This window comes from Pomacea canaliculata, linkage group LG8 (genome assembly GCF_003073045.1).
Source record: "Pomacea canaliculata isolate SZHN2017 linkage group LG8, ASM307304v1, whole genome shotgun sequence".
NCBI lineage: Eukaryota > Metazoa > Mollusca > Gastropoda > Architaenioglossa > Ampullariidae > Pomacea > Pomacea canaliculata.
In genome coordinates, this window is record NC_037597.1 from 2,167,288 (window position 1) to 2,239,376 (window position 72,089).

General features: G+C 45.7%; 2 protein-coding genes across 6 annotated transcripts in view; both read left to right on the plus strand.

The window, feature by feature from the left end:
• Nucleotides 1–2,919, plus strand: part of LOC112570953 (tyrosyl-DNA phosphodiesterase 1-like) — an 11,091-nt gene extending 8,172 nt beyond the window's left edge. For all 5 annotated transcript variants that reach the window (XM_025249707.1, XM_025249705.1, XM_025249706.1 and 2 more), the window contains exons 13-16: nucleotides 401–508; nucleotides 772–874; nucleotides 1,755–1,866; nucleotides 2,469–2,919. In XM_025249707.1, the coding sequence (XP_025105492.1) occupies nucleotides 401–508; nucleotides 772–874; nucleotides 1,755–1,866; nucleotides 2,469–2,545 (400 nt within the window). In that variant the 3' untranslated portion in view covers nucleotides 2,546–2,919. The remainder of the gene's footprint in view (nucleotides 1–400; nucleotides 509–771; nucleotides 875–1,754; nucleotides 1,867–2,468) is intronic.
• Nucleotides 2,920–23,912: 20,993 nt separating this feature from the next.
• Nucleotides 23,913–44,901, plus strand: LOC112571019 (paired box protein Pax-1-like). The gene is made up of 3 exons (XM_025249798.1): nucleotides 23,913–25,546; nucleotides 42,007–42,400; nucleotides 42,481–44,901. The coding sequence occupies exons 1-3, from the start codon at nucleotides 25,543–25,545 to the stop codon at nucleotides 42,989–42,991; spliced, it is 909 nt and encodes a 302-aa protein (XP_025105583.1). The 5' UTR covers nucleotides 23,913–25,542; the 3' UTR covers nucleotides 42,992–44,901.
• Nucleotides 44,902–72,089: the final 27,188 nt, after the last annotated feature.

A 72,089-nucleotide genomic window follows, 5' to 3' on the forward strand; every position in this document is an offset into this window, starting at 1 on the left:
GAATGTTTTGGAGTAACTGCCCGATAAGTCTTTATGAATTTCTCCCTGTGCAAAGCAATTAAGTTTCAAAGTAGTACTAGTTTAATCCCATAATACACTTTTTGTTGTAATTGGAGTATTGTGTCAGATAAAAGCCTCGTTATGACTGTAATTTTATGCAGACTGAGCAAACAATGATTTCACTGTTATCATTATAATATTGTGCACATTGAGCAAACAGTGTTGCAATAATTATAAAACTATATATATAGAGAGAGAGCAGATAGTCGTTTTATTATGACTGTAATATTAGTTTTGTTCATTGAGAAGACAATGGCTTTATTGTGATGATTAAAATATTATGTACACTGAGCATAAATATGGGCATATGTATGATTGTAATATTGTATACATTGAGCAGACAATGGCGGGCAGAGGGTCGAGGACGAACAGAAGCTATTCCTCATATTAAGACATACACTCGTGTATCACCAGACTGGACCCAGGCTGCATGGTTTCTTGTGACCAGGTATGTTTGTCATGACCATGTAGGATTTTATTCAGCACTGTAATGGAAGTTATACCAAAGCAACTTTGAATTGTTTGTATCTTTGAAGTCGCAGAATATGATATCCTGTTACTGGTGTTCACATGTCAGTATGACAAATAAAATAATGAAATATAATTATGACTTTTGTAATTGTGGTCATCAGCATAGTAATCCATAATGTACTTGGTGTGTAGTATGTTACGCTTACACTCTTATGATGTTAGGAATACTACTGTTTTCAGTGCAAATTTATCCAAGGCAGCATGGGGATCCATGGAGAAACAGAATTCCCAGTTGATGATCCGCTCCTATGAGATTGGCATCCTCTTTCTCCCCAAATATTTTGTATGTATTCACTTTCTCTTTTATTGGTGTCTGTCACTTACAGCTTTACAGCTATGCATGCTAGATTAAAACACACACAAAAATTTGAATTAAAAAAATTGAATAATATTGGGAAAAAAGTAATCAACAACCGAATGCTTAATTAACTATGCATGAAATGTGCAACAGCAAATCCCCCCTCTCCGCAGTAAAAGTCTTTGATTAAAAGTTCACTTATGACACATCTGCTTTTGAAGACTCCACTATCGGGTCTGGAGTTCCAACAAAGAACCACAATACAAAGTCTCTTCACAGTTGCTGCCCCTCAGGAATTTCAGTTAGATCCAGTGCATTAGCCAGTGATGAACACAGGAAGATAACAGAATAAAAGAGAGAAAAAAAATGGACAGTAAAGTAAATTAATTAAAAATATAATCCAAATACGTACATATAAAAATTCAAAAGTAAAACTGAGGCAGACTCACCTCAACAGGTTTTACATGATCAGTCTGGTCAGGACTTAAAGAAAGCAAAGTACTGAAGAAAACGGTCAGGTTTTCCCTTTGTCACAGTCAAGGACAAACATCAGACAACAAAAATTGCTCCCCTTTCTCTCAATCTTCAACATTTATACAAGTGGAGCCCCTCAGTGCCACCATTACATCAAAGATAAAGTAGCCCTCATAAAATTTGGTAACTACTTTTTAGAAAGGGACAGGATTATTTAGGTCAGCCTACCAGATTTTACTTGTACAGTAATTAATAACCAAAAAATAGCTATTTTCAAAGTTTATTAATAGCAGTGGAAACATGAATAATAATTATAAAATCAATCTGTATTTGATGCATGGTTTGATGTTGAATTTAGTCAAAGTGTGCTGTTTTTTGTATTCTTTACCAGGGCTCTTTAGACAGCTTTCCTGTAGGCAGAACTGCAGAAGATGTGAGCACTAGTGACCATGTGGTCCTGCCTTTCCCTTATGATCTTCCCCCACCTGTTTACGAAAAAGGAGGTGAGAACTAAATATGGTTTTCTTTGTTTTGGATCCTCTATCAGTTTTTTCTAAACCCACACATCTAGATAACAGTAGTATGTTTGTATCTCGATCAGCCATTTATTATATCTATATTATTTATATTTATATTTATTATATCCCTCTCGACCAAGGAGTCTGATAGTATTGCATCTTTCAAGAAAAATCTTAAGACTCACTTGTTTAAACTTATTTGAAGTTTTCATTTGACCTGCAGTTTGGTGGCTGCTGGGATCACCGCGCATTGAGCGCATCTTTGTGATGCGGATACTAGCGCGTTATAAAACTACATCATCATCATCATCTACATACAAATAAATTATAAAATATGCCTGTATAAAAATTAAGCTGACTCTACCATGATGGCCATCTGCTTTTCTATATTATTATGGTTGCACAGTGTAATATGTAGGGGTGAAGTCTCCACAGGTGGTTAGACAAGAATAATGTCTAATCTAGAATTATGTAATTTCATATCCAAAGTTGTTAGTTTGAGCTATTTGAAATATATGTATGTGTGTGTGTGTCTGTTTGCTTTGATGTGTATTTGTGCATGCCCTTATATCTTGACTGATCTGTAGATCGTATCTGGATGTGGGACGTTCCCTGTGTGGATAAGCCTGATCGCCATGGAAACAAGTACTGCCCAAGGCTTTGACAAGATTGTGCATGAATCGACTTGATTGGTCATCTTTGTTTTAGTCTCTGCAAGTGTCAAAAGTGACTTGTAGACTGTAAAACAACAGTTTAGTATATGAAGAGTTAGACCATGGTCATTTGTAGATTACATTGCTCTAAGAAAAGTCCTTTTTGATATATATTTAATACTTTAACAGTAACCAACTACATATTTCATCATTACCATCTTTGAATGCAACAGACTTTTTGTGTATGGAAAATGGGAGGTGTAGTGAATGAGATCTGACAACTTTATTTAATTATAAAAATATATTTATAAAGCAATCACTTGTTTATGGATTTTCTTTTTGTTATTGACATTTTACACATAAAGAAGTCATTGGCACAACTCAAGTGTGGTCTCCATTGTGGAGCATTGTGTAAATGAATTGTTCGTGGAACATATAGAAATGAATGTTTTAGGCTTTAATACAGTCAAATCTCCCTACTATGCCACCTACCGGGACCGAGCAAAAGTGGCATAGTAGCGAGAGTGGCATAGTAGAGAGGGTTCGTAAAAAAGGCTGCATTTGTTCAAGTTACCCGTCAGTCCAAAGCAGGGGTGGGCAATTAATTTTCCCAAGGGGCCGCATGAGAAATTGGGATGGTTTTAGAGGGCCGGACTAATATAGTTACCTCAGTTTTACCTAATACTGTATGTATAGTATATATACTGGCGGGCGGGCCGGTCAGAGACAGGAGGCCTTTGCCCAGGTCTGGTCCAAAGCTCTCAAGAATCGTCGGCTTCGCTAGCTGTCTCCTCTCATTCTCCCCCTTACCTCTTCATCCTCCACCCCTCCCAACCACATCCGCGCACCTGCATCCTGTCGCTAGTCGACCCCCTCACACCTTCCCTCTGTCACGTTGCTGTCACCCGGCCAGCGACCACCACCACCCACATTGCTAGCCTCCACCCTCCCTGTGTGCGTGCTATGTTCCATCCACCTAACTGCCATGTCCCACACTACCATACAGTATAGCAATCAAGCACTGCGCGGAATTTCACAACTTGTGTCTTTTAACAGTCACAAAAAAGTGGCATAGTAGGGAGAGTCTGGGTGGCATAGTAAATTTTTTTTTACATTGAATTTATAGTCGGGACCGAGCAAAAGTGGCATAATACCGAGAGTGGCATAGTAGAGGGGTGGCATAGTAGGGAGATTTGACTGTATCTCAAAATCTGCTCGTCTCCTTCTCCTCTTATTTCATGATGTGTGAAAAAAATCTCTAAGCATTAATGTCATAACTGTTTAGGATGCAGATATATGTAATAACTGGAGCTGATTACAATGTATTGGTCTGACAAAGGAATATTGAGCAAAGAGAATGTAGCTGAGGATGTTACTTAAGAATATATTTATAAATGATAAAGTTGCAATCACTTGTGCATGGACATTTTTTAACGGACATTTTTACACATAAAGAAGTCATTGGCACAACTCAGGATTGGTCTCCATTGTGGAGCATACATTAAGCACAAGCCTTCCCATAAAATGCCTTTGGTAAGTCTAGCTGTAAATAATACTTACATATGTTTATCCAAAAGCTAAGATTGTCAGATTTATGAACTATGATTTCAAGCAAATGAATACATTAGTACAAACACCCAATGCGCCATTATTTGACGATTGAAAAAATCACACGCAAACAAGACAAAAATAGCATAGTGTGAAATTTCATGGGAAGTAACCATAGTTGTACCGTCGTCCTTCAGGGTGGGAGTGAGTTACCTCCCATGGAGTGCTTGGCCAGATGGTATTCTTTAAAGCAGGGCGTGCTGGTCTTACTTTTACATGTCCTTTTTTCACAATTAGATTACACAGTTATAGCGTTAAAAACTCACCTAATTAAAGATTTTTTTTTCCATTTAATCTTGATATGTTCAACCTGTTCCAGCCATTTCCAAAATATATAACTGTCCTCTATTCCAGCTTCTACTCAAGATTAGGCATGGAAAATATCCCTACAGAGTCCAACGGGTTTTTCAACTGGCACACAGATTTCATTATCATAAAGACTTGGAAAAGGGCTTATATTTGTATTCAATGACGGGAGATAGTTAGCAATTTTGGAAAATTTCTTTTCCCCAAAACTGTTGTCTAGCACCTTTTTTTTTTTTTTTAAAAAAAAAAAAAAAAAAAAAAAAGTTACCAGGACTAGCTGGAGACCAAGAGTTCAATCAGCTAAGTTTGGTTCTTCCAACTGCAGAATGGCTGCCTGGGTACAAATTCTAAACACCGCGGCAAAGGTTGTCCGAACGAAATATTCATACTTTTCATAAAAGTACCTCTAAAACATTTGTCACAGGAATTTTGTGGACACATGTAAAGAATGTTGAAGAAAATCCTTTACAACCAAGCTTTGTTATTTAAGATGTAACTTTGGCTGGTTGCTGTGTTCATGCCGATTTAGCATCCAAAAGCCATGACGCAACTACTGTGAACACTGGACAGCACTAGAGAGGCGTGTTATGAACAATGGACAGAGCCGAAGACTGAGTATATATATGGACAGAGAGCAGCAGGCAGCGTTTCACTACCAACGACAGCCGAGGGGTTGGAGCGCTGACGTTAAGTAATGAGAAACGCGCTGGTTCGATATCCGAGTAGCGCAGAAAACTTGTCCCGGTCAACCTAGTTGGCGGGAATGGGTACCTGACTACTAGGAGGGTTGGGGAAGGTAAGACTGGTAAGAGCGAGGGAGAGGAGATGGCCACCGCCCTCACTTAAAACTTTATGTGAACTTTATGTGAAGCATGTCATGGTGAATTTCTTTACGTGTTTTGTACGTGACGGGTTACAGTTGCTTGTGTTATTAATAGAATATGACACTGGCTGGATATAATCCACAGTTTCTGCGTCTGATTCCGTAACATGGAGTACGAACTACGTGACTGGATTGTTCCGCTGTTGAGGGGGCTTCTTCCCCTCCCTCCAATCCCCCAACGACATGAAACTTCTCCAGATACCCGCTCCTGCTGAGTAGCTCGCGCCCAAGATATTGATAGTCCAAGCCCAGGAGTACATAAATCAGTTTCAGACATCCCATTTTTTATTTTCAACCGCTCTCTCATTTACTTTCTTTCAGTTCCACTCCGTGTAGATTCCCGATCGGCGTTTTTGAGGTGCCGGCGGCAAAGCGCGCGCGCAGAGGCGTGACGTGGCGATTGTCAGCGCCAGTGCGCACGTCACTCACGCCCACCTGTCGTCGGCTTCACGTCAGTCATGGCGCGAGCTGATGCCCAAAACACGCGCGCCCCTTTGTCCCAAAAGCAACATTGTGTCGAAGAAAAATTCCGTGTATTTCTTTGCCAGCGGAAAGTGTTATGTCAATCCAGCTTCACGTAAGTCACAGCTTTCACACTTCACACCAACACCCGCACCCCGCAGACAGTATGGCGGAGCAATTAGCAATCCAACCCGCCCCGCCCATCAACCGCCATTAAAAAAAAAAACAACAACAACAAAACAATCCCATCTCGCTAAAAGAAAACAAAGTTTCATTTACATCTGTAAAAGGTAATAGTTTACTGTGAACGAAAATGGAGATGATAACAGAATGAGGGAGGTAGGCGGGGTGGTAAGTGAGTGGAACGATGATATAGACTATAGAGAGAGGTGCTTGAAGATAATCCAACAAATGAAAGATGATTAGTCGAATCAGAATGTACCTGTTGGTCACTTACGACGTCTACGTTTAACAAAGCTTTAAACTACTTGGAGTCATGAGTAAAAATAGACACCTATATATATAAACAAGTTTACTTTGAACCACACTGACATATTAATACCTCATTTAATTTTCGCTACATAAAACAAAGTTACCTTCGAACTACTTTGGGTGGCGACTACAGACACCCTACACTTAACAAAGTTAGCTTTGAACTGCTTTCAGTGGCGACATCTACACCTACCACGCTGGGGTTAGGGTTGACATGATTTAAAAATAATCTGCAGGTCAGGAGCATTGAAAAGTTATTTTGGAAAAAAACGCGGTTGGTCTCTGATATCCCTATGAACATTCCTGTGAACATCTCCATGGAACTACGCTTCACCAGTGATCTTCTCCATCCCCTGTCCTCTCCTTCACGAGGTTGTCGCCAAAGCGGCGATGACTAAACAGACGAGAGTGAAGGACTTGATGAGGTTCTAAAAAAAAATTCAATTCCATCTCAACACAGCACGTGATCCGTTAGCTTTGGGAGATTGAATTTCTTTTTTTTTCTTTCAACTTCACGCTTTACTACTTCTACATTCCCTTCATTCAGCAGGCGTGAGGAGGAGGAGGAGGAGGGGGAGGCAAAAACCTCGAGAAGCCCGGAGTTCCTCTCACAACCTCACAGGACACGTCACACAAAGGCAGCACAATCCACAAGATGTCAACCGCACGAGACACGTCACAACCCACAAATTACATAACAAGAGACAAAACGTCACTAGACCAAAAACAAAAAAGCAACAAACCCACAAAACTAAATAACGGGCATACCAGCCATGGGGAGGGTAGCGACCGGACACACGAGAGGGCGAGAAGTGCTGAATAATGGACTCACCCGCCATTAAGAACACGGCGACCGGACGTCAGATTTGAACTGCAGCTTGAGTTCAGCCAAGTGAAGCCGAGCGGAAAACGCACAGGGCCGGCGCTAGGCTGTGTTGCGCCCTAGGCGAAAGAAAAATTCTGCGCCCCCCCCCCCCCCACAAAAAGTGAACCATGTTATATCATTTGTTTTGCAATTTATTTAGTCCTGGTCATGAAATTGATGCTTAAAACCTCACTTTCCTTGTTTTTTGTTGTGCAAAACGAGTTATCAGTTCCTTCAGATTGAGTGCATTTGCCAAGTCATGCTCAATAGATATGGTGGTCAGCCTAGTCAGTCTTGAGTCTCTCTTGCAACATTGTTGATCTCATATAGTTTTTAATTAATTTTAATTTTGGGAAACTCCGTTCTGCACTGGCAACAGAAATTGGAAGGGTCAATAAAATTCTGAGAGACACTACAACATTCGGCACAATATCAAATAGCTTATGTAGGATTATGAATATTAAGACTTCTTTGGGGTTCATTTTAGGCTTGGGAAGTCTTCTATCCACAACCTGTAATTCAGAACAGAGTTCCTCCGCTTCAATGTCTTTGCTGTCTCTGTGCATTAGTGCCTTTGCCAAGACCTCGCAAGATAGTAGAATGTCCTTCCTTGGTTTTTCAGAAATGCTTTGGATATCATAAAGAAATCCAAATAATGCACTGTGCTCCTGAATCTGTTTAAATCTGTCTTCAATGGACGCAGTTCAAACAAGAAAGCTAGACTGAAATATCAACAGGAATGGTTGCGGCGGTCTGTCTCAGAACTCAACACGACTGTGATGTGATAAAGACCACCAGACTGTCACGGACCCGTTTGTGCAATGAACAGTTTTGCAAAAAGTTACACCTGCGCTATCGCAACCCGTTGCATCCACACAATCAAAATAAGCACTATAAGAAATAAGGAAATGAAATTAATGTAAAGAAAGACATAAATCGTGTTAATAAAATATATACAGCTATGTCACAGTGTATAAAATTCATGCGAACTTATCTTTACAAACTCTCATGAAGTGGCTGTAGACAGTAGCACTGTTCAGTCTGGCACGGCTAAATGCAGTTCACAACCTTTACTGACTCAGCTGTGGAAGGATGATAGCTCCAAGCACCCGAACAGACGATTACAAAGCAAATTCAAACAGCAGCACGAGATGTCTGCAGCCGCTCAGAAAAGGTTTTCACATCGTCCTGTGGGTTTTAAGTTCAAAGTTACAACTACCTCTTCCCCAGTCTCTGGCTGTCCAGCCCTGGTAATGTGATCTGACTTTCTTTACAGTGGTAGAGATTTATCTCTACCCTTCTCCACCACCCCACTTAGGTCCTTTCAATCTTTCTCTCATCTCTCTTTCTTCTCTCACGGACAACTATCAAGTAACATCGCACCACCTTCTTTGTCCAGTCTTCTAGCCTGATCCGACTGGTCATTAACTGTGACAGATTTATCGCTACCTGTGGGCCTGTCCACCTACAGCACCTCCATCGGCAAGTCCTTTCAATCGTTCTCTTCTTTCTCATCTTACAAATGAACTAACAAGTAAAACCGAACTGTCTACATGTTTGCTGCTTAAAAATAGTAGAAAAGTGGTTTTCTGCAAGAACTCATTACGACCAGAGGCATTAGAACCCAGAAGTGTCAAAGAATGGCTTACTAAAATTAAATCTTTTTCGAGAATTTGCTGCAAATTTGATTAATAACTTATAAGTAAGAACTACTTTTTGTCAAGAAAAAGTACGTCTGTTTTTCAATTGCAGGCGTGCATCAAACACACATGGATGCTTGCATGCCTCCCAAATCAGACCTACACTTATGAGTAGGGGATTTCAAACACTCGTGTAAAAGGTTTTATGGAGTGCACACTGATGGAGACAAGAAATCTGTAGCACCTTGCTCTGGTCTTATTTTGCTGTGTGGTCTAAAACTCAAGCTATCACAGCTTCCAGCCTCTAGACCACCCTGATAGCAGCTACTTTGTTCCCATCCAAAGTCACACCACAGTCACACCTCACAGGTGGGCGGGGAGCAAGGTCTGTCAAGAGAGTCTTCTAGACGCTAACAATGTAAAGTTGTAAATCATGGTGTCAGGGCAGCTCCCCACACAGTCCAGTGATCAACACTGCGTGGTGTCCAGCATAGAGTTAGGTGAAAACAAGAGAAGTATATAGGCTGTAGGTCTTAGTACGCATTATCTCTTAATAACCAAGTTCAAATATTCTGTCAATGGAGCATAACAACAAGCTCTCCATTGAAACTGTAGACAAACAGATGCACTCTTAGATAATAAAAATAAACATTACAATTTGACAACTAAATTAAGCGTAATACACCAAACGAACAGAAATTTAATAATTAATAAGAAAGTTAAATATTCACGACCATGAGTCACAACAGTAAGTACAAGACTATAGGCCATCAGTGTCAGTAAATAGATATGCTATAAACTTCAAATGGCTCTACCTTGATGTTTGTCTGCGAAAGACTTTAATACTCTTATTAACTAAGAACGCGTTGGTGACATTAGGTAAGTTCCTTCGGGTTGAAAGTTCGTAAGTGTAAACAATATTGAGCATAAACCTGTTGTCATAACCACAGAGAAACTCGCGTCGCAAACTCAAGTCAGTGTTGTTGTCCCTGATCTCAGCTGCAGTGTTTTCAATGCATAAGTGTGGAACCTCTTCAATAGTAAGATAGAGGAAAGAAAGGTGAGCTTGGTATTAGTGGAATGCGGTCCACTCCATCGTAGGGGTCCACACTGACCAGGCCCCATCCACCAACCCGCCCCTCCGCTGTCTATTCTCCGCCCTCTTCTTCCCCGCTGGTTAGCTGGTCACTTTAAGTGCGCCCTGTAATAATGGGTTTTCCTGTACTACATCACTACATGAACTGAGAAACTTGGTGGTGAAGTCAACCTACAAGCTGAGGAAAAGGTGCCTTCCACCAACACCGCCCCTCTCAGCGCCCTTCCCCGCCCTCTACTTGCCTGCCGGTTAGCTGGTCACTGCAGGTGCGCCCTGGGATAATGCGATAGTGGGGTTTTCCTGTCATACATGTACTGAGAAACTAGCGTGGTGGTCAGTCTACAAGCAGAGGAAAAGTGTCCTGCTAATATCATTTTGTGAAAATGACATTTTTCCCTAAAATTATTCATTAAAAAAAAAACAGCAGGCCATTTTTTCCGCCCCCCTCGGTCGCTGCGCCCTAGGCGATTGCCTAGTTCGCCTAATAGGTAGAACCGGGCCTGAAAACGCATCGTTCAGTTCCTCTCTTATCTCCACGCGGGCACGACCGCCATCTTCTCAGCCCTCCTTCTTTTCTCAACAGGCAGACGATGCTCACAGACCGATTTTTTCTCTCTTCTTTTTTCCTCGCCTTTCTCCTCGCCGGCCATCCATGGCCAATTGCACGGGGATTATTTCTCGATGGGCAATCAGCGGCGCTGAAGGTGTAAGGCGTGCAGGAGGCGCATTAATATGTCTTTTGTTCTGCTTGGGTGTGTGGCACCGTCTGAGGGAGCAAGTAATTAAAGGTAGAGGGCTGCTGTGTAGACTTGTTGCAGATGACAGGGGGTGGGGAGGGTGCAATGATTTTAGCAATCAGGCCAGGATGAAACAGAGATCCACAACACAAGTTTAGTTTTTGCGACTTAAAAACCTACAGACTTACTCGGAAGTCGGCATGTGTGATAGTGTACTTAGTCCCTGATACTGTCTTTGCTTTACGGGTACCTGTGTGGTCGAGCCACAATAAGTGTAAGTGGTTAACTGGGTGTAGGTAACCATTTCCGCCGCTCGTTATCTCCATTTCTTTGACAAAAGAGGTATCTGTGTAGAAATGAGAAGGGGGTGGAGGGTATTTTCCGGTCAAATGACCGGGTGAGTCTCGAACAGCCGAGCATCTGCTATAACTCAGTCTGAGTTACTTTTGGCTGCTGTGGTTGGCTGGTCAACACGATGGCGATATTTCCAGTGCAGAACTCCAGGTCAGATTTTTTTTCTCAGATGTTTTAGGAGAGTGGGGCTGGTTGAGTATAGGTCACGTGATCTGTAGCTTATTCTTTTTCTAACTTCCCCTCCTTTTGTTCTGTAGATCATAAGGTATGTAGACAGTTGTGATTGGGTGAGCATGTTAGGGCAAGAGAAGGGTGGATGGATATTGTGAAAAGTTGATAGAGCGTTCACAAACCTCCCTGGAGCTGAATTTACTGGCCGGCCTGCTGCCAAAGAAAACCTTTTTTTTTTTTGTTGAGTGATCTCTCCCTCTCTCTATTCTTGTCCTTTTATTTTATGCTTTTATTTTATTTTTTTATTGTAGTTGTTTTGTGGTGTTAGGAAAAACTGAGAAAAAAAAGTTCCTTTTTTTCTGTTGCCTTCATAAATAAAGAAGTGTCATTGTCAGTCTCTCTTTCTCTCTCACACACACGAAGATTTCTCTCTTATTTATTTTGCTGTGGTTATCGCTTTAGGATACAAATACATTTTTCGTGTCAAAAATGATCCATTCAATTTTTTGCTGTACCCACAATTTTTTTGGTCATAAATATTTAGTTTTTGTTGCATTGCGTATAAATTTGTTTAACGGATGAGTCCTCCCTCCTTTCACAGACATTTTGTCGTTGATGAATCACTTCTTGTAGGGTTGTGCGCGTGTTGTCATCAATAATCCTGAGCTTTGTTGACAATGTCTTCTCTCAAGACAACTAAGATTTGTTTATGTGTACATTTATTGTTTATGTGTACATCTACTGGCTGATTGCTGAGGACCTATGCTCCTCCAGGAGTAACAACGAATAAACTCAACTACAGGCTGAAGTCGCCGGCTCCCTCTCAGGTTTTGTGTGTGAACATCATTGTAGCCACCCGCGGGTGCGTGTCCACGTCAAGAACAGTTCTCGCATGCGCACTCCCTACTTCCGCCACAGCTCCTCCCGTCCCTCCTTCATCGTGGGCAGATTAGTTAAGTAACTTTTGGAACTAACGAGTGCCTTGACTTTTGCCTCTGCAGTCAAGCAGCAAAGACTCACAGCACCCCGGATGGCAGACTTGTGAATACCCTGTTGCTGCTCTCCCTCGGCAGGTGAGGAATTCCCACCCCCTCCCGCTCCCTTAAAAACGATCGCCGATGAACTGGCGGATACAGGGTGCACCGAGGTACCCGACACGAAAGTCAACAACAATTTGACGGATGACATCTACCCGTTCACCGCACACCTGCCTGTGTTGCTGGCTACCCGCAACTGCAGTGCGGCTACTGGAAGGTCTGTGAGAAGACTTTGTTTGCTGAGTATTTTATCTCAAACACTCGGCAGCACTGGATATTCAGGCATGGCGTCTGGAGAGTGAAGGTTTTCTGACTGAGAGCACTGACGGGGATCAGGAAACTTTGTTTGCGTGTCCACAATCTCCCACCAGCCTTGTTCTTTTAGTTTTCTTTTCATATTAGCATTTCCATGCAGGTCTATTGAAATCAGTCGGGTATCCAGCAATGAAGTGCAAGTTGTTACAAATTATATTTACCTTTCTTTTTTCCTCGAACCAACTGTCATCAATAACTTCAAAACTATTGTTTTTTCATAACAATTTTATATTTCGCATGGCTCTAATTTTTATCGTAAACAATTAATTGTTGTCATAAGTAAGAAAAGAATGAACTGACATACCATGCGGGATTTACTTTCTGTTGTTGTGTTTCTCCAGTTTTCCCGCAGACTGACCAGTCTCGACAAACCAGTGACTAACAGTCGAGAGACGAATGAATTAATAAATAACTATCACTAAATTTATTATAAACCATTACCAGTCTCATTATAAATATTACTAATTTTTATTTTAAACCGTAAATAATTGCTGTTGTATTAATAAGTAGTTTTTAGTACAACTATTAACAGTAATTATTGAACTCTTAACAATTCAAATATTAAACTATTTTTAATTTCATATGATCAATGCACACTCCTTTGTCCTCAATGGCGCCTTCGAGTAAAAAATAAGTTTTCTGTCTGACGAATAGAATTGGATTTACAAGCACAGGAAGTAGTCGAGTGTAAACAACCGCTGTAAACAATAGTCTAAAGATGGTTATCACCAGGCATGTCTGCCGGCTGGTATGACAATAAATAGTTTGGTGATGTGGACATGTGTATTCTCACCGTCTACCTGTTTACACCTGAGTGATGCAAGTTGTGGTTGGAATGTGTGGTCTGTACAAGTGTGAGCTGCGACTTGTTAGCTGCTGGTTGATGGCGACCATGGTAGCACCTTCAGGCTGGCTGCCCCATGCACGGGCCCCAGGCTTGCAGCCAACATCATTAAGCTGTAAAATTCGCAGTTTCCAGGGAGACAGGCCGACGCCAAAAAGGAATTACCTACAAATGTTCTGGATCTCGACTATCATTTTTTTTCTCTCTCTCTGAATTTCCTGCTACCCAGAGCTAATCTCATCAACCCTGGCCTTGTTGCTTCTGATGTGAAAGTGGGTTTGGTGGGGAGAGGGGCAGAGGAGAGATGGGGGAGTGGGGCAGAAGTGCAAGATAGAGGGTTTGAGGACGGGAGGGTAAGAGAATACAGGAATAAAGGAAGGTAAGAAGAAAGTTCTCTAATCATAATTATAGATATTAATGTGCATTGTTTGTGTGGATGCACGCGTGTGTGTAAAAAATTGGGGAGGGAGCAGTCTGGAATAACTACACGTGCTACCTGTGTTCCGTTCTAGTTTGTTTAGTGCAGACTGAGTGGGTAACAGTTTGGTAGACAAAGGACTGACATGTCTACAGTTAGACCGTTGTCGATGGTGGACACTCCAGGTGGCAGAACAGGCCAAGCGGGTGGCACTGTCGGGTGGCTCATCTTCCTGCACTCGCTGACTTTGCACTTTTATGTAGAGGTGGGGAAAGTGAGCATCTGGTAGCACATTCATAAATATTTCTATTGCACGGCGGGAGGTCCCTGCATCTACCCTTCGTCACGGCAGCTAGTGTTCGGAACACCCGCTACCCACCCCTGGGTCTCCACTGGATCGATACTAGGGGGGTGGGGGTCGGGTGGGAAGCAGACGGCACGTGAGATGTTGCAAACAGTTCCTCAGTTCTGTGGAGCGCGCTGCACACCCGACTTTCATCTGGAGTCGAAATCAAAGAATGCAGTCGCTGGAGGCAGCAGGAATCCACCAGCACCGCCAATGTCATTTCAATCTACCTGAGTCACCCTGGCCAGGTATTCGTGCTCTCGTCGTGAGTGGCCGAGTTCCCCACATGACGTAGACGTACCACGTGACGCTGTGACACGACAGCCCCGCGAAGCAGGCGCACGGGCGGCCAGGGAAATGTCGGGTGCACGTGAGAACTGCGATTTAATGGTTTATGACGAGGCGAGTGTCGCGCCACGCAGACCTTCCCCATCCCTTGTAGCCACAGTCGCTGGCAGTACCCCGCTTCTCATTTTATTGCAAATACCCGAGACTTGCGATTGCTGCCAAAGCGAGGCAGAACTTCTTGGCACAGCGACTGGCATTTTCCAAGACAATGGCACCGCGCAATGTATTGAGTCAAGATCGGTGCACGCGGTCCCACCTCACGTGCTTTACGACTCCAGCGGACAAGCTCGCCACAGTTTCGCCCAGTGCACGCGGTGCGACGCTACATCAAACGAATGCCATGGCAACCGATGCTGGCGATAACGTCCGGCCACACGAGATGCTGGATGACACGGCGACGCCTGGCCCCGCCCCCCGCCTGTCCATCAAACGCTCTCTCCGTGGTGTGCGCATGCGCGCTGGGAGGAAAGATGGCGGCGGGCGGTGCAACGCTCGGAACGCGGAGTCCCTCGGGAAAACTTTGGCCCGGCGCAGGGTTCACCTCAGCTTCTGGCGGAGTCTGCCAGCTCCCGCGCTTTATTAGTGATAAATCAAAGACACGATAGGCAGATGAAAAGAAATATAGCCGGTCTCCACTAATTGAGCCCCTAGACGCCAGGCATGATGGGGAAAACAGCAGCGCCATCGCACGCCCGGAGTTGGCTCCCCTGTTTGTCTAGGGGCCGGGCCGGGGTACGGGGTGGGGATGTCTTGCCAGTGATTTTGTTTGTGCTGCTTCTCCTGGACTCTCGTCGCCCAGGATGAAAGATTTGGGCAACTAGGGGTGTCAGGTGTACCCGGGGTTTCCCTGCACTTGCTTGGGTGGATAATGGAGCGGAACAGGGGCCAAACATGGCCAGATCCCTTTACTCCGGTGTTCCCCAGTCCTCGTCGACCTGTCCGCTCGAGATGTTAGTAAGTGCACACCTTTCAACCAGTCATCGACATGTTGTGGCCACGTCAGCAAACTGTAATTACTCGCCACATCTTCTTGTCAACACTACTGGGATCAATAAACAGGACGAGCTGTGTCAGCACTTCTGTGATCAGTGTAATATATATACACGTATAATTATATACATACTTACCTACTGCATTACTAAAAGTGTGTATGTCTAACAACAACAATACTGCCGTCAATGTAAGATATATTTACCTACAATAAAACATATTATAGCAGCATACAACTGTGGTCAGCATAAATTTATTTACAAATATTAGTCCTGTCAACAAATACACATTCTTATCAACAATACGGATCAGTATAAGAAATGTTTACCAACAATATTCTGATCAGTAATTACAAACTCCTATCTATACTAGTGTGATCAGTGGATATGTTTGTTAACGTTGTTGTATCTGACTAATGACACATCTATCATCATTATCTGAACAGTGAGAAATTCCTCATTAACTCGTCTGTGAGTAATATAAACAACGATAATGTAAACAATAAACCAGTCTACAGGTGGCAGGGCGGCTGGACTCGCATGCTGTGGGGCGTGGCCTGGGTAATCTCTCGCTACATCCTTTACTTGTACAGCCACACATCAAACATCGTCCTCTACATGAACTGACCTCGACGACGACGACAACAACGACGTTTCAAATGTATAAACAGCATTCGCCTGGTTTCATCCGGGGCCAATGGCGTATCTTATCGAATTTTTCACAAGTGTGTGTGAGTGTGCGCGCGTGTGTGTATGATGGGATAGAAAAGAAGTAGCTCGATGTCTTCGTTATCGACTGCTATGTGGTGCCATCTCTAGAGAAAAGACTCAGCGGTCTGTGTCCCTCCCACATCGCCGTCGTCGCGGTCACACACTGCAGGCAAATGGTCGGCACGTGACACTAAGGTCACACACTGCAGGCAAAGGGTCGGCACGTGACATCCGGTGAAGCATGCTGTCACTTATTACTTATCTACCTATTTTTTTACTCCCACTGTAAACACAAACAGGAAAATAAAACAAAAGACCAACAGAAGATGAAGATGTCAATATTTGTGGGAGGACAACAACAGTGCTCTGAGTTGAAGACTGTGCGGGAGGAAAAGTCCAGTGAGTGGCCGAGTGACTGTGCACGGTGAGTGATGATACAGTCTCACATCGTCCTGTGGACGGCCTGTCGCTTTCTCCTCCTCTGTCACATCTACTGACGAGCTGCTCGCCACTCATGCTGCATCCGGGGAACTGAGACTGGACACGACTCCATGTCAAACGGCTGCGAGTAAGTGGCGGGGAGGTAGTTAGGAAAACGGTAGACTGATGTGTTTTTAACGATTCCTGCTGATACAAAATTACATTTTTGTAGAATGTTTCTTCTACACAGTGTGTAAGGAAACAAAAACATTATTGAACTTGTATTTAGTCCGAGACCAAACACTGTCAGTTTAATTCAGTTGACTTCATTTCTCTCAATTAATGCTGAGTAGTGTGTTACTTCTCTACTATGGCGAGTAGTATTTTGACACTTTTTCTCGTAATTAAAAGCATAAAAATCTGTGAAATATATTTCAGCTCTTCATATCGCATGTACAGGTTTAAAACTGGATGTGCAAAAAATCGTGTTTCAGATTTTAGTTGTTTTTTTCTTTCTTTCTTTCTATATATTTTTATGATATTCGCATGTACTGGGCTGAGATCACACAAAGGTTTTTTTTGTTAGTTTAGCGTTTGAGTTGTTTTTAGCAAAGCCTGTTTCTCGATAACGGGTCTCCCGTGTTCCCCTGAGGGGAAAAATGGTTGAGAAAGTTGTGAGCTAGACATCTTGCTCCCCAGTTGCCATCTGCTAATTAAATTGTGTGTATGTGTGTAGGTGTGTGTAGGTGTGTGTTTGTGTGTGTAGGTGTGAGTGTGTGTGTGTGGTGTGTGTGTGTAGTGTGTGTGTGTGTGTAGGTGTGTGTTGTGTGTGTGTGTGTGTTGTGTGTGTAGGTGTGTGTGTGTGTGTGTGTGTTTGTGTGTGTGTGTGTGTGTGTAGGTGTGTGTGTGTGTGTTTTGTGTGTGTGTGTGTGTGTGTGTGTGTGTGTGTGTGTGTGTGTGTGTGTGTGTGTGTGTGTGTGTGTGTGTGTGTGTGTGTGTGTGTGTAGGTGTGTGTGTGTGTGTGTGTGTGTGTGTGTGTGTGTGTGTGTGGTGTGTGTGTGTGTGTGTGTGTGTGTGTGTGTGTGTGTGTGTGTGTGTGTGTGTGTGTGTTGTGTGTGTGAGTGTGTAGGTGTGTGTGTGTGTGTTTGTGTGTGTTGTGTGTGTGTGTAAGTGTGTGAGTGTGTGTGTGTGTTGTGTGTGTGTGAGTGTGTGTTTGTGTGTGTAGTGTGTGTGTGTGTGTATGTGTGTGTTTGTGAGTGTGTTATCGTTCCATCGTCATCGCTATCGTCAGCCTGTAGTCATCAGGCCATACTTGTGGAGATGGCGGAGGACGGGTTTGGTTTTTTTTCGTGGCCCGGTGTGTAATTCTACTTACACGACCAACCTGAGAGCATCTTGTGATTGCAACAAAACTAAAATCGTGAAAGAAAAAAGTTTCGTGAGAGAACAGAAATAAAGGTGAAATAACACAGACCTAGGCACTAGGAATTCGTTTCAGTGTTGTTATTTTGGTTACTGTTGGAGTGGTTTTGATTTTTATTTTTTAATGTAATTGTTTTAGTTGTTTGAAAAAATGACAAAAGCTGCATAAGCGAAAGAATTGTCGTGTGAATAATAATAATAATAATAATAATAATAATAATAATAATAATAATAATAAATAATAAGAAGAAGCAATGCTGGTTGTTTCTCATTTGGTTCTGTTCTTTGTGTGTGCGCATGTTGAGCGCGCGCCTTGATTTTTACATTATTACATCATTGTTATTATTATTATTATAATCATCAGCATCATCATTACTACTAATTAATATCACTGGTCATGGAAAGAAGTCATGTCAACTGACTGTTGAGAAGTTTAATTTTTGGACAACTTGCTTTTCTGAGAACGTGTGAGTGAGAGCTGTGGGTGGTTATATGTGTGAATGTGATGGAATAGCTATGTGATTGTGTACTTATATTGGGGCTGTAGGTATGAGCTTATTCTGCACAAGCACACAAGCTCGCTTGTTCTGCGGATGAAGTAATTATCAGTGTGTAGATGGTGAGTGGGGATGAGCGGAGAACTATGGGAATCATATCGAAGATTAGCAACGTGGAGTAGCCATGGCAACCACACTGGATGCGGCCCAAGACCAGCGACCCGGGGCGACTGGCATCGGGGGTTCTGCAGGATGGCGGGGCGAGCATGGAAACTCCATCCGCCGACGGAGGGAGAAGAGATCACCACTTCGGGGACCAATCGAAAGGCAGGCTGGATGCACCCCATTTGCACCCGGATGCTGTCAGCAAATGGCTCGAATCGAGCTGTGTCGCACCCGACTCGTTAAACTGCCGTGCAGACGTGTGTATACCGGCATGTGTCGTATAGTAAACAAGGGCCGGAGCACAATAGTTCTCCCCTAAATCACACCGCCCTTTGCGGGCCCCCGGGGTACACTTCTTGTCTCGTGCGGGCCCCTGCTGCTGGCTTCTGGGAGTCGACTACGAGGCTTGGCTCCTCGCACCTCCAGCCTGTCAGGGTCGAAGGTGTGTGATCGATTCCCGGCAGCTGCTGTTACGCGAGCGAATTTTACGTGCAGCTGGAAAATCATGTTGAGAGATGATTTAGAATAGATTGCCGACACCCGGGCTACAATTACCCGCTTCACCAGCTTTGACCTCCCTCCTCCATCCTCCACTTCTCCTTCCTTCAATCTACATGCCAACACTTTTTTATTTATTTATTTTTTCACTCTGTGAACACGGGACACTGTCTTGTTCGGTTTCACAACACATAATACTCGAGGCTCCTCACTGATGTCCGGAGCCAAGCGTAGCTAACTCACACCAGAACAGACACCAACTCGGGTATCTGTCTAGAAAATTATTCACACAATGCTCCTGCAACGAGGCAGAACTGATCTGAAGGGAGGAGGAGGGGAGGGAAGCTATTTCAACAGAAGGTAACGGTCTTTATGTGTTGTTTTCTTTTTCTTTTAGTTCTCACGCTTCGTCACCAACAAAGCTGGTAATGGCGGGTCCTTTGCGTGCAAGCGGAATAACAAATGCAACATGATTAAAACCAAACTTTAAATATTCTTCTTCCATTTCAAGAGGGAATAATCTTGGGAAAAAACTGTCCCCAAGCTCTAGAGAGAGAGAGAGGGAATGGGAGAGGAAGGAAAAGAGAAAAAAAAATGCCCAAGAAATGTCTCTCGCGTGTGTGTGTGTTTTAAATGAAGAGAGTGAGGGAGGTGTGGGGCTGGTGCCAGACCTGTATCCTAGCAACACCTGATACTATCAGCAGGCACAGTAGACCACTGTCCATCTCACATTTCTTTATTTCCGCACGCATTTCGCTTCTCTCTCTTTTTTCACACACTATTATGATATTTTTTAAATGAATATGGTTTTGGCATGGTGTGAAAATATCAAAGTGTTGAAGATAATAAACTTTATTTTTTTACACAACTCCTAAACCAGAGACTGACAGACTGTCACCACCAGGAGTAGCAAGATGTTATTCAAAGCAGTTCAGATGTTGCCCATAAAATACAGTCAAGTCTCATTATCTTGTCAGGCTGAAATACAGAGGATTGAGGAAACTTTGATAAAAATGTGAATGGGTGTGACTGTACTTAAATACAATCATCAGCAATCTTGTGCAACTCACAATGTTTAACTGCCTCTTGTGTCCTGAAACACCTGCAACTGAACTTTCTCCTTGTGTCCCTGAGATACATGGACCTTGGTGAACATTTCTGTTTAAAAGATGAGAGGTCGCCGATAGAAACACGGAATGTGTAGATGTTAGAGATAGAATGAATAGGCAGTACCTTAAAATATCAACATCACCAAATCACTAGAATCAGGAAGAGAAGAGAACAAACTGTAAACACTACAAACACAATTATGTACTAAACAAAAGTCAGAACCAAGTATCAGACTTCACAGAACCAAACACAAGCAGAAGAAAAACAGAAAAAATATGACACAGCGAAAACTAATAAAATACAAGTAAATGTAACAATATAAATATTAGACGACACAGAAATACAACAAGGAGTAGATACAGCGAGATTTTAATACAAAAATACAACAACAAGACAGAGGCAACAGCATACAATACTTAATCAACCGGAAAAAATATAAAATGCCAGATATTAGAGAATTAAGATTAGAAAATACTATACAATACAGTATAACACAATACAGACACACACAAACAGTTCAAATGTCAGAAAATTATAAAATGTTAGACATTGCAGACATGAATCAAAACCTGTCAGAAGTAGAGAAATATCTAAATTTAGACAAAAGAACAAAATTACCTGGAGAAAATATTAGACAATTTTCATATGAAAAAATAAATAAATAAATTGGATGTTTAATATTAGAGGATACGGAGATGGATCTATTACTTCAGGACAAAGCGACAGTTAGAAATTTATTAGACAACAAATTAAACACGATGAACAGCCAGGAAAGATGAAGACGAAAGAAGCGAGTGTTGACGAACAACGAAGAGTTCACCGGAGGAAGAATAATGATACAGTAAAATGAAATGGAAGAGAAAAATAAAACAAAGGAAGAACTAGCGGCAGGACAGGCGAAGGAGGCGAGGCAGGGCGGAAAGGAGAGAAAGTATGGAATAAAGCAGGAACTGACGGCGCGTCACTCGTTGCGTGTTGTATTTAAAAAACAAAGTGACAGCAGCAATAACATCAAATACCAGCCCTCGGCGCTGAGCGGGTGGCAAAGATGTATGTCAGGCAGCTGCTGCAACCACTCGCCGACTTCGTCTCTCCCAGACCCTCCCAGCTAGTCCTCCCTCCCAACCCCACCCCACAGCCCCACCCGACCCCACCCATAGACCCCACCCGACCCACCCGGTCTCATTTTTGCGGGATCAGAATGTCGTTCCGTCACTTCATACAATATTCCTCCGCTGCTGTTTATTTTCTGTGAAAGAAATCCACCAAAGCAAAATGGTGGCCGGAGCGGGGGGACTGTAGCATGGTGACGATACCAGGAAAATAGTGACAAGAAAAAATACAGAAAATAAACATGATTTAACAGAGAAGAAACAAAATAAAAGATATCGTTCTGTGAAAAAAAATCAGATTTGCAGGGCGGGGCGAGGGTGAGGCGATAGGACGAAAGCGAAAAAACTGGATCAGCAAAAAATGATGATAATTATGTAGATGAAATAAAACTGATCATCTGAGGAAAATGACTGAAAAAAATTAAAAACGAATTTTTTTTTTGGTCAGAAAAAGGAATTTGAGGTCAGTCGGGAGCTGAATGGCCGGGACAACACGCTTTGCCTGACATTGGGAGGATATCGGGTGGGGGAGGCAGGTCAGCAAGAGGGACGGGTGGATGACTGGTTGTAAGGTGTTTGACAGTTGGCAGCGAACGAGTGTCGACGGCAGGCAAACGTTTTTCACTCGAATCACCTCCATACCCGAGTAACACAAATGTACGAGGGGCATGCAGGGTATGTCGGGTAGATCGCTGCCTTATACTAGTCACTGGGACATGCTGGAGAGAGAGAGGAGGGGGAGAAATAAAATGCATTATTTAAAAAAATATAAGGTTGACCCACCAACCCCTTATGTGTGTGTGCGTGTAATATAGGACGGATAGATGGACGAGCAGTTAGTTTGAAAGTGGAGTTTGAGAGGAGGGAGGCAGTTGAACAGCTGGATGGAGACCCAGTCAACGGATTTGATGACGTCAGCGGAGGGCAGTTTGTGTGACGACACAGTGAAAACGTTCCACAAAAGTGCTGGGGTGACTCCAGGCCACCCGGCCACTCCCACCCAGCCGGGGTCACGTCCAGGTCGAGTTTGTCTTGCACTCCAGCACAGACCACAGCTACTGTCCCAGATTAACCGAGTGTTTTCTACCCGACAAGCCGCCAAACCAAGCTGGTGGCCAGGATTAGGGGAATAACTCTTTTAGCACCTCCTCACCTGGAGTGGGCACGATGTCTGTTGACGGAGATGTTACCTGTCCCTACCCCTCCTCCCCTCCAGGACATCCACCCTCCCACAGAGACACGGTGCGTGTTTTGGATCGTGGGGACGAGAGGACAAGTCTCACCTTCCATCTTTCCTACTCGGCGTTTCCTGGGTGCATTTGATGTCCAGAATCTTTGAACTGAAGATATTGAGAGTGTGGGTAGGTGGAGGGGAAACGATCCTTTTCAAAAGTAAAAGTATTGCGGGTATTGGATGTATACGGGGTATTTCATCTTTCGCCGTCGTGGGTGTCGTTTCTGATGTCGGCGGTGTTTCCGGGTGCAGGGTGGATTGTTTTTTTGTTTTTTTTTTTAATCGAGGATGTATTTTAATTAAGTTTTGACTGCTGGACGGTCCTGTGACCAGAGAGTCTTGTTCGAAATCCAGTTATTGTGTCCGTCATTCTGAACACATTGAATCGTCTGCTTGTGCCTTCTTCCTTCCTTCCTTCCTTCCTTCCTTCCTTCCTTCCTTCCTTCCTTCCTTCCTTCCTTCCTTTCATGTTCTAATTTTTACTGCGCTTTTTTCTCTTCTTACAATCAGTCTCTCGTTTACTGGCCACACTGCAGGTGTCACGGAGGCAACCCGTCAAAACAAGTGTAGTGAACATTTGTACTTACTAACAACTCACACTCTCTCACTGACGGTCAGCGGAGGGTCAAGGTGTTCTGCCTGCAGGTGGCGCTGACTGACGTACACAGGACGTGACGTCACACGTGTCTAACTGCTTCATCTCCAGAAAGCATTGTCGGACACATTTCAACGATAATAAACGATGACAGCCTAGGTCAGGCAAAACTGAGATATCTATCTCTTCAAATAATCACTTGAGTCTGTTGAAGATATTTCTATAATACTTTTTTCCAAAAAAATAAATGATGAATTTCGGGCCTTATTTTTTAATCGCTAGTGTTAACTCGGTGTTAGCATGCATGTAGTCACGTGAGATATTTGTATAAATATATTTTATAGCGGCTCTGGGTAGTCTTATTTGTTTATCAGCAATGCTATACTAAATCAGTAGAACTAAGGAGAACCTATTTGCGAATTTTTATGAGGCACAGGCCACGCAGTTCACACTGCTACCTTTGTTGTGAAGTGCAGGCTCCTCTGATCATAAAAAACTGACAAAGCAGATAGGTGCGGGGATGATTACCTGTGTGTGTTGACAACAAAGATGGATGTCCTAAGATGAGCGAAACTCATAAATGAGCCATGTAAACAACTCATCCGTTAAAACACGCATGCAAAGCTCTGAAATAACAAAAGTCGAACAAACATTGTGTAAAAGAACTTTGTCTCAAATCGGAAAAACATTTATTTCCAAACGTCGAAGGCGTTGCAAAGATCTACTCGCGATCGGAATCTGCATGGGACCTCTACTCGCTTTTTTTTTTCTCGGATGAAAAACTATTTGAGGTTTTTAATTTGCGTTCCTGCTTGGAAAATTATAGAAATGTATCCTACCTGAAAAAGACATTTGAAAGAGCGAACATTCCGATGTGAAAATGGCGAGGAAAGCGCGGCAGACTCGAGGGTTGCACGAGCGAGGCGCTAAACTGCCGCAGCACGAGGCCAGATTGCAGATTGAGAGGTGCGTGACTTCACGAGCCATGGCGTTCTCTGCTGGATCATTCCTTCTGGTTCCACCTCACAGCCCACGGATCTCTTTCCAACAACTTTCCAGGTGCCGGCCGAACATTGGTTCCTTCTGGAACAAGCAGAGCGCCAGAGAGGGCGGAGCCAGCGGGGAGGTGACGGACGTCTGCGCCAATAGCAGCGCAGCAGGCTCATCACCGCGCGTGCAAGGAATGGCGGAGGGTCGGGTGGAGGGCCACTAAGCTGGCGTTACAAGAAAACAAAGGAGCAGGAATCGGAGAAAGATGAGAGAGCTGACCAGAGTGTCTGCCGCCAGATAGGTAGATGTCGTGAGTAGCGGGAGGGGGAGGAGTGGTGATGCTCCTCGGGTAGGACTGGAGGAACCTGCCCAGGATCCCTATAAGCGGGAGGGCGTCGCTTCGGGGCAAAACTGAAAACAAGTTCGGTTCTGGGTCTCCTCCCGTGCATCGATACGCACAGTCGCACTTCAGCGAGCGCGCACCCATTCGTCGCCTCAGCCCCCGGGTAGTCCACAGCCACAGTCTGGTTCCGGTGGTGGACTGGTGGACTGGCGTGTGAACTGTGAACTGTGAACTGCTGTAGCCGGTCACTTGTGTGTGAGGTGTGGACAGTCGGGTGCATAGTGTAAACACGGGTACTGCCTTACTTTGGATACCACGGTGCGCCGAGTGTGGAGCCGGTGATGCGACCAGGAGAGCCGCCAGGCTCGTGTTGCCAGACACAGGAGACGAGAGAATCAGTCGGAGCTTAATAGACAAGTAGATAAGACATACCAGGGAATCAAACAAACGATAGAAGAAAATAATATACAGGATACAAGAGAATCAGACACAGGATACAAGGGAATCAGACACAGGATACAAGTAACAATTTTGTTTTATTTGTCTTGTAATCAAGACACTACAGTGCTTACATTTGTTGTCCTAGGAATCCTCCTCCTGAATGACCAGTTGTTGACTGTTGACTGTCCTGTCTGTTGACCACTGGGGACAAGTCAGCGGAACAGACTGCGGTTACAACTAACACAGGAAGACAAGCCATCGAACACTGGAGTTGCCAACGAATTGTAAGAAAGTGTAACCAGGACACAAGTGAAGGATACCCGCCAGTAAGCACTGCTCACAAGGGTACTGAACTGTCACAACATCAAAGCGGGTATGTAACGGACACAACACCCGTAGTGAAGTCCTAACAACGCCCTCTGCTGGCAGCTACCACAGCTCCCTATTTTTTTATTTTCCCTGAGAACTGTGGGACTCGAACCTCATCACCCTGGAGCCTATCGCCACGGCCGCTTCCATCTTGCAGAACAACATCTCCCTGGAGTACGGCGCCTCACTCATGGGTGAGTACAAGGAGACTGATGTCTGTGTTTGCTTGTCTTCATTTTGTGTGATGTCCCCTCGCCACCAATGTACATCTGAACTCTCCCTCCACTCTCAAAGTCTGTCCTTCCTGTTCAAAGCTCGGTTTGGTAAATGTTTTTAGCGTCTGACTTGCCTCCGTCTAAAGACCTTCCCCAACTTGTCAGCTGTCTGAAAATCTGGGTAGTTTAGAGAAAATGTGCAGAAGTACATAATCTTGAAGGATAAAATCACTCACAAACGATACAAGGCCTCGTTTAGTAATTTTTTAATAATTGTTTTGTTAAGAATCAACGCATTTTCTTGAAATTTTAAAAAATGAAGAATATCTTCACTTTGTGTGCAGTTGCATGTTTCTGATTTCAAACTCAACAAGATTGTATTGTTGAAACAAATTTTAGTGAATTTTGTTTTAAGAGGTCTGCACTTGTTGAGTCAAAACTTCACAGGAATGCATGCATGATGAGTACAGAGTCCGGTGACTAGCGCCCACCTCCCACTGGATGTAAATATTTTTTGTGAAGTCCCCGCGGAAGATAATAAGGGTTCGGGTAACCTTTCTGATTAATTTAAATCAAATGTTGGAAAACCTTATATTAAACTTTTATTTTAAATGTTGTAAGTGTTCTTACCCGCTTCCGTTCCACTTGGAAACAATTTGGGAGAAATGACATTTTTACACATTTTCTGTGGTGAGAATGCGATGGACTCGTGAACTGAGTGGCACTTGAATCCAGGGATAACATGAGAAAATACTGGATGTCAGATGGGACCACATAGAAATAATTTCCAAGAGGTGAAATAGGACTGTATATACAGTAAATTTACAAGAAGTGAAAGAAGGACATAAAATACAGCGGATTACAAACTGAATCATTTATCACAGATTATATCTTAGAATAAAAGCAAACAGAATTTAACAGGCAATGTGACTGAGAGAACACGAGTCAGGACTTCAAAATACAACATGGTTGACAAGAAGTGTGGTGAGACTCCACATACAGTGTCATGTACAAGAAGTTAATTAAAATTTAATACACAATGTGGTTTACAGGATGTGAATAGGACTTAAAATGTAAAGTGATTTACAAGGAAGATAGGAAATAAGATTTAACTATTTGATATTTAAAAGTGAAGTAGGACTGTACATGCAATGTGATTTACAAGATGTGAAATGGGAATAAGCCTACAATAAGATTTACTGATGTGAAACAGAACTTTAGGTAAAAATGTGATTTACATGATGTGAAATCTGAGTAAAGGTACTGCAAGATATATATATATGTCGAGATGTGAAATAGGATTTAAATAATGATAACAGTTTTATTTTATTTGAAACAAATTAGTAAAATACTTAATAAGTTATTCTGACACGAAAAATGCAATATTGGATACATAGAGGAGTTAAAAGTGAGCCAGGTAAAACACGTTTTCTACAAACTAATTGTTTTTATTTGAAAGTAAACAGAACAGCAAAGTTTGTAACATGTTGTTGACGATGATCACAACGACTGTTGGAGCAAAACAACATCGACTTCCGACAATTTCCGACACTTTTTTTTTATACATCAACACACACACACATACACACAGACACACACACACACAATTGAAACACATTTGTATAAATGTGTTTACTTTTCCTTGCCTGTGAATAAATTAAACACTTAACATTGTTACTTAACAAATTCTGTATACGGAATAAAAATTAAAAATGATCAAAGACAGGAGAAAAACCTCAAGCTTTTTAAACAAATATTAATAGGACAGGTGCGGGTCAGAGAAATATGAAGGTGTGATAGAGGTGTAACAAAACAACACTACTGAAACTCATCCAGGACACGATCACTGTAATGTAACCATGACAACAAGACCGGACATTACAAGACCAGGACAGCAGGACACCTACCAAGTGTAATTTAACGAAGAGAGAATGTCTATTGTTTATCAAAGTAGGAAATGTTACAAATGTTGAGGTAGACACTACAACAAATAAGTCAAGTACAATGGGGACAGTTGGGAATAACAGTTTTTAATGAAGATGATGCTAGGATTCGCCATTGATTACATCGCCACAAAGATGAAATTACTTTTTAAAAAAGTGAAGACTTCAAACTCAATGTTGGTTGCCGGATAATTAGCAACATAACAACGAATACAATTTATCTGATTACAACAGTGGAATAAAAAGCTGTTTGTTGCTAAGATCGTAGTAAATATGTGATTACAAACCACAGGAGAGTCCTGCAGGGTTCATCTTGTTAAGGGATCTGTGTTATAAAAGTAAACTCACATAATAAAGGAAAACATTGTTGCTGATGGTGAACAGGCTTCTGCAAGCAGAATACAAAAATAACAAGTTATTTCATTTCACCTTATTTCATTGCAACTGCAGAAGTCTGGAATTTATTTTTCTTCCAAGCAAACCAAACTCCTGGAGGTTTGTTTACTTGGAAACTGTTATGGTCTACATCAGTTGTATCTGGCATCATATTCTTTGCAGACTTTTTTAGAATATTGTTTTCTCTTGTGTAGACCGTGATATTTATGTTCTAGACTTTACATTTCCTGAAGATGTTCTTTCTCAGTCTCAACTTCTTGGTGAGTTATACTGACAACATGTTGCATGCCTTGAGATAGACACCTGTAGACACCTGTAGACACCTGGCAGGCGATGTGGAAGATGTGACTGTATGTGGTGTTACTGAGGTCGACGACTCCACCTACATTAGTATTCAAACTGTGTGTCAGTTAGATAATTAACATACAACCCGCTAATGAACTAAAGTCCTGATTACACATGTCACGTGACCGATCAACGGACACTGCACACTGAGCAAATACATGTTGTGGTAGGCTGATAGGGTATGTAATGGTAAGTAATCCGACATGTAACGGTAGGTAGGCCGACACGTTAGGGGAGGTATGATAATAGGATATGTAATGGTAAGTAATCCGACATGTAACTGTAGGTAGTCCGATATGTAACGGTAGGTAATCCGACATGTAATAGTAGGTAGGCTGCTATGTAATGGTAAGTAGTCCGACATGTAACGGTAGGTAAGTAGACATGTAATGGTAACCATGTCAACATTAAGCTATCAGATGGTGTCAGCGCCAATCATCTGTGACCATCGGTCACGGCCTGGTGGCAACTGTGAACAGTCGATGCTTGTACTGAGATGTTTATTTTTTTAAATGTCGCTCTAAAACATTCTCTTTCACTTATTTTTGCTTTCTCTCTATTTCTCCTTCGCCCCATCTCTCTGTTTCTCCTCTTCCCCTCCCTGCTCTGTGTCATGAACACGAGAAATGTTACAATGTTACAATGTTACAATGATAGTATTTGTTACTCTGTAGTTTTTGTTTGTGGCGGATTGTTTATGTTCTGGGCCCATCGTACTGTGCGAATGTGTGTCTGTGTGTGTGAGATAGATTGTCACAGCCACACAAACACTTTTGTCGCACTATCAACTGTAGACCGGTGACCCGAAAAATAAACTACCGCAGTATGGAAGACAGGAACAAAAGAACAAAATAATTATTAAATTTACGAAATAAGCTCATGAAAGAATCAAGACCTGAATCCACAGAATGATCGAGCGATGAAATGAGTGAATGAACATGATTGTGGTGATGTAGTGTGATGTCATTTCCTTTAGTGTCGTCGGCTAACGACCCTCGTCATTTGACGAACAATGGGATGATAGCTTCTCTCATGTGAATGGGTGGAGGGAGGTGGAGGGCTGAGGTCAGGTTACACACAGCGAACCCCACTCGTCCTGAATGTCAGCAAACAACAGCATGTGAAGGGTGAGCGGTGCTCACTCCACAGACCGTTGCTGGTCTGTGATGGGGTAGTCGTGGCTGGCATGTAGTCAGCGGCATGCCGACTCTTACTGATCGTGCTTCCAGGTGTTAGGTGAGAGATGGAGAGAGAGAGGGGTTAGTGTACTACAGCCTCGCAATGAGAAAAACAGACTTCAGTCCGCATTACACACGAGACGGCGCTAGTGGCATGCGAACCATGTGCTTATTTTTCCCCTCTCTGTCTTTCTCTTTGTCTCCTTCTCTCACTCTGGCTCTCACTTTCTCCTCACCCATCCCTCTCTTTCCATTTCTTACTATTCGACTCCACCGTTTCTTTCGTTGTCACTCATTTAGAAATACTCCTCGTTGTTTATCCACACACTTCTTTGCAGCTGAGCATCTTTGAACTCGCACTCTGACCCCGACTGCCACCCGAACCCAACCCGTCTTTCTTCTTGGCGTGCATCACATAATAGATGACTGTTGTCCCCTCCCTCTCCCCCCATCTCCACCTTGCTCCCCTCCCAGCCGCGTATCTTTGTAGTGCTCCGCAGTCTGACAGCCTCCACCCCAGTCCAGCACCTCCACCCGGCATCCGACTACCTACTCTCGGGCTTCCACGTGTAACAGCAGACTCGCAGACTGGCAGACGGGAGGAAAGGGGGAGGCTGCGAGTTCCTCAATGTAATCTTACAAACAGTTGGGCTTCTCTCTCCTCCTCAAGAAAACAAAAGGCAGTTGGTGCTCTCATGCACTCGGCGCCTTCGGTCCCACGGTTGTTGATCCCGCTTCACTCGCACGATTTCAGTTGCAGGTCACCATGTCTGGCATCAGTCAGTGCCGGTTACCTGCTGACAGTTATTTAATGTCAGCTCCATCGCCTCCGTTATTTACTGTCATTAATGTCCTGTCCTCCCAGCACCCGCAGCCATCACTTGCAGGTACCCGAAACTCGATGTTGCGATAGGGTCTGACGATAAGTGACTTTCTGTGTACACGGGAGGAGAGGGGTACTCGGGGTGGAGGGGTGCACAGCTCAGCAAGCATTTGTTTCAATTTTGTGAGCAGGGTGTCGGGTGGCACACAATCGCGTGGATCTGTAGTGTTCGCGGGCCACTGAGTTCACCCGAGGCTCGCCTCCCAACAGTCGCTAAGCTGCGAGCGTTTGTTGAGACCCGCGCTCATCCGTGAAACCTGCTTCTCACGCAGTTTGTTTGTTTGTTTATTTTGTAGACCTTTGTTGCTATAAGGTGGCTTGACACAGACAACTTTGCTGCTGTCATGATATATATGTCAAGTAGCATGATGGCGCAGAAATTATTTCAACATGGCAGTATCGTATTTACAGTTTTATGAGGCTTACCGGTTGAGTGCAGATAAATAAATACAAATAAATAAAGGGGAGTGACAAGAGCGCTGTTGTGAGGGACAGGACAGTGAAGACATCATGTCTACTAAAGTATTATTGTAATATCCATAAATAAAGTTTCTTAGACAACCATACAAGCCGATTATTAGTAAATAAATAACAATGTAATCAAGTCTGTATACACAAAAAGACTTCTCAATAATTATTCTCTTGAAAAGGTTCCTGTCAAGGCTCTATTCCTGGTGCATGGAACTTTTAAAATTTTCTGTATATTTTCAAAACGTTTCAACAGCTTTAGCTACCCGTTGAACATAAACAATAACAGTAGTAACGGATATAATCGTTTAAAATTATAGCACGCGCTATGTCTGTAAGTTATTTTTGAGATCATTTCTAGACATTGTGTTTGATGTTTCCATTCGTCCATGGAAATTGAGATGTTTGCCGAATAAATCTGCGAGTGCACTGTCCGGGTACCGTACTAGGGTATGATAAATGGTCTGCAGGTGAGTCCTCCAGTCTACAGGGTATTGATGACGTCAGCAGGTGGCAAAATCCTCGTCGGTGCAGTTCATCTGCTAAGTTCGACAATCTGGAATGTCCTGTAGAAAGTTGTCTCCCTTCCTCGCGACAGGTGTGGGGTGGGACGGCAGTTCTGATTGCGTCATGTGAGTGCCAGCGACAACTGCAGGGTGGGCAAGTGTGACATCACGTGACCGCAGGACACGCCCAGACAGCAGCGAGCAGTCACCTGCCACTGGCCGACCCTTACCCGGGGTGGCAAGCGTGAACTGGTGGCGGATGCACGCACTACTCGGGGTGGGAACGGCTGGTGATAAATGGGGACAGTAGCCAGACATCGGTCATGTGACGATGACGTCAAGACTGAACGTGACACTGGGCGTGGCCTGCACCACGTGACACACTGATTGACACCATCGTTCCTCGACCCCTGAGGCAGGAGCCCGCCTTCTACCACTGCCACGTCGTCGTCGTATTGTACCTCGGGGTTACACCCTGGCTTTGACTACCGACATAGATACTGAAAAAAGAAAAAAAGAAAACACAAGAAGCAGGTAAAGGGTTAGTCAACGGAGGAGAAGGGGTGTGCGGGAGGGGTGGGGACAACGGGTGGTGTAGGGGAGACTGAGGTAACATGGACAAGGCTCGGGTGGGGTGTGGGGAAAGCGCACTACCAAATGTAATACTAAATAATTGTATAACTGCGGTAGTAAATATGTTGTAAGTACAGCAGTTTGCGGCCTATGCTCACTGGGGGTGAAAATAAATTATTAATAACAATAACAATAACAACAACAACAACAACAACAAAAATAAAAAAATAAATAATAATAACAACAACAACCGCCAGGAAGCTGTTTAGTCTGTAGTCTGTGTCCGGCTCTCGGATATGGACGTGCATTCATTTTGGTTCCATGACAATTTGTTACAGAAGTTAATTAGTCGTTTTTTTAAAATGTAGCGAGATTTTTTTTTTTTTGCTGTTACCATAAAGAGCACAGAATACAGGGGGGGGCTTCTTTGAAATAAATATCAATAATTATTTGTCATTAGAGAGGATCACTCACGTACACGTTACTTCGCCTTGTGACCAACACTCAGTTCTGCGATTTTCGGTTTGCTTTCAAAAAATAGTTTTTTGTTTCTTTCTTTCTAACCCTCGGTATTCCTCGTTCACTTAATATTTTTTCGCTGTTTTACGGAAAAAACCAACTGAAAGTAATAACCGGCTTTGTCAAGCTACGACTCGCAATGAAAATGTTTTGTAAATTGTCCTTTTTGTGTATAAATAATTGTTTGTTGTGTAACGGTTGTCTCTGTTATGACACTTGTCATGCACTGTATTATTTTATCACTGTTTATCCAGTGAAAGTAGTGTTTTATCTACAGATGTGGCATTACTGATATCGAGCATGTACAATAGGATTACAAGTGTATTACTGACATTACAATAGGATTACAAGTGTATGACTGACAGAGCAGTGTGATCATACAATTACAAGTGCATTACTGACATTACAATAGGATTACAAGTATTACTGACAAGCACCAGTTTGCATTAAGATTAAGCAAGTATTTTGTTTGTCACTTGTGTGTATTAGATGAGAACTTTTACAAATAACTTTTAGAAATAACTGACTTACCTGCAGTCAGAGGGCGCTTCACTATACCTGACTGAAATCGTTTTTCCAGGTGTTGGCTGTCTTGTTTAAATAAGTTACCTGCAACACGTGGAAACTTCGATGAAAGCTGTTCTGAAATCCTGTTCTTAGTTCTCTCCGTCCTCACCAAAGATCGTTTGTCATTTCTCCTCCCCGGTCAGAATGTTTTTCGTTCTCTCAGGTTTTGTTTGCAGACTTCCACAAACTTATTTCCTGTTTCTATTCATCACAAGATCGCATCATCTGTTTCTATTTGAAGGTTATCATTGAAGTACAGAGAGGGTCCGGATGACCGTGTTGTCTTTTTGTTTCATTAATCATATTTTTGTGAAGAAAATCTTGTCAACACGCAGTAAATTCCGCGATTTTACTATTATTTAATTACCATTGTTATAAAGTCGTTAAGCCCTCAGTTAAAAGTATTTATAAACAATGAAGATTATTTCTGCCCCCAAACAAGAGTTTATGTGGGGGGGGGGAGAGAAGGTGAGCGTTTACCTCCCCATCTTCATCATTCCATCTCATTTTCCCGACACAAGGTGAGAATAAGTTAGCGGTTATCCGACTTTCTCTCTATATATAATATACTTTTAGTGTGAGTGTGAAGTATACACCCTGTCATTTCTAGAAAATCTTGTTGCCGTCTGTGCCGCGGACTTTGTTTCAGGGTTGTGTTACCATTCGGATGTATTGTCCCCACATGTTGCCCCACAACTTGCTGACCTGGTGCCTGGGTGTCTCCTCCCTGGTAAACGGGTGGCAACACACTCAGCTAAAAACACTCGAGTATCAGAGTCAAAAGAGAAATAAAAGGTCTTGTGACTGGGTGGAAGGAAAATTAACGGATGCAACACATACATGTAGCGTCGTAAATCACACAGGGAGAAAACTGTTCATAAAAAGACAGAAAACTGAAAACGTTTGGGTAAAATAAAATTTGTCAGAACTAGAATCTGAGAGCAAAACATAAAACAGAACTGAAACTTAAAGTCTATCTTTACAGCCAGAACCCAAGCCTTATAATCGCCAGCCAAGTGTGTGAGAGGAACCTCGCGAGATAACACCAGCCCCGCTCCTTACTCCAGTGTTACTGATGTGGATTACAACAAAATAAAAATAACAATAAAAAATAATCCCACGACAGATGAGAAGTGAGGGTGGCGACGACTTTGAGACATTCCGTTATAAAACGAAATTTGTGTTTTTGTCGGGTGGACATTACTACTGATAAATATAATTATATAGATATGTCACAAGTGTTGTGCTGAGTAATTCTTGTCTACCTACGGAGGTCCATTAGCTGATGTCGGTAAATATTTGCTGAACAACTGCTAGCATCACATGTCGGCTAATTAATTGTTGTTGAAAAATATTGGCTGATGAACATTTAGTGTCGATGAATGACCTGAAGAGCGAAATATAATTATGTTTAATAATATCTACAGCAATTTCAGGAAAATAACAAATGATATATTGTGCTTGATTTTCTTTATTATTATTATTATTATTATTATTATTATTATTATTATTATAATAATAAACATTTATCTTTCGGATGGACACTGTTCTGGGAAGTTGATATTTTAAAACATGGAATCACGTGACGATAACGGTACTAGACGCAGGTTGTAGTCACTGGTGTGCATCACGGGCGGCGGTTGCTTTCTCTGTGGTCCAGTCCCCCCACACGACTACCAGACCGCGACTGTCACTCTGACCCTCCCCCCCAGACCTCCTGTGAGTAGCTACCTGTGCTGCCCTACCTGTGGCAGGTGTTTAGTGGCGCACGGGTGTATTTCTGTCGCTCGCAGGTGACTTACCTGATGGCGTGACCACGATGCAGGTGTCGGTGCTGCAGACGCAAATCACGCGGTGCACGTGCATGGTCGGTGTTCTTTTGATCGTGCGCAGATGAAAGGAATGCTTTGTGTCGGAGATCGGAGAGGCTGGGCTGGGTACACAACAAGTGTGGTGCTTTGCTGTGGCTGCCAATCAGTGAATATGCTTATTATGCTTACCTCAGTCTGGAAACAACAGAACATACCTACTACATCTCTACAACTTACACAGGATAGCAGGATAGTTTTATACCTCCAGGGTTAGTACACTATTCTATGGTACACAGTCATTAGGAACAAAAAATGTTCCACACTTGACCGTTAACTCATCTCAACAGGTTTTTGTATACCGGGGTCACGCAAAATCCATTTGTGATAATTAGGTCAAGCGGGCGTTTTAACTAGGTCAGGAATGTGCCGTATCTGGGTCAAGATATGCAGGGAGCAGTACCGACAAAAGTCTCAAAAAAAGGTCGGGTGCCCTGACAGCGGCTTTTTGTTGTCGTGTATAAATGTTGAATTGTACAAATATTTATGCAAGCATTGACGTTGCTATGGTAACGCCTTCAAAATCTGTCAAGAGCTGTTTGTAGCTTTTAGTAGGTATGTGAGTGGATTGTTCTACCTGCGTGTTCACAAGGGGAACAGTTTCCAGGAGAATTGTGGTATGTTATTTATCAGTTCATTTTGTGGATGAATTAAACACTAATAGCAACCTTTGAGTAAACAAAAACAACAAAGTGACTCGCTCATCTCAGAAGATACTGACAGTCTGATGTAAATAAAGTGTAGACATTTGTTATGGCGGCCGTCCTCACCAGTCATGTATTTTTACCACAACCAAATTCTTCAGGTCCTAAAGGCCTGTCTGCCAATTAATATTACATTTCTTCAACCTCAGACTTTTATTTAAATGTTGAAAAAATCTGTAGATACAAGACGTGTTTCTGCAAGAATATACTCTTTGTTCTGTTGATATATCTTCCTTACCGAACTCTATTCCTACAGCCCTGTGTAAAGCTCAGGAATGTGTCGATGTAACTGCTTCTGCACGTGGGTAGACTTGTCACCTGACGGTTTTCATACCTAGAAACGCTGTAGCTCTGTAGATTCTTACCTGTGGAAGTATATATATTCTTATCCAAACTGTTTCTACAGACCTGAAGGTGTGAGAGGCCGGGTGCACGCGCCTTGCTTCTCACGACAGGAGGTAGGAGTGGAGTGACCTCTAGGGGTCAGCACAGGAGATAATGGAATTAGCCCGGGTACTGTGCGGGATCCCCTCCTGTCTTATCGGCGAGGTAGGGAGAGGACAAAGTACCGACTCACCTCACATCTTTCCTTTCATCGATCGCAGCGCCGCCTGTCGGCGATACATCGTCAGGCGGCGAACACCGGACTTCTTTGAAGTGGCCAGATGGGGGGTAGGGGGCGACTAATTGTTCACCCCCTTCTCCCACTGATGACCCGACCATGGAACTAACACTAACAATGACAATAAACATGTTGATGTTTGGTGAGATGCTGGGGCCGAGCAGGAGACACGTGACTAGCAATATTGAAGCAAAGTTCTTTCTGTTTATTTACTTATTGATTACACATTGAAAAATAAATTGTCGCTGATTTGTTTCAAACAACAGCGACACTCGGGTATGTTTGCAACCGTTCGCCGATTTTTCTGGCGATGCCACCAAACTCTAATTATTCGTCATCTTTCTGTCATCGCTGCTGTCGTCAACTCACCTTCAGGACCGTGGTGACCTGTGGCTTGTCGGCTGCATGCAGTCGTTAGTGATGACAGAAACACCTGCACAGATGGCTAACACCCAGCAAGTCAGTGAAGCTTCAAATATTTGAAAGGCATTTCGGTTGACTGTTACACGGTGTCCGGGTACCTGGTCCATGGCCACCAGTCAGGCGGTCCGCGCTGTGACTAGTGGATAGTGGATAGTGGATAGTGACTAGTCCAGTAGACACTCTGCTGGCTGTGGTCGAGATCCCCCGTGGGGAGAGGGGTCTGTGGATGGGGGGAAGCCAGAGGGGGACGAAGGAGAAGCTGGGAGGAGTGAGGTGGGACCAGACGCAGCTTAACAACAGAAGTCTGTCCCGGAGACTGAAAATAAATTTCTTGAAGTTTTATGTTCAGCGTAAGCAAAGATGCCCAGGACAAAGATGTAGAAGTCCATATGTGGAAAATCAATCAATCAATCAATCAATCAATCAATGCGATGCCGACCAAGCTGTCGACTGGTCAATTGGCTAATCATTCATAAACAACTCGCCGTTCCGAAGAGAAGATGTGTTCGTCTGTGTGCTTGGAGGCAAAACATGACTCAGCGAGGGTGGGGAGGAGAGGGTGGGGATGGGCAACCCTCCATGTCTGCTTCTCTGGGCCAGTCCCAAGCAGTTAATCATCAGGACATTGGACACATCGTAAAAGAATCCCAGCAGACATTTCCTTTCGTCTATATTGGTCTTGTTTATTTTTCCTCACTCTCTCTAGGATGTAAGTAAAGTGTAAGTTATTTTGGAGGTAATTCTAGTGATCCGTTATTCACTTTGCCGGCCACAAATCTCGCCCCGCGGTGAACTGAGTCTGGCAGTCGGCAGACAAATCTCTGCTGGCGAGTGTCCCGCTAGAACTGCAGGCGACCTTTGACCCTCATGCACGATCTGCACCAACCTGCGGTCCACCGATGGTTTGTGGGAACTGCGACTACGCCCACCACGACTGCTCATGCGTGAAGCGAGCTGTGTTCGTGCGCCTGATCCGATAGAGCGCGTCACCGTGTGGCGTCACGTGGCGAGGGTCTAATGGCGCGCGTGACGTCACCCAACATGTAACCCCGTGTAACCCTGTGACGTGTCGGGTGATAGCGGGGAGCAGTTACGATAGACACTAGAATAGAGTGTCGGGTGCACGCCATCACGATAGCAGGACACTCGGTGGGCGGCACAGCAGCTACAAATTGTCGACTGTCACATGACCAGAGGTCGAGAGGATGTTTCAGGTTTACAGCATCGTGCGGTGCAGCCAGCGGGATAAGGCTCTCGCGGATTTGGTTGCGCACCATCTATAAATCCTCTTGTTTCTGGCATCTGGCGCTACACCTCCAGACAACCTGACGGGAAAACAAAACAGACACCAACATTCATCTCTGGGGTGAGCTTCTACCCACATTCATCTCTGGGGTGACATCCTACCACGAGCTAATATCCCTGGACTGCTGGCAGATGATTTTTTCCAGTTAACTACAAAGCTTCCGGTTTAGTCCCATTCTTTGTTTAGGCTCGCCGAGACTAACAGCGGAGAACTTCGCAAGAGACAAAGCGTTGGTCGCGGCAGACAGACTGATGACAGGTTTTCAGTGAGTTTACTCTTGTGAGCTGGAAAATAAGGCAATGACTGAGCTGTGAGGGTCAGTAAGTTTTTAATTTCGTGAAAATTTTTTTTTTTTTTTGCTCAACGTTTGTGAATCAAGGTTTTGCAAGGAAGTTAACCCATCTCATACTCCTGTGTGGTCTCTTTAACCCCTTATGTTCGAGACTGCTGTTCAGTCTCACAATGAACATGATGTGAACTAAGCAAGTCTGCAAGTATCGAGAGGTTAAACGAATATTTGACATCAGTCTCGTCAACCAAGAATCGACTGAGTACAGGATCGTCAGCGGTCTCGTCAAGTCTTTGTCGAGGATGTTTTTCCGCTCGCCACCCCGCCAGACTGTTGTGTGGTTATCGCCGCACCCTGCCTCCTCCACAATCTGCAGGCGAGTTTCCCTCCCATCGTCTGGTGGCGAGGAAGAGGGTGGGGAGGAGGAGGAAGGAGCGACCACACACAGCTGGATGCTGGTGCTGTGTCTTTCAGCAGGCATGGCTGACGGCAAGTCTTTTACCCACAGTGCACCGCGCGGTGTGATAGCGCCCGGCCTATCTGCCAGCCCGCACCCGGGGCCTACCCTTCCCCCCACTTATCGTCCGCTCATGATTATAAGAAGTTGCGGGAATATTTTTGACGGAGTTGGAGTGAGTAACGACACCGCACCTGGAGGGAATTGATATTTCGTCCGTAATCATAGCAACACCTGCAAGTCGATCGCTCCGGACTACCTCCCTTTACTTTCTATGGACTGCACGCGAGAGAGAGAGAGGGAGAGAGGGAGGAATATCAGGTGGGTTGGTAGTTGAAGGGTTGAAGAGTAGATGACAGTGTGGGAGTGAGTGAGAGCATGAAGGTGTCTTCGTGTGTTTGCGGAGGGGAATGTAGGAGGGAGAAGCAACAGGTTGATGAGGTTTTACAACGAGGTGCACCCGACATCATGGATCCGAAGATTTCCTCGTTATATCATTTTTGTAAAAAGGCAAATTGGATCTCAAGCAGGTGGCATTTCAAGATATGGGTTTTAAAGAGGTGTCTCGCAATATTGGCAACAGGATCTTGTGACTGCGCCATCTACCTTTGTTGTGTTTTATTACAGTTTGTGGACATGGCTACCCGGCCAACGGCTTATGACGTCACCTAGGTGCACGCTAGGCATCTACCTCGACGTTTGTCGTGACTACCTAGTTGTTTGTTTGTTTTTACATCACTGACAATGTTGTGTGAATACTCTGCGAGACGTGACATGACATACTAGTGATTTGTGACGTAGCTGACCGCGTTGTGGGAGTGGCCGACAAAGTGTGACGTGACTCACCATTTGTGACGTGCTTAGAGGACGATGACGTAAGTGGTGTGCGACCTGACTACCTTCAGGATAAGTGACTCACGTACCTACTGGTGTGTGGTCGACCACCTGGCGGTCTATGACGCATCAGTGACATACAACAGCAAATCGAAAACAGATTAATCAGATAAATCTCCCATGTTGGACAGCAGGTCAATAGGTCATGATAGTGAACTCTGTGCTGTAAACCCACCCCATCCACCCTCCACCCCATCCCGAGGTGCACACTGAGAGAGAGAATAGAGAAGTTCGCACCAGGCCAAGAGAGCGAGAGGAAAGATTCAAAGAAACGTTTACAACCGTTGGAAGACTCGCCCCGGAGGAGGTTGGGTCCATGGCGGATGATGTTCCACCCTTCACGCGCCGGATGAGAACCGGGGATTGGTCTTGCTGCTGATGATACCCGGATCATGAGAGAAAGAGAGAAGGAGAAAGAGAATAATCAGTTGATATTTACGGCATCTATCGTGATGTCTGGCGTTTGGTGTGACGTGACGTACTGCGTCACGAGGACGACCAGCGCTGGCTGGCTGGCTGGCCGTGTGGACGGCGGCCAAGGTGTGCGGCCTTATCTCGAGTATGCTGATGTAGTGGCCTGCCCCCACCCCATCACACGGCGCCCTATCGCTGGGTGTCGGGGGGACACGTAGCGCCGTGCTGATAGGGCTACCTCCCTGGCGGCCACGTAGCCGTGAAGTCACGTCTTCAAAATTGCCTTCGCCTGTGCGGCCCTCCGTGGGCGGCGGGCTCGGCCCCTCCCTGGGAATGTGCGGCTCCCTCCCTCCATCTCCACCAGCCTCCCGCCCGCCAAACACTTCCTCCTCTGCTGCCGTCTGATCGATGAGAGAAACACTTCCCGCCATGCTTGTGACACACAGGCTCGTCTCCCTGCTGGGGCCACGTCACTTCCTGTTATTTATGTGTGACGTAAACAGCGCACAGTGACATCCATACCAACTACCAGTCATCTGCACACAGGGTACGAGGCTGTGTGCCGAGAGTTGGACAGATCATGCCCTACCCTTTCACACAGACAGGGTGGTGTGGGGGGAGAATATGAGATGAGGGGAGGATGGAGGCAGCGAGCGATGGAGAGGGGTGTGGATGTTTTACGGAGGTCAGGCTATCTCGGGGCAAAGCACCCCGCGCTCTAAAAAACAAAAAAAAGTCCTACATTATGTCCGACAAGAGATCCGAACCCAGAACATCCAACACTCACTGAATTTGTGACATGCGCTAGCGGACCACCCGAGAGAGAACAGTATACAACATACTACACCCCGGTTATCTCACCTGTGGAATGCTGTGAACGCCAGATGTTTTCAGAGGGAGGAGCAGGTGTACACAGTGTGAACTGTACAAAACTGTTCACTAAAGACTGAACGGTTAGAACGGTTGAGTGGACGGTCGTGTGGCGCACTCTGTGGTCGTTACACTGTCCTTAGGTCTCTGTCTCATCGACATTCACATTAACGACAGCTGACGACGGTTGGCGAGGGAGTGGATGTGTTGAAAAAGAAAGGGAAGGTGGTGAAGCAAACGTGGTGGGGGAATAGAACTGGAGACAGACATTTTGTAAGTTGAGATGCCGGGCTCCAGCTTAGCTTATTCAGACCAACAACAAACAAACCAACAACAAACAAACAAACAAATGTACAAATTATTTTTACACTCCCCTATCAGCTTTCTACAGTTAGTAGAGAGTAGACTAGTGGTAGTAATTAATTTTCATCACATGGATGATGTTACTTTTGTGATTGACTGTCATAATAATGACACTCCACAGCCACTGACAGGATGACAGTCACGTGACTGACATGACAAGTGTATATTGAACAGACATGATACATGTTGGCACTGGACACTCATTGAGTTGATGAGTCCTACGTTTGACTGTCGGACACAATCGCCTGTGTACATGTCGGACACAATCACAATCACACCTATGTACCTGTCACACACGAGTGATCGGTAACGGTCACTTTGAATGTCGGACGCCAAAGGTAAGTGGCTGGCCGACACCCAGGTAGGTAAGCCGCTCGACATGGCCGCCACAGGCCGGGTGCGTGTAGCAGACTACCACACTACCCCCAGATACATTTTCTTTAAACGGTGTTAGTCCCTCCCACTCCACCTCCCTCCGTCACGTGGGCATTTGATGAGTGCGCTGGACGATAAATCTGCTGACTTCCCCTGACGGGCGGTGCCAGACAGGCGGCTCTTCCACTTCCGTGTGACTGCGCATGCGCGGGCAGGATTTATGACTGAAACTGAAGACAAGGGAACTCGCTTTTTGCCGGAGCACAATATGTAATGCAGCGCCACAAGGCACGAGACACGAGTGAAGCTTCTCTCTCTCTCCTGTGTGAATGAATTACAACCGTTAGCCATGTTTCTATTTATAGTATCTGTAATGGTGGGCGGGACAGGGGGGGGGGAGCATGTTGCTGACGACATTCTGATCTGCTCTTTGTTCCTCCTCGCCTAACGTGTTGCCATGCTTGTCTGTCCCCCAGAGCACCAGACTTACGGGGAGGTGAACCAGCTGGGCGGGGTCTTCGTCAACGGTCGACCCCTCCCCAACGCCATCCGCCTGCGCATCGTGGAGCTGGCGCAGCTGGGGGTGCGGCCATGTGACATTTCCCGCCAGCTGCGCGTGTCGCACGGCTGCGTCAGCAAGATCCTGGCCCGCTACAACGAGACGGGCTCCATCCTGCCGGGGGCCATCGGGGGCTCCAAGCCGCGCGTCACCACGCCCAACGTCGTCAAGCACATCAAGTCGTACAAGGAGCGGGATCCCGGGATCTTCGCCTGGGAGATCCGAGACAAGCTCCTGTCTGACGGCATCTGCGACAAGTACAACGTGCCCTCCGTCAGCTCCATCAGCAGGATCCTGCGCAACAAGATCGGGTGTGGGGGAGCTGCTGGGCCAGGGGGAGCCTCCAACGGTGTGGGTGGCCCGGGAGGAGCCGGGAGCGGCCCGGGAGGAGGAAGCGGCAGCAGCAGCCCCTCCCAGTCCCAGCAGATCGATCTCAAGTCTCATATGGGTATGGTGGGCCCCAACCCGGTGCTCCGGGGCCCTCGCTGTACAATCAGTTCTACCCGTACTCGTGCCCGGCGGCTCCTCCCATGCCGTCCCCCATGTCTCCGTCACAGATGGTACCCCACCCCCATCATCCTGGCCACCCGCATCACCACCCTCCTCACCCGCAGCACCAAGCACCCATGGGTCCCGGTATCCCAGGCATGACCGGTCTGCAGGGCAAGAACCCGGGTGGAGGCTCCACCTGCATGGTGCGCGCCTGGCCCTCCTCCCACTCCGTCCATGACCTGTTGGCCTTCCGCGCCCCGCAGTCCATGGGTCAGCACATGCCCGTGACCCCGGAGTCCATCAACGCCGCGGCCGGCATCGGTCACCACCACCATCACCACAACCCGCACTACAACATGTCCAACTACTACATGAAGCCGCCCATGTCGCCCATGTACCTCCAGAGCTGAGGTCACGCTCTTACCGGCCCTGTCGGCCTTGACCCGCGGCTGGCCTGACGAGAGTCCTTGACCTTAGCTGCGACTAGAGAACGCCAAGCAGGTCGTCCGGAGATCGGAGAGTGAACAGGATAGCGAGGACCCTGGCGACTGAGCTGCAGGATGGCGGGACAGTTCCGGACATCGTCGTCCTCACCTCGGGCAGAAGTCATTGATTGCAGAAACCTTGTAGCAGCTGTTCCTCCATCGCACGTTCCTGAGATGAAAGTCGCCGCCTGATGATCAGCGAGGAGGCAGGTGTGAGGAGTACGTCCTGCCCGAGCGGCTCTAGACGAGGGCCTGGCGAGGACGCTGCTTGTGTCAAGGGATGGTTTAGTCACGTGGTAGGCAGTCACGTGGTCAGTGTCGTGACAAGTGTGACCGCTGGAACAACTATCGTGATAAGTGTGACCACTGAAGTCAGGACAAACTGTAACAGCTGGGACAACAGTCACGGACAGAGTGTGATGGCGGGAACAGTTGTCGTGGGCAGGTGGCTGTGGCCGCTGTTACAACAGTCGTGGACGACGACAGCTTTGACAATTGTCGTGGACAATGCTAGCGTGACAACTGTCGTGAATCAGTGATCAAGCACTCGGACGATTGCCTCGGATTATGGTCTACAGCATTTTAATCAAATGATAGATATGCGTGTGACTCCAGTGTGTGCACCTGAGTGCGTGCGTGTGTGTGTTATGCGCATATGTGTGTGTGAGAGAGAGAGAGTGAGAGCGAGAGCGAGATTGAAAGAAAAAGAACAAAAGCAATTGATTTCTCACATCTCTCCCTGTGTGTTCAACTGTCCACAAAGCCGACATGATGCTGATGCAGTTGTCGGGAAGCAGCGATAGTCCTGCATCGTCGCCCTGTATCGTTGCCGTGTGTATACATCCGCGTGGACTTCTTTCTTCCTCTTTACACGTGTGTCACGTGCCTCCACCACCCGACCAACTAGTCCCGAGGTTGTGTAGCGGTGTCCTGCCCACTGACTTCACAACTCTCAAGTGTAGCTAGTGTATCCGTGCATCACGCAGTGCACGTTGCCATGGACCTCTCGGCGTTGCCAGGTAACGTGTTGCTGACGTCACCATGCAGGTCACACTTCTGATCTTGACTTTTTCTGCGTGACGCGTTCATTCACGCGTGTCCGAACTGATGGAAGCTTTCGTCACTGCATGGAGAACTCGGTGAAAGAAACAACAACATTGAACTCGGTTTGTGGAGACTGAAGGGTGGGCAGGGCGGGTGGTTGTTGCTGGTTGGTCCGGTCGGGAGGGGAACTCTGAATTCTGAAGGATGAACGAACGTTTAAATGATTCGTACGAAAGTTGGGTAAAATATGTGTGACGACAGTTGTCGTTTAGGTGCCAGCTTTCGTTGCCATGGCAACACGAGGCTGCAATAAGCAGAAACGATGTGATGGCGACATCTTGCATCATTGTCGTTCTTCACCCGATCCCCTTCCCTCCCCCCCTGTCCCTGTTTTCTTATTAGCGTGTGTGTTTACAGTAAACAAGCAGACGATGCCGTCCAGGTGAGTCAACTGACGAAAGCCGCCGTGAATTGTCTCCCCTACAACGAAATGTCGGCCGACACCGAGTTTGTGTGTTTTGTGTCCTGACCGACATAAGTTCCCCACGTGCCTTATGTCTGACATTACCTAGTCCCTCCGTGACTTGTCTTGACCGACACGATTCCCCGATGTGCCTTACGTCTGACAATACATATTCCCCATTCCCCTGATGTCTTGACGGATTCCCCGGAGCTTCCTGTTGCATCGCGTGCACTCACGCACGTCACTCGTCCTGAGTGTGGTGACGTGACGGTTGTCATCAGCGATGTCTGCCTTGTCAATAAATTTCGTTGTGTATGACTGTTTGATACACCTGTGTTCTATTTTTATTACTTGGTGTGACAGTTTGTGAGAGAGCGTGCTCGGAAAGGCTTTTACTGTGAGCTGTGTGGACACTGTGAACTTGCATGTGGAAAAAATGTGTGAAATATGTGAATACGTGTGTGGGTGTAAATTATATACACCTATGTGTGTTACATCAACAATACTCAACTGTTTGTGTAGTGTGTGTTACAGAGTGACGTAGAGAGGTAAAGGGCGGATAGGCGAGGGTTAATTACTCGTGTAATTACAGGTATATGCATGTCAGGCTCTCGCGCTGCGAGCACGTGCAAGCGAATACTCACTCATTATTTCTGGTACGCGAAAGAACACAGGTTGGGGGCAGGGTGGGCAGGGAGAGAACCCTGGGAGAGAACCCACCCAGAATGTCACGCAAAGGAAGAAAGCGCTCCCGACTCAAATCTCGCCATCATCTCGTGCACGAGAACTGGCGCGCGAGGCAGGATGTACGGCGTTCCCTCGTGCCGCCTCTCACAAGTCACTGTCACTTGCACTTCATATCGTTGCCGGCCTGCAGTCTGCGCACTTGGACTCGGAAACGAGGCAAATTATGCGCTCGAGATGTCTTCGGTGAGCCGTTGCCGGTGTTGTACAGCAGCCCACCCCGCTCTCCACCCCGAGTGCAAGCAGCAAGACGCATACCTGGCGGCGCAATAGCAACTGTTCTCTTATCATTTAGCCACGCCATCGCCAGCAGTTGCGGAGGAGGATGTTTTCGTTGGAGAGGGATGCGGGTGCTGTCGAGAAGAATGATGAGAAAGTGGTGTGTGAGGGGAAATGTCGGAGCAGCACGTCACATGATGTTACCGAGGATGAAAACGTCACTGAACCTGTTTATTAGCAGGAATTCAATTACCTTAGATACTGTTGCTGGGTTCTTATGCGCCTCCGACATCCTCGGAAACAGATTGGAGTCGCACACCTCTCTGTCTCTCTCTCACACACATGTACAGTCTCTCTCTCTCACACTGTTTTCCTCTCTCTCTCTCAAAACAGATGAACACACACACACGGAGGTCAGAAGGGAAGAAAACTCCACCAAGTCTCGCAGGCAAAACGCGAGAAAGGAGGCCACCAGATGAGCGATAACGACTTATTCGTCATGTTGCAGCTGCCGATGTAACAAGTTGTGGATGCAGAGGTCGCGGGTATCCGATGACAGTTGCCATAGCAACGTGTTTGGTGACAGGACTGACTGAGAAAGCTTGCACTCTGTTTCCAAAGGGTCACATCATCATATTCCCACATTTCGTCATGTCATGGAGTGCAATGGTTTCGTGACGGGGTCAGCTTGTAAACTGTCGGCATCAACTAAAATGTCGGCCTTATACTGTCTCTCTTCAAGATTCAGCCCTGAACTCTCTGAGGTCACAAGAAATATGCTTTGAAAATAAATTCCATCTGATCTCATGTATAAGTCCCTTCAAGTCTAGATTCGTATACAAACATGAGCAGAGAGTTTTGAGGAAACCAATGAGAATTACAGCTTTGAAAAAAAGGAAGACATAAAAATTTGTTGTCTAAGTTTAAACATTTTTAGACTTGTTTACAAATTCCGAGCGAGTACAAGACCTGTGAGATTAAACATGTTTTGAGCGAGGAAAAATGTTAACACCACCAAAACTATGAACTTGTGACCTATGACCTGCAAAGCTGAGCAGACACGTGTGTGTTGAAGCATGCTCCAGTAGCAAGTAGGACAAGAGGGTAGACAACATCACAAGCAAGTCACGTGACCTTATGGGAACAAGGTGGCCGCCACTTATTTATCTCAGGGCCAGCTGTTTGTGTGATGACGGTTCCTATCTTCCTTCCTTTGCTCCCTTATCTCTCCAAACCCTTCACTCATTCCACAGATGGCGCAACTGAGGGAAAGCCGGAAGCCTGTTGCGTCACACGGGGATCGAACTGGCGAGCTGCATCCCTGCGGGTTTGACCCTCGCTGGTCTCGGCGTCCGACTGAACTTCGCACGTGGTCCTGGACCTGTGGCGGAAGACAGGAGTGTAGAGTTTCAGTTGCTTATAAATAACCTGCCATGGACTCGCCTGATGCATCGCTACAGTTATCGCCAAACGTCAGTCATCGAATTAACAGTCGTGACTTGCCTCGCCATAAGTTACAGTAGACATTCAAGGCACGTGCTGGCAAGATGACAGAACGAGGCAAAACACGGGCAGCCGCCAGGGAAAGAAAAGAAGAAAGTAGAAAGGGAAAGAAAATTGAACTAAAACACATACCGACACTAAAGTAACACAGCCAACACAGGTCAACAGCAAAACAACACATAACACAATGAACACAGCTTCACACATTATCATCCTCTTTGACCGTCGTCGTCATCATCATCATCACCATCAAATCTTCAGTCGTTGCTATCGTAGGGGCACCAGCAATCAAAAAAAGTTTACCAGAAACCTAATTAATATTAACAGAAAATCGTTTTAAATTCATAAACAAATGCGTCTCCAGTTCAAGAGTCTTCTTCCAGGTTTATTCTTAATATATAGGTGCGAGCGCACGCGCACATGAATCGAGATAGAGAGAACAAACCAGGAGCGGTTAAGGGAAATAATTTTTTTTTAATCCACTAAAAGACAGAAGCTTTCAATTATTTACTAAAGTCAGTCAGGTGACCAGACTCCACAAGAGTGGGTCTGACTTACTTTATTTACTTATATATTTACCAAGAGTCTTGGTTTTACTGCGATGTGTGGTATGGCCCTCGACAACTTCAGTTCTGACGTCAGAGAGCTACGTAGTCGGAGCTGTGCAACATCAACATCAGCATCAACATCAGCTCCCTCATACTTGCCTCCAGCCTCCCACACACCTGTGTGCTTCTGTGTTATCGAGACTTGACTTGTGTGAGTCTGTGTCTGTCGGAAGCTTATTAACAAACAAACTCCAGTCTCCTCATCTCGGCAACGTGACTCACACGTGAACAGACGAGATCGTGCAAATGGTGTTCACAGACTTGTCTTGTTTCTTGTTGGTTTGATTGAGGATTTTCGTAATTTCAAGATTTGTCTTTTTTATTTAATTTTAAAAAAATCGAAGTGCGGCTAAGTTTATATTGTTGTCTGTTTAAATAGGTCAAAGGTCAGAGCATAACCCCAATTAGCGAGTCACTATTATTATTTTTATCTTCATTCAAATGCCAATAAAACCTCTCGTCGTTTTCTGCCGTACACACTCGCACACAGACAGACAGATGGACAGATTTATTGTTCATTCAAGGGATATTACTCTACAGAAGGGGAGCAAACAACAATGGTTATACAATAAGACAGTGATGCCCAACCTTTTTCGGCCTGCGGGCCATTTCCATTTCCGACACGCATTTCACGGGCCGCTTCACCGCAAAAATCAAGAATGAAATCCATCGAAAGATTGAAAGACGCCCCTACGTAGGGATAAATACTTCTTCTTCCCTTTTTTTCGTTTTTTAAAAATATTATTTTCGTTTTTTTTCTTACTAACATGCTGATTTCCTGCACTGTGGGCAGAAGCTTCGCGGGCCGTAGGTGTGGCATCCCTGCAATAAGACATTCAATAATACATAGATATAAAAGCTAGAAATGCAAACGCTGCCTTTAAAACAATTAAAAACATTCATCAAACTTCCATCGTAGACTTTCTAAACTGAAAAAAAAGAAAAGACATAATGCAAATTCTTTACAATTTTGCTTAAGCGAAAAAAACTCAGTTAAAGTTGTTTGGCTCTATGGAACATTTTGTGTATGTGAATTTTACATTGAGATGCTGTAAAGATTTACAACACAGACCAGAACTTCATCTTTTTCGTTTATTTGACATGATGGACAGAGTGCATTACGTGAGGATGTCTTCTGTCATGACAACAATGGCCACCTGCTGTCAATGTAGTCAAAGTTGTCAGCAAAGGATCCTCTATATACATCCTCAAATATTTTGTAACACGAGATCGTATATGTACAATAAATAGAAAACTTGTTCACAATACTGAGATGCTTCATCTAATCCCATCTTCTGCCCCAAATTGTCACAGAGGCTGAACTTGAACATTGAAATGTTTAAAACAAATACATGTCGACTCGTGTTGTTATCATACACAGCAGTCGTCTTCAATAACAATAAACATTTCTTCCTCTGTTTGCCAGTCCTGGCATCTCGCAGTAAAACTAAGCTTAGTAGAAAACAACAAGTTTAGGAGGTTAGAGTATAAACAATAACAACAGACATTACAGCTCATCCCCCAACAGAGAGAGTGAGAAGGAAAGGAGATAAAAACTGAAGTTGTTGACAGTATAATCTCCGACTCTTTGTAACAAGCTACAACAGCTCAGTGCCATTCACATTGCTGTTTATCCCACTGGGATGTCCTCCTACATTGTCTCCATGACAACAGCAACTTAGTGTTTATCTACCACCCGGTCATCTCACACGGGAGCGCAACCCACCTGTGGCAGTTACCGGTGACCTTTAGATGAACTGTCACCAGTTGAAGTGTTGTGTACAACATCTAGATAAATAATCTACTCCACGTGACACAATAACGACTTTTACTCTTCAGAAAAATGTGAAATTTCAAACATCGCAGTGCGTCCTGTGTGTGGATGCTCATGGTATCACTCTTCAGCACCAGAAACAAGAAGAGTGGGCGTCATCCGGCCAGATGCTGTGTCAGCAATTACAAACTAACAAACTGCCACATTTTGTCTGGTTTTTTTTTTTTTAATTTCATCGACCACGTGGTACAGTCCGACCTCAGCAGCCAGCCACCTTCCACAGAGGTCAGCCCGCAGTCCTGGCTTCAGATTGGAAGCACAGCACCCGGTGGTGTTCCGCCAGCACCCAGACCATCCCGGGTGGAACACAGACTTTGTGTGTGTGTGGCTGTGAGGTGTGGTGCACTCACTGCTGATAAAGGCTGTGAGAAGCAGGGAGACAGCTCAATTAAGTGATGAAGCCGAGAACCTGCAGTAGCTCACATGTCAGGTGCGAGCACCGGGGCGTGACGCGCCTGCGACTGCCAGACATGGCGGCGACTCTCGCGATGTGGCCGAGGTGTGATGGGGAGGAAGATGAAAGTTGAGAATCTTAAGTAGGTAATTACATCCTTATTGTCAAATCTCCCTCTGAAGCTCGCAGTCAGTTTTCATTTATCTCGCTTGCAGAAACTTCTTGTGCATTCTTGGCCAACTCCAAATTGATTGCAGCGCCATCTGCGGCCGAACGCAAACAAGTCACGTGACCACCATCCTTGGCCGCTGAGTGAAAAAAAAACTGTTAAACTCCGGAGGGACGGAGGTACAACGAGAAATAAACAATCTGAAACGAGAAAAATAGATACATCCAATTAATTACACGTATTATAATTAACTACAAGCCCCAAACTTCAAGACCTTCCACAACGAGCTCGGGACTGAATGCAGCGCCATCTGCAGGCAAACAAATAAGTTCCATGGCCACCAGGATGCTGGAAGCCGGCCAGTGCTGGCCTCATGTCGGCGTGTAACAACATAAACAGCTCTCGTTTGTATTATCTCTCGTTATTTTGATTGCTGAGGTCTGCTGACATTCCTCTCACATCGCTGTTCACATCGTAGACGTCTTCTCTTGCTTCTGCTGCTGCGTGAGCCCCTACTGTCCCCACGTCTCTGTCTCTAGTTATATGAGCTCCTACTGTCCCCTCATGTCGCTATCTGTAAGTAGGTAAAATTGCTCCTAGGATGCCAAGGAGCGAAGGAGAAAAGGATGAACAGAAGAAATGGAATGAAAAGATAGAAAGAGACAGAGATTATCTAATTTATTTTAGTATATAAAAACCAAAACAAAAATGTGGAAAGTCCTATTAAAAAAATAATAAAACAGAAAAATAATGTTATTAGTAAGAGCAAATATTATTCAGAACGTTATCGTTTTAAATCGGATAATGAATAATTTTAAAGTACAGCAGGTTATGAGCAAAGAGATATGGCATCTACTGATATACAGCACTATAAACAATGTGATAAACACACACACACACACACAAACACGTAGATACGGATGGCACGAGATGCCGGCCAACCACTCAGCCAGCCAGCAGGTTAGAGAACAAGTTGCTGAGTGACTAGAAGGTGTTTTCTCCATCATCAGCAGACGACGGCCAGGACTCCGGGTGCATCTACAATTTTTTTCCTCCAAAAGCTTCCGCGACATCAGGTCGGGTACTGCACTGACCTCTTAATGACTTCTTCAGCGTCCTGCGGTTGTACCCGCCACGTGTTGGTTTACTAATCAGCCTGGAGGTTAATGGGTGGGTGAGGGAGTCGGGTGTCTACAGACTAGTCCTCTACTCATAACATGGTGACTGAATGTGGTGAGGAGAGAAGAGACTACATTAATCAAAGACAGGAAATAAAATGTACAGGTGTTCACGGTCCTTGCAGGACAGTCCACGAAATGACAGAGCCACTTCCTGTACACCACCATCTTTGACTCTCATCTTTAAAGACACCAGACCAGTGAGACCACATCGAGTAAGCCAACGAACCCACGAACACACGGATCAAAGCAAGGAATTCTAGTCTGAGCTTTGTGAAGTGTTTCAACTCCAATCCCACCTCCACTGTGGTGTTTGTGAAGCTCACTGACCCGCGTTCGTTTCTCGGCACATCACCGAGTATTTATTTTGCTCTGTCAGGCTGCGATGTTCAGTTGGTCCTGGCGATGACTCTCACGTGATAACAAAGACTCGGAATAAGGAGGTTCCCTCCTGCCCCCCTTCGCTATCCCCTCCCGTCCTCAGAGATGGAGGCAGACACCTAGTCACAAAGGGACGTAAGCGACACCCAGGGGAGGTAAACAAACTCGTGAAGTAGCGGTTCCTAACGACAGGCAATTGAGCGGCTCGTCATCTCTGTTTCCACAAGTGTTTGTTTGTCTGGCTGACAAAGAGCCGCCAGTTGTTTGTTTACTTTTGCTGAGGCGGCGACTGGGATACACGGGTGCGGGTACAGACAAGTAATGTGCTGTTAATTAACTTTATTGCGGGTATCGTCTGTCAACTGCTAACAGCTTCGGTTAGGTAAGGGATACACGATGTCTCAGGGGGATGGGATAGAGTTGTAAGCTAATTGTAATTAATCTTATTTCGGGAGAAGGAGATTCAGGAAGAATGGTGGGTATACAAACCGTTAGTCTCTTCTTTCATTTTGTTGGTGTTGTTGTACAGTGTGTGTTGTTGTTGTTGACAGTGTTGTGTGTTGTACAGTTGTGTTGTGTGTTGTTGTGTTACAGTCGTCGTGCAGTGCATGTTGTTGTTGTGACCATAGAGACAAATGACAAACAGATGTGAGAGAGGGAGAGAGAAAGTGACTGAGAGAGAGAGAGGCAGAGTGTAATGAAGGAAGGCTGACGCAAGAGATGCGGGTGTTATCAACACCATGTGATGAAAGTAGGTTATGTAGATAAGCACACAAAATAGACACGCAAGCTATTAATAGCCACGTCACACATGCACGCCCCCATAGCAACGTGCACGTGCACGCACACACTGTAACCAAAGACCTTGATATGAAGGTGTAAAGGTGTACATTTACCTGGGTTAGGTTGGAGTGGGTTGATATCTGAAGGAGGTGTCGTCGTCTGTCGTGTCGTCAGTGTCGTCAAACATCCTCTCCACCCCCACACACACCCCCTTTCACACCTCCCCCCCCCTATTTCCTCCCCACCTAATTTAACCCTTCACATCCTGTCCTGTTGTCGCTGCGACACATCCTGGCCCCGGCGGTGCACAAAGGTCGTCTGATATCGACAGGTATCAGTCCGCCGTGCAGCCTGCTTTGAATTTCTGGCGGCGCTCAGGTGCGCTGCAGGTGTCGGCGACTTGCAGGTGCTGCGTGCAAAAGACAATGCTATCCTAGTGTCCGTGTCCTTCGGGATGGAAGTGGGGTGGTGGTGGGTGGTGGTGGGGTGAGAGTGGGGACACAGAGTCGCCGAGTACTTGCCGGATGTCGGGAAACCTTCTCACCAACTCCAACCAACCTCCACCCACTCGGCAGTTGCTTCACGCATCCCGTCGGCAGTGGTGGCGGGCCCTTCAAGCGTGACCCGGAACGACTCGCACCGCCCTGAACTCAGGCGGAAGTGGCGTGCTGACGTGGGAACATGGCGATGAGGGGCGGCAGGTTGCTGCTGGGGTCAGGTATGGCGAGAGGAAGGTGGCTGCAGGTGACAGTGTCATCGCCGGGGTTATCGGACTACAAGGCTCTCGCCGCCGCGCCGAAAACTCACCGCCATGATGTATACTTCATGGCACCGTCAGGTGGACAGGTGACCAGGCCAGTAGCGCCCCCTAGTGTCAGACGATGATAACACCTCCTTCACAGGATGGAGCACTTTTATGTGCCTTACTCTGTTTTAAGATTCTGAATTATGTCCTAGTAAGGTCTCACCGGGCTCTAAGTATAGATACCTCAGACATCACGTGACCTACCGGAGGTGGTGGACGTTAATTCAACCAGTTTGGGATTTTTTTCCAAGTAGGTAAATCATTTCAGGGTTGTAGCGGTTCATAACACAAAACCTCAAAGTTTAATGAAAACATTGTGATTTCCGATACCAACCATGTCGACTTGATGTCCCCAAGCGAACGATGTGCATGACAGAACTTGTCACGTGTGGAGGCAGGGCGTGGATAATGGGCGTGGCCGACTCACAAGGTAGGCGTGGTGACAGCGGTGAGTGGACTCAGTGGGCGTGGCTAGACCCTGGTGGTGTCGAGTGTGTGGTTGGCTTTTAGGGTCACGCCCACCCCCAAGTTTGTTTTTAAGTGATGCAGACAACAAACGGAACATTTTTTAAACGTTTTTCTATATGCCGTGCAAAACGCTCATCAGTACTTGCTTTTTGCCACCGACACACTGCTGTCACGAATAGGCAAGTAGTTTCTTTTCATCCACCTACACCCGCATCCCACTTTGGAAAACAATCGTGTACTTACTGAGGATCGACTTGATGTAAACACTTGTCGATGATACAATGACATCGTCCATCGTACAGGAGCAAGCGATTTCATAATAATAATAACAACGGAAATTTAAAAAATTTGTTTAGCGATTAGTGACAACAAACGAGAACTCTCGTTATAAAGCGATTTTTGGAAAGCCACAACCGTTACATTTTACTTTTCTCAAGGTACATACATATCTGTAATGTCACTCCAGTTACAGTGAGTGTAACTCATTCTCTGATGTAGCTCTACTCTGTTGATACCCGCCATGTGTGAGTGTAACTCACTCTCTGGTCAGTGGACCAGCAGCTGTGAAGTGTAGACCAGACCGCGGGAGGGTTCGAGGAAGGGAGGTAATGACGATGAGAGGAAGAGATCCAGACGACAAGAAGGGACGGCGGGAGGTGGGGTGGTAGACGAGGGCCTGACGGTCGGACCTGTGGCTGGCGGCGGCGTAATTCTTTAAAGGGACAGTGAAGTGCGCGCGCACCGAGCCAGGGGAGACAACCAGGAACACGTGCCCGGCAAAGGGACGGCACTCGAAGCTGGAAAACCGCTTGAGCCACCCCTACCCTCTCACCACCCTTCCACCCGCTGGCTCCCAGCCCCAGTCTCGCAGTGTGACGCTGCTTACCGGAAGTAACCCACGTGAACTCGCTCTGGCTGTAATTACCTCCTCTTATTTACACGCTGTTCCCCGGGGAGCGACTCTCCTCCACCCCGCGACAAATTTTCATATTTCACGCACACAGTGTCAAAATGAAGGAGGGAGCAGAGGAAGCATGAGCTACCCGTGAGCACCCCGCTACCTGCGATGCCAAGGAAGAGAGAAGTCTGCGGGCAGCGAGGCTGGGTAGCGAGAGGGCGCCGCCATCGGCCGCGTTACGGGTGGCACATGAATAACGTGGCGAGGGTTAAAGGTCAGCGAGGCTGCGAGTGAGGCGTGGAGTCAGCTGTTGGTGGAGTCCACCTGCTGCAGGATGGCTTGTCTCTCTCTCTGACCTGCAGTCGGCATTGCACTGCGTCTCGAGCGGACGAGAATTTGTCACTTCAAACGGCCGCCATTAACATGTCAGGCAGCCGGTGGGAAGCCGGTGCTCAGGGTGGAAGGTTCGCTTCCACTGACAGAGGGAGGGGCAACATAACTGTCAGAACACAGATGAGATCAGGATTTACTGACTCGACTTGTAAACTCGTAAAACACGGGGAGTGATGCAGCCACTCGCCATACAATGATTGTTGATGTTTGTAATTAATGGATGTAATGAATGAATGAAACCCTGTAATGATCCGACGACTTGTTGATGTTTGTAATTAGTAGATGTAATGAAACCCTGCAATGTCTTGAGGGGAGCAGGCTCGTGTTTATTGTGTGCCCATCGTCAGACAGCTACCCGGCATCGTGCTCAGACGACCACCCGGTTGCTGTTTCCAGTATTTTTAACCACGTGTCGCGTGCGTGTTGCGTAACGACATGTAACACCCCGTTACATCACCAAGTCACCGGACTGTCTGCCAGCACCGAGGAGGGACGAGGTGTGGGTGGTCGGACTGCGCTGGTCTGTGCGCCGGTGCCGTCGTCGCCTGTACGAGCGATGAGCCTTCCACCCGCTGAAGCCTGCACCATGCACGTAACGAACGTCACGTGCTGCACGTCACGTGCTGCATGCACGTTGCGAGCTGATGGATCGCGCCGCTGACAAGCGCGAAAAAGCAGACGGCAGGATGGATGGGCGGCCCTTGCAAAAGTTTACTCAGCGAAGCGCGGCGGCCATTTTGCCTGTCAGCGTCAGTCGCTATTCCACTTCCTGTCTGCAAGCGGCGGGCATCTAACTGCCTCGATAACGACAACGCGCGAGTTATCGTTCCCATCCACGTACTTAAGAAAGGGACGAGACTGCGGTGATGACGGCGGCAGGCGAGTTATCGGCCCTATCAGCGAAAGCTGCCGTCAGCAGACTTGTAAACGCTTCCTACAAATCTTGTCGAGTCGATGACAGCCGGGTGGGCCAGGGGCCGGGTGCATGAAGACCCTCTAGCAGTCATCAGCATCGCCCCTCAGTCGCGTGCATGAAGAGTTAGGGAACATTTCTACACTCTTCTCATACAAACCCTTTACATCCCTAGGGCCTCGTAAAGGCGGTGGATGACAGACTGATACCCACTTCTAATTAACCGCCGAGGAGTGTATACTGCGCATGCGCTGAATAACTGAGTGGGAACAAAGATGCTAAATACTATAGGTAGTAATACTACTAAGTAATATCACTAAGTAGCATTGAGTATCTTTGGGAGGAACAAGGGGAAGCCTTTTAAAAGACCGTTGAATCATGTGATCCCCAGGCGCAAGCAGGAAGGTCGCGGTGAGTTCAAAGACAGATATCAGTGACGAAAGAAACAACAACAGGTGTCGAGGTTTCTACCCTCGGTTTGTGCAACAGGTGTCCAGTCATAATCTCCTGGGTTTGCTTGGAAACCTCCGGGGTGCGCCGCCGACATGGACACCGAGCTGCTGATCAAAAGGCCAGCGAACTGTGTGTCGGGTGGCGCCGCCTGTGATGACCGCTCCTTGATGAGATTAGCGAGAACTAATGCTGGACTCTCAGACTGGCTGACCGGTCGGTCCTCCCACAAAGACTGGCTGACCGCTGGGTCCTGCTGTTGTCTGCTGTTGTCTGCTGTGCCAGTCCTGTACAGTGTAGACTGTTCCAGTGAACCACTGAGAGGTGAGGAGACAGGTGGTCAATGGAGCAGTGATGACACAAGGTGGACGACATGGACGACACAAGGTGAGGACAACTTATTCCTGGGCGGATATAAATATCACATTCAAGCGATGAAAGGTGATGCTGTGTAGATGAGGATGAGGAAACAACAACCACGACGGCGACAACACTAATACTAAAGGCAGACCTCTGAGAGGTTTACAAGTACAGAAAGCATGCCTTGCCTCCCTCTCACCTGCTTGGCTGCCTACCAACCGACATCAGTACCACCACCGTCACCTTGAGGCCATCCAGTGGGCCAGCCGTCCGACCAGCCAGCCATCCTTGCCTGCATCCCGACTCGCCCAGCCATGTTGATGAGGGTTTAACAACAACACCGCGCAGGATGCTGACAAGACCCCTCGCTGGCAAAACATGCGACCGACTTGTAAACTATGCTAATTAGTGTCGCAAGATAGGGCAGGGGGAGCTGCAGCGCAAGAACGGTAACTCTAGCCGCGCAGTTCCACAGTTATCCCTCTTGCCAGCGAGAGGCTAGTACAGATGTGAATACAGTCGTGTCCTTGTCTTCCTCCTCACAGACCCTCCGCTGATAAGACACTCGTCAGCACATTTGTAATAATAATTCATCTTAAAAATATGTTTTGAGGTTTGTAAATATCGCGAGCTTGACCCTCGACTGTTTGTAGTGTGCCTGGATGTGTGTGTGTGAGTGTGTTTGTGTGTGTGTGTTGTGTACGTGTGTGTGTGATGTAGATACAAGTGCCTGGTGTCTGTTACACTTGCGTGATATTTATATTCCTTGCCGAGGGCGCCGTGTTCTGCACTCTAAAGATTCACAAGATGAAGATGACTTGGTTGCTGGTGGTAAAGCTTTGTCAGTAATTTCCAGGTTTTGTTTCCTAACAAACGCTTAACCTGCAGATAATATTTTGAAGATGGCTGCTCTCACATAAATGATGCTGCAGATTATTTTATACTCATTCTTTCTTCTTACTTTTGACGTAAAAAGAAGAATAGAAACCGAGGAGAGAGGTAGAGATGAACACCACTGCTGAGGTATGTCCTTCCTCAACACCAACATGCATCTGTCCATGCGCTCGTTCAGAGCTTGGCACTGTAGTTAATTTTATTATTACTATTGTTATTGATTCATTTATTCCGTCTGATTATGTGTGACATGGCGCGATGATGTCGAGAGGACTTTGTGTTGACTTTCTTCTTGCTTTGGTTGTCCTGCCACCATCCTGGGCTCTCCACTAGATGGTCGTCCAGGGTCTTGTTAATTATTTAATTTTGTATCATTATCTGTTAATGAGTTTCCACGATTTACATTACTTTGTATTAAAACATTTGAACATAATGTTTACTTTGTTGTTTACCTAACAACCATCTGTCAACATCTAAGTACTCACGAAGTACAAGAGCACGTGTCGCTGCTAAAGATTTCTTCGTCTTTTTGAGCGAGAGTTCCACCAATGAGTCAACACACACACACAGACACACACACAGACACACACACACAGACACACACACACACAGACACACACACAATTTAGGCAAAGATCTACTAATTAACTCAAGAGCAGACCCTCTGTGACTAGTCCACGAGCTCCCAGCAAACCCTTCAGGTGGTGAGGCGTGTAGTCAGTGATACATATCCAAGGTGTGAAGTGGGTGAGAAGTGATAACTTTTCCTTTAAAATGATAAATGCCTGTGCACAAGCACACACTCATGTGTTCACAGCTCACACATGCACGCAGACAGTCCACAGACTATTTTGACGGAGTGTAGCTAGCAGTGTGTATGTGTGGACTGTAGCGCCGGTGAACCACTCTGTCAGACCTGCGCCCTGATGGAAAAGAAGGGGGACTGGGATGGGGGCAGAACTCTCTTCGCTTGAAACAATGCAAACGGAAGGCAACGGTGTGTGAGCTCGCTATTGCTGACAACACATCGCAAAGACAACAAACATCGCCAGCCTCGTGTTGTCTTCACACACACACCAGACCCTCGCCAACGCCGCCATTGACTGCGGTCTCCACAAACCTTCTCTGCTGAAACCCATTACCTCTCCCTCCACCTCGCTTTGCCCCTTTTTGTTTTTGTTTTGTTTAAATAGTGATCTCTTTCCTTCTCTCCATCTCTTCTTCGGCCTATCGATGTTCACAAAAACTACTACCCACAGTGTGAGGGGCGGGTGTCGGGTGTCTAGTGAGCCCTGAACACACAATGAACTTGTTGGTGGTCGCAGTCCTGTGTTCGATGCCCGGCTGCACCTGGTCCTGGCCTCCACACCAGCTTCTCTCTCTCTTTGGATATTGTCACTTTGAATGGTGCATCATTTAAAGTTGTCTAGGAAAAATAAAACAAGTCGTGTGTTCAAACTGCAGTGATGATGGATTTGAATACTTGATATATAAATGTTTTATTGTTTAAGGAAAACAGAAAATAACGTTTGAATGTTTGTATTTTGGAACAGTAAATATGAGTTTACTCTAATGTAAATAAAGATAGATATTAGAAGAATTTCGCTGATTGACCTTTCCTATCCTTAAATTCTGTTTAGTGAACTAGACTGATTGTATCATCGTACGATGATATCGTCTTGTGACTAAAAGTCACGTGCGAGATTATAGGGTCAGTAACCCCTTTCCGAAATGCAAATGGCAAAAAATGAATTAGTTGTCTGTCAGTTTCTGTCTGTGTGTGTGTGTTGTCTTTCATGTTTCAACGAAATGGAGAAATTATTGTCATTATTTCTCGTGCGCGAGCTAGTGTTTGTGTCTAGAGAGCGGATTATCCCCCGCTTTCTCCCTCTTCAGCGTCAAGAAAGGTTCGATAACCGAAGATGAACTTGGCATTACCAGCGTACACAGGGATTACTCCCGCTTAGCCACTCCACCCAGGTATATAAATGTATATATATTACTACAATACTACTCACAGTGGAATGACGTGGCTGCCCTCAGAAGGAAAGTTCACGAAAACAATTGTAAAGGTCAATGACCTAACAATAAAAAATTCTTTTGAGTCTTTCTCTCGCTCGCTCGTTCTGGTTCACTCACGCCAGAGGTTCTCTCGGTGTCTGGGTGGCAGTTGCCTGACAGTGAACACTACTCCTTGGCTCACATGTACGTTTGCGCAGACCTCGACATGAAAATGTCCGTCACTTGAAGACACATACCCTGAAGCTCACGTGAGGACATCTGACCAAGATGTCACACAAGATACATAAGATGTCACACAGGATAATAAAATATCACACAACATACACAAGATGTCACACAATATTAGAAGATGTCACACAGGATGCGCAGCGCTCTGTCTGCTGAAACATTGAGTTCACCCAAGAGAACATTGGACAATCGTGTCCAGCGTCTCCTAGCAACATCCAGCTGTCACCTCTGTCCACGGGTCCCTAGTCCTTTGTGGTCTCTAAACAGCTTTCAGTTTTCGCGACGATCATCCTCAAGACATGTTGACATACCCCTCCCTCTCCCCCTAACGGCAGTTCCAGTCCTCACCTCCTCCTCATACCTGTAAGTTGTCTTATAAGCCTGTCGGGCATCAGGGGGAGTTAAGCAAGGTTAATTAGTAATTAGAGAATATATCAAGCACCAAAAAATTCTGAGCTAGTATTTTTTTTTCTTGGGAGAGTTCTTCGCTGTCTTTAGCCAAATGTTGGCGCTCGCGCATGCGCCGTGATGCCATTTCACTCGTTGAACCCTGCATTACTTCCCTTTGCGCCTCGGTTCGCCTCGCAAGAAGTATCTCCACTTTCTTTTGTTTTTGCTGCCCGAAATATTTCCCGCAAATAGTCCACGTCTTCGCGCTCCGTCGAGGAAAGGCTTACTCGTTCCCTCCTCCCTCTCAACCTTCCCTCGCACCTCCCAGCTCAGTGGGCAAGCTACGATGACAGTTACTCGTGGGCACAGGAAGTGTGCAGGAACTGATTAACCCTCTGACTGCAAGACGCATAAATTGTTTCTGTGGCTTTCCGTTCCTTCTCCCTGCGCTTCCCTCCATGTTGCGCGAGACGCCGCGCGCCAAAGAACTGGCGCCAGGATCGACTGAATGCGAGAGAAAGAAAGTCCTCCCGTGTAAACACGATGTTGGAGAGAATGTTGATGTGGACTGTGGTTATGAACAACATGGAATAATTTCAAAGCTGGTCAGATCTGATGGAGTCACCCAGTGCTCTGTCACTCACAAGTCGCCTTGTCAGGACCGCGGCTGACATCCACAAACAGCTTTCTGGAGACTTGCAGGGAGACAGAGAGTGAGCATTTCGTCCACAGCTTCCTTGAGACTACAGGAACACCAGAGAGTGAGCATTTCATCCACGAACACACCCTTTCTTCAAATTTTGTCGCACACAGCAACAGACTTATAGAAGCCATAATTATTCATACAGCACTTGATTCTATAGCTGAGTAAGCTAGGAAGAAAATAGTTACCCATAAATCTGTCAAGAGACCTTAACAGGAATTGTCGATGTTGCACAAAATATCCTCTGGACCATGAAAGAACCAGCTCTGACTTTCTAGAGAGAGCTCCCAAGTCCTAAGTCAAGTTTGTAAAAGATAAAGCAACTCTGGTTTAATAAGTTTTTACACAGATGGAAAGATAAAAATAAACTTAAAAGGATTATTGTTTTGTTCAAGATTGGAACCCAGGGGCTGCGCATCCCCAGCGGTCGGCAGGTCGGTGAGTCGATGGCAGGACCACGCGGCTGGCATCTGGCCGCACGGCGGTGAGCACAGCTCTGTTGTAGCCGCGCTGACAGGCGAGATTTATTGGCCAACACTTTCTATTTTGAAAACAAACAAATTGAAAACGAGCCCCCCTGCGCACGCAGAGGAGTCTGGGTAGGGGTATAATAGTGTGAGGTGGATGAGAGAGCGGGTGGGGAGGCCGGGGATGGGACTGCACGAGGTGGAGGAGAAGGTAAAAGTGTAAAAGCCAAACCTGGGGGAACGTGTGATTTCCGAAACGGAAATTTGAGTGTCAACCTTTTTTTTTCTTTCCTCGCCGGAAGGAAATTATTTTAGAGCTCTTGTTTCCAGCTGGAGGGTTATCTTCGGAGGCTTAAATGGAGTGTAGAGCAGGTCGTTTGGGAGGGTTTAGCGCCCCTGCTGCAGGCTGGAAGTGATCAATTTGTCTCCCATTGACAAATACACATGTCCAGGAAGAAGCTTGATGACAGATGAGGTAAGCGACGAGGAAATGTTTAATAAACAAGAGGAAAGCAATACTGTAGAGGATTGTCTAACCTGAGTGTGACAGACATTGAGCTATTTGTTCCAAGCTACAACGTGGGTAGAAGATGGACATAATTAACAGCCGGGATTTTGTTTTCAAAGAAGAAAATAAGTTAAAAATGAAACATGCCATGTTTGAAAATGAAAATAAGGTGTGGGACTCATTGTCATCTACCCACTTCACCCCGCCAGCTCCCCGTGGGACTGTATGATGTGTGTCCTCCCTGGGTTCATCCCACCAGTAACTCATCTCATGTTGTATCCTCTCTTATCCCTAACTTGGGGTTTATTACACCTGTACTTCACCAGGTTGTATCCCTCGTGTGCCCCACCGAGTTGTACCCGGACACAAAGAATCGTGTCCTCAGGTCTGGCTTGAGTACTCGACTCCTGTAAAAATAACGGCTAAAACAACAACAACAACAGCAACAACAACAACAACAACAACAACAACAACAACAACAACAACAACAACAACACCACAATGCATAGTCTGTAAATAAACGTCTGTATTGGTCTCAGACATCAGAGAAATGATGCAGACACAAGTGGATGTGCTTGTAATCTTGTTCTAACCTGGGATCACGTGATCAGTAAGCCACATCCGGTCTGTTTCCATGGTTATTTAGGAGCATTCAACGATAAACATATGAACAATGTGTGTGTGTGGCCTCATAACAAACAGTCTACACAATGACAAAAACCAGTTTTAACACAAAACAACACGTAGGGCGAGATTTCATTACTCGAGAAACGGTCAGATGACAAAAAAATGTTCTCGAAGAAAAGGAAAGTATAAAAAAATGAAGGAAAAAAGAGATGAAGACGATGTTGGTGTAATGCAAGCTGTTTGTTTAACAGATGCCGGACTGAGGCAGCGGAGACAGCAATGGCGGTCTCGCCGCTAAGTGGCGCCACTTGTGCCACTTGACGTCATCATGTGAACAAACGACGTTGCCACTGGCAATTTGAATGTAACGGTTCTGGTATAAAACCTTCCCCAGCCAGCGATAGCTTAATTTTTGATGGAGAGATAGCTACTTCCACGATGTCTATCGGCAGACAGCGAGAAAGCCTTCTGACAAAGACACCGACTTTTTATGTCACAGCGAGGAGAGAACTCACAGCGGATAGGCATCTTCCTGCTTGTGAGAGTGGCTTCCCCTGAACTCAGATAAATGTTGAGACAAGGGCGATGTAAAGGCACAATGCGGTGTTAGTTTGTATGTGTGTGTATGTGTGTGGGTGTAAAGTTTGGGTGAGTCGGTGGGTGATTCTGCAAGGACGACAATCCACTGAGGGAAGTAGGGCGGAGAGAGAAAGAGGGAGGAAGAACATGAGAAGCTTATTTTTCAAGTTGTCAAAGACTGGAATGTTAAATTTTCGGCAGCAGTGCGTCGTTTGCAAACTTTCAGGCGTCCAGGAGAAGGCAGGAATGCAGGTTAATTTATTTACAACAAATGCAGTGTGGGTATCAAACAGGCTGAGGGGTGCATGGAGAAAATACAGCTTACAGGGCCACTGACGGCCGGTGCCGGGAGGGTAGTCCTGCCTCCTGGTGGGGCTCAGCTACCAGGGAACACACTGGAGGTATAGCTATCAGGCAGGCAAACACAAACCTTTAGCTACAGCCCTACAGCCTACAGTCTGATGGAGACCTGTAGCTATCTAGCAAGGACTTAACCAAGTTAGCTATCGACGATCAAAATGTGGGGCTTAGCTATTTGTAACTAAATCGTGAGGTTTAGCTATGGAACAAGACAATTGAGAGGTCTAACTACCAATTAACAACATGTAATGACAATTGTCGAGCAACATGATAGCTTAGTGTAGTCCTGAAGTTTTTGTTGCTTACTGTCAACAAAGTCAATTGTGTGTTTTCCTGTTTGTAGTTCTCCAGAGTACAGACTTTTCATCAACTTTTTTTCTAGGAACCTGACATAAAGCCCCGAATCTTAATTTATCCCCAAAAACCTCATTTTCTTGAAGGAGGAAAAAAGTTGGTGATGCGATCCTGTCTCCCCCTGGCCACCCGTATCTCGGCCGCCAAGCAGCGACAGGAACTCGGGGGCTGAGCTGCTCCTCCTTATCTGTGTCTACCCACGACAGGTCTGTCGACAGTCTGTCTCATGTCGATATTACAGTCAGCAACCGCCACAAAGGCCGTCTTGTTGTCATATGCTGACAAACATCCTCGGACAATAACTCTCACTCACTCCAGTGCATGTTTTCAAGTCAGCCGCCGGTTGAAAGATGCAGTTTTTTCATAAACCGTTTTATCGTTTGCATCGTGTTTTTATCTTTGTTTTTGTTTTCCACGACTTATCTCCCTGAGCTGATCTCTCTCTCTCTCGCTCTGTCTCTCTCTCTCTCTGTGCATGTGTGAGAGAGAGAGAAGGAGACAACCACCGTGTCCACATCTTGAATTTCGAGTGATATCGTAACTGAGTAAATCCGTTGATGTCTTGTTCATGCCTTCATGAACATGAACATGATGAGCAGGTCAGCTGGGGTCGTAGTTAGGAAGCGAGGGTAAGTCGTTACCATGGGGACAAGATGGGGAGCTCAAAGACAAGAACTAGTTTCCGAAGCAAAAGTCTGAGTTCCGAAGTTATAAAGTATCCAGACCTCCCTTTGGCCTTGTCTTCGAACCCAGATCTTCTTGTCCAGTCATCTGCCAGGACCTCTGCAACTCGGAGTCCAGCAGGTTTAAAGGCAGATAACTCTGAAGCCGTGACTTTCTCCCTCAGATTGTGTTCCCAGGCAGGGGGCGACAATGAAAGATTGGACAGAGTTAAAGAGGGAGGGAATCCAAATAGTCACATGCATGGTGTGCCGGTAGATGGAGAGGAAATCTGATAAGGCCAGCCTATAGAGCGCGACGGGTACGACAAATTTCTCCGCCGTTGGAGAGGAAGGGAGGGAACTGTCATTATCTGATGCGACGTCCATTCTCGGGACCGCGCGCCGATGATTTCCTCCTCCTCTTCCTCCTTCTCCTCCTCCTCCTCGGCCGTCCGACTCTCCGCCAGCGCGCGCAGCAACGAAACTGAGATATGTTTTAATTTTACGCATGGCTGGCGTTCCCCTCAAACCGCCGAGGACACCGGCAGTTTCGCCGACGACATAATTTTTGCCCCTTTGAAATCGCCCTTTCCGTTAGACCCAAAGGGGAACTACTCCCAACGGCTGGATCGCGGGCACGGCGTCTATCAGTGTGAAGGATCTTACACCTGTCCACGAGACTCCTGACATGCAGGCGCTGCCAGAGATTTACAGGAGAAGGTGAGGCGAGTTCGAGTCCCTGCGATGGGTGCTTCGTCTGTAGCTGTCAAAAGTCGAGATCACAAGTCGCTAAGCTGGTTTCGAACTTCAAGCAATGGAAACCTTTCTTATCGGGTTTCTAGGGATCTGAGACAAGAAGGCTAAAATCGGATTTGTCTCCGCTTGAGATACCCAGTGAGAGAACACACCATGTACCCAGTGAGAGAACACACCATGTACCCAGTGAGAGAACACCATGTACCCAGTGAGAGAATACATCATGTACCCAGTGAGACAACACACCAATGACCATGTACCCAATGAGAGAACACGCGATGTACCCAGTGAGAGAACACACTATTGACCATGTACCCGGTGAGAGAACACACCAATGACCATGTACCCAGTGAGAGAACACCAATGACCATGTACCCGGTGAGAGAACACCAATGACCATGTACCCAGTGAGAGAACACCAATGACCATGTACCCAGTGAGAGAACACACCATGTACCCAGAGAGAGAACACCAATGAGCAGTCGTCAGGACGAGTTGGGGAGCAGTGACAGAAGCAGCAATGTCAAAGGTCAAACACATTTCCTCAGCAGACCAAGGGCTTGAGATCTCGACTCTCGATTTTCTGACAGGAGGCAACGGGAGGAACAAGTGCGGCTATCGGCGAACCTGTAGCAGAGTGCTGGCCCCTGGATAGAAGGCGCGCTTGTGGAGTTTTATGAGGCTGCCTGCAGATGGCTCCTGTGATTGGCAATTCCCTATCGGCGTAAAATCCCGCGTGAGTTCAGTTCACGCGCCGCTATCTCGGGGTCTCTCGTCACCTCATGTGAGAACAGGGGCAACACTCGGAAACAACGGTCTCTCTCTTTCTGCACAACCTTAAAGGGCCTTACTTATCTCCTGCAACAGCTTTCCCTCTTTTCCATTTCTTTCTTTTTCAAATTTCAATCTTTTAAAAATGTTTTCCTTATTTTTTGTCCCAAATATCACTCCTCCCCCCTCCACACACACACATAAGATCGGTGCGTGACTTTTGCACTATTACAACAAGAACAAATAGTTCTAGAAATTGTGTCATCCCCTTCACAACTTGAGATCATTGAAACCAGAAGTCATCGTCCTGATGATGATTAGCTGATGACTGTAATCACTATACGTACATGCCACACGTCTACATGCCGCCATCTTGACCTGTGACCTCACTGGAGTGCCACTCACAACGGTCGCCACTCGATGCTGATGCTGCAAAGACTGCCAAGAACAGCCAGACTGAAATGGCAGCCGCCAGAGGGCGCTGCTCTCAGTCACGTGCGTCGTCATCGGCGGCCATGGCACGAGAGGCTCGTGCTGCGAATCTCCGCTGGTGGAGTCGACCTCCACACTTGCTGAGAGTTGCTCACCTTGCTCCTCACTCTCCATCCCTGAGTCGCTGGCTCACCCCGGGTGGAGGCTGACTGCTGGAGGAGGGCCGAGTGCTTGCGCTGCTGTAAAATACACAGAAACCTCCTCGGAATGTAACTTCGCCAGAAATTGGCGCCTGCTTTTTTTTTCTTTTTTTGTCTGATTACCCTGAGAACTATATTTCCTGCCCCAGTGGGTAGCCGACAAGTTTTTTATTGGCCTGGCCCCTTGATTATTATTATTATTATTATTTCTTCGTATGAACTTCAAGATCCTTTCTTGGTCCAAACGAAAACCCAGCCATGAGCTGCCTGACTACCAACGAGTATAATTATTGTATCCAAGTTTATTGTGTGTGTGTGGTGTGTGTGTGTGTGTGTGTGTGTGTGTGTGTGTGTTTTGTACTTTTAATTCTGTCAGCATGTAACACACTCACTCCTGTATCTCTGTAACAGTTTCCTATGTAACACTGTGTAACAGGCACATAGTCACCCACAAGGGATGTTGTCCACAGATGAAGACGCCAGCAGACTTCCAACACTTTGGAAGCATCACCAGAAAAGTTCAGGTAGACAGGTCATCAGCAGGTGAGACAGGTAGACACACACATGACTACACACACTTTCTGGAGGAACACAGACATATTTAGGTCTCATCAGGAGAAAACTAATTTGCCTTTACTTCTTTGTGTTTTTATTCATGGACTGATGTTGATGTATCCATAATTTTTCTCCTGGATATTCAGGATTTCTTTTTTGTGATCATCCATGTACTGGAATTTTCAGCCACTTTCCACAGCTTGATCATCATAACACAACAAAAACGTTACCTTCTTGGTGTTTCACTTATTTATTCCTCTGAACCCTCCTTTGTGCTCCCTGTACCCGAGCCACGAGCCACGAGCCGGCTTCCGACAGACTCAAACGGCGGGTTGTCCTGTCGGACACAAAGATTTATTTGTACAGCATCACTGATGAGCCCCGTGCCCCGTGTTATCTAACCCAAAAAAGTCACATCTTTATTTTCTTTCTCTCTTTCTAAAAAAGATAATCCTTTTGAGAGACGACAATTCTGTGTGATGTGATTCCTTTTTAAATGTTGTGTTGGCGGCTGTGGGTGTAACGGGATCCAAAAGCAACATGTTGTGGGAGCAGCTTAACAGTTTCATCAGATCCATCGCCAGAAGCTGCGACAAGACGAGGGACCATCTCAAAGCCTTCACAGATACAGTCGACCTGACACAAAGGACTCTCTCATCCAACTGCATGGCTACCCCAAAAACCATCACACCCCTGGTGCCAGATATAGGACTCGTGCGCCACTCACTCAACAAAAAACCTCGACGACCTCCTCCTGCACTGAATCCAATTAAAATATCGATGAGGTGGGAGATGGAACTAATTTTGTATTTCCGTATCGCTCTTGTTTTTGTGGGTGGCTAGATGTTTTCAGGATAAAAGTTGGAGGGTAACTTGAGCCTTTATTGCGAAACCTACCCCAGTTGTATCTCTCTATTCGCAAAGCATTTTTGTAGGAGGGAGTAAGGGGGGGCCGACTAATGAAGGAGAGTAGAGAACTGTCTCTGTACCTTGGCTTTGTAACAGAATGCAGACCGACTGACTTTCCTTCCCTTTGCAAGAAGACGATTTTTGATGTTTAGCCCAGGCATATCTTCCTCCGTTTTCGTCCTTTTTTTGTGGGGGGAAAGTGGGAGGTGAGAGGAGGGAGAGGGTGAGAGGGTGAGAGGAGGGGAGAGAAGGGACGGGTGAGGCTAATGATTCTAACAGAGGTTTGCAGAAATAATGACGAAGCATTATCACCGACAATTTTTGTTTCTCGTCAGAGCTCCTCTGTCTATTGCAGTTGCCCAGGTTTGATAGATAGCAGATTTTCGCCTTAGTAAAGCCAAGTTTTCGCATAAGAAGGAGAAAGTTTAAGGCGCTGTGGGGAAACATTAGTGTTCCTAACCGTCTGAAGTCAAGCTACATGACAAGATGGAGCCGCTCGCCTTTTTTTTTTAGCTGTAGATGAAAGTTGCAATGGTGGAATATTATTAACACTGAAATAGCTGCCGGCTTTTGATTTCAAATTGTTTTGGCACGTGTGTAGGTGTGCGTGTATGCGCGTGCGTGCGTGAATGTGTGTGTGCGCCCTCGTGTGCGTAATCGTGGGTGTGTGAGTGTGTGTGAGAAGGTATCTGCGGTCGTCAGTGCGTATATGTGTATGGATGTGTGTACATGGATATGTGTGTATATATATGTGTGTAGATGTATGTGTCTGTGCCTGTGTGTGTCTGTGTGTATGTGTCAAGAAAGCACGCCACGTCATGAGCTTGTGTGAGGTTTGCAGTATCCATTAAATAAAATGCTTATTTTACTTGTTTTGGGTTGTAGAACATGAAAATAAATCGCGTGCAGACTCCAGAAACGTAACATCCCATTGTCGGGAGAAATTAAGCCCTCGTGAAGTCACGTGATCATGACAAAAAGAGGTTTTCATGAAGTCACGTGGTTGTGGCAATGTGTTACTGCCTTCATTCACCCTCGGGATCATCGCACTACGTTCTCGTTTTATTTTTTGTTTTGTTTTGTTTGTTGTCGTTTTTTTCCTTTCTCGTCTACATGGACTAAATTTCGTCTTCTTCAACATTCTGAAATCTCATATAATGCTGTGTGCATCCATTTCGTTTGTTTTAGTTTACATGAAGGGTGTGGCCGTTAAATTTGTTTCGTCACTCTGATGTTTCCTGACCATAACTGGACAAAGATTTCGAGGAACCCGTACAGTCCCTGTGCGACATTTCTCTTCCTCCAAAGTTGGGAATCCTGCTGATAACTCTTGCTGTAGCTTTGTGAAGTCCCTTTAGCAATTCTCTTTGCTTTGAAGTCATCATGTCCTTTTTAGTATAAACATCTTATTGTTTTTGTTTTGATTTCTTTGTTTATTTATTCGGGATGTACTTCGTGTGATGGTCTTGGTAGCCGCTCATGTGGATACAAGTGCGAGGTACTCAGTGTCTTTGATGTCTGTGCAGTTACCCACCTTGGGTCGTGTTCTTGACCTCGCGAAGGCCTGGTATCAAGCAGGTAGGCAGAGCGCCTCAACCCTGGCGACCCTGGGTCCAGACAGCACTCTGTGACCTCCCCCACCCGACAACAGCCACCCCCACAACAACAGCCCCCTCCTCCACTATCTGTCGCCAGGAGTCATGGGTCCGTGAGCTCAAAGTTTCGCATGCTGCTGCTGCTAATCTAAAACCAAGAGGCGGAAGGGGAAGTGACGTCAGCAGTACGTTTGAACGGCCCAGCTACTGACTCCCGTCACGTGGGTGGGAAAGTGTGAAGAGGGGAGACAATACTTCCGTGGAAGGCGCCATGATAGCCATGGTCTCAGTGGGACATCCGATGCCGGGGGTCCTGGGGTCTGTTACTGAAATGTTGACCAACAATCGTCAGCGAGAGAGAAAGGACTGGAGTCAGTGACGTACCCGAAGCTAAACATAAACAAGACCCTAATATCTGAGTACAAGCCATGCCAGTGGTGCTGAGTGTTCCCCACAGACCCCCACTGACCTGTAGACACTGTACACACGGTGCTGAACACATTTCTGTGAGTCTTACAAACAAACCCTGTAGGACAAGGACAGCTCCCTGCTCACCCTGTTTCCGTGACCCGTGAGCAAAGGAAGAACTGCTTACTCGGGTAGGTCACTTGGTCAAGCCTGCATAATGAACTCTTCATCGTGTATTTTTAACTGACTACACACGCGCGGTGCCAGCAGGGATCGCAGCAACTGGTGCGGGGCTGTGGATGAAGCCGCTGTTGTTGCTATCGTGGTGCGCTGCTGGTGAGCATGAAGGCGGCGGGCTGTTGTGGCCTATCGTCTGTCGAGGGGAGATCAGGCGGATTTGAGGAAGACAAAACAAAACCCTGAGGCAAAGGCATCGCATGACTGTGACTAGAGACAAGCGCACGGAGAACTGCGCATGCGTACGTGTGTGTGTGTGTGTGCGTGTGTGTGTGTAAATGTTTGTGTAAGTGTGTGCGTGAGTGTGTGTGAGTGTGTGTGTGTGAGTTTTGGAGAAGTTTCACTGCAGCCAACAAATGAAGTAAAGCACAAATTGTAGCGGGTGTGTATATTAAAATATTTCTTACCCAATAAACTCAAAAGGTTTCATAACCGATGTCATCGGCATAATTCTTTTCTTTTATGCTTTAAATATAATTTTTAAAAATCTAAATGCTGGATAAGTATAATTATTATTTACGTTAATTAAAATTAAATTGTCTCTAGTAAAATGACAAATTACACGTGGTTGGGTCTTGATTATACAGCACCTGAAAGAAAATGTCATTTTGTCATGAAATAAAAAAGTTGAAACTGATAATTGTTATTCGCGAAATTTAATTTTTGAAGCACAGATTTGTTTGTTAGTACAAGGTAATTGTGTTTTACACTTGTATTTTATAGTTATGGCTGCTACACATACATTCACAAAGCCTTTCTTTTTAAATGAACATCCGTGTCTTCTCATCTTTTTCTTCTTGGTTTGGGTTTAGTTGCTATTTTATAGCCGTTCAAATTTTGTATTTTCACACGGAAACAGTCACGCCATTTTTACACCTACACATTTAGACAAGAAGTATAAATAATAAAGTGTGATATAAACTATTGTATTCACCGTGTCAGCTGACTTTGCCACGACAGTCACGTGACTGCAGTAACGACCAATGCAGCTTTGGTGCTACACATCTCCCAGTGTAATCACCAATTAGTTGTAGATGAGCGCAGGCTGGCAAGGAATGAGAGCAGGCTGGTCTCAATTTCTCTTCGCCCGACCCCAGCAAGACTTCTGACGCCATTTTGACGCCAGCACGTGACGCCGGGGAAAGGTCAGCGCGTGCGCAGGCGCTTGGCGCTAAGGCGAAGGGTAGCCGAGGTCGAGTCGGTTGTGATGGAAGAATTTGCAGACGACAAAACACTTGTGCCTGAACCCTGATAGCCACAGCGGTTAAATATGTATACACAAACAACATCAACAACAAACAAGCAAAAGTTCAGGAGGATTAATTTGAAGAGGAACATCGACGTGAGTTATCAGCGATGAAGTCACTGTGTGTGCTAAGTGTATTCACTGGTCATCACATTCACCTTCACACACATAAACACATCGTCAGAAAGGCACAAACAACAAGGTGACAAGGTCTATTATGTGATGACATGTCATTGCCACTCTTCTAGTCACCACACAGTCTGACAGCTTGCTGTCCACACAGACATTGTCTCTAACACACACGTCAGCATCAATACATCACGCACAGCATGCTGGGAACAACTGACAACTGACCCCGGAGGTGAGACGACCTCTGGGGAGAAGGATCTGTAAGAAAAGCGAGAGATAAGTTGACGATGTCGCGATGAGGGAGATAACACTGTGAGGGGGTGAGGAGTAGCTGCGCCTGACCCTTGACAGCCCGGATGTAAATCTCGTGTTGGCCACTCGGCA

Excerpts from the sequence above, each read along its gene's own strand:
- LOC112571019 (XM_025249798.1), top strand. Across the intron at positions 42,401-42,480 it reads ATCCTGCGCAACAAGATCGG|GAAGCGGCAGCAGCAGCCCC; the intron begins GTGTGGGGGAGC and ends GCCCGGGAGGAG.